This window comes from Malus domestica, chromosome 03, assembly GCF_042453785.1.
Source record: "Malus domestica chromosome 03, GDT2T_hap1".
Classification (NCBI taxonomy): Eukaryota; Viridiplantae; Streptophyta; class Magnoliopsida; order Rosales; family Rosaceae; genus Malus; species Malus domestica.
The window spans coordinates 30905513-30975888 of record NC_091663.1 but is presented as its reverse complement, the minus strand read 5'-3'; the positions used below and the strand labels follow the sequence as shown (position 1 = coordinate 30975888).

General features: G+C 37.5%; 7 protein-coding genes, 5 non-coding genes and 1 pseudogene across 13 annotated transcripts; 11 read left to right on the top strand and 2 right to left on the bottom strand.

The window, feature by feature from the left end:
• The first annotated feature begins 8811 nt into the window (after positions 1-8811).
• LOC139194520 (protein CUP-SHAPED COTYLEDON 2-like) lies at positions 8812-11529 on the top strand. The gene is made up of 3 exons (XM_070819296.1): positions 8812-9406; positions 9613-9896; positions 10583-11529. Exons 1-3 carry the CDS (start codon positions 9220-9222, stop codon positions 11141-11143), a joined length of 1032 nt encoding a protein of 343 aa, XP_070675397.1. The 5' UTR covers positions 8812-9219; the 3' UTR covers positions 11144-11529.
• Positions 11530-15670: 4141 nt separating this feature from the next.
• Positions 15671-23824, top strand: LOC103430735 (uncharacterized). Its single transcript, XM_070819295.1, has 17 exons — positions 15671-15863; positions 15952-16015; positions 16195-16303; positions 16624-16686; positions 16904-17007; positions 17183-17249; positions 17367-17438; positions 17853-18014; positions 18485-18558; positions 18667-18761; positions 19435-19542; positions 19665-19762; positions 21282-21419; positions 21631-21678; positions 22172-22286; positions 22911-23011; positions 23411-23824. The coding sequence occupies exons 1-17, from the start codon at positions 15794-15796 to the stop codon at positions 23495-23497; spliced, it is 1575 nt and encodes a 524-aa protein (XP_070675396.1). The 5' UTR covers positions 15671-15793; the 3' UTR covers positions 23498-23824.
• Positions 23825-23900: 76 nt separating this feature from the next.
• On the top strand, positions 23901-25957 carry LOC103430726 (small ribosomal subunit protein bS20c-like). Its single transcript, XM_008368877.4, has 3 exons — positions 23901-24470; positions 24762-24925; positions 25547-25957. Exons 2-3 carry the CDS (start codon positions 24917-24919, stop codon positions 25778-25780), a joined length of 243 nt encoding a protein of 80 aa, XP_008367099.3. The 5' UTR covers positions 23901-24470; positions 24762-24916; the 3' UTR covers positions 25781-25957.
• A 1544-nt stretch (positions 25958-27501) lies between these two features.
• LOC114824256 (U2 spliceosomal RNA) lies at positions 27502-27697 on the top strand. Its single transcript, XR_003772395.2, has one exon. It is a non-coding gene; the product is annotated as a U2 spliceosomal RNA (small nuclear RNA).
• Positions 27698-29964: 2267 nt separating this feature from the next.
• LOC114824258 (U2 spliceosomal RNA) lies at positions 29965-30159 on the top strand. The gene has a single exon (XR_003772397.2). It is a non-coding gene; the product is annotated as a U2 spliceosomal RNA (small nuclear RNA).
• Positions 30160-32751: 2592 nt separating this feature from the next.
• On the top strand, positions 32752-32946 carry LOC114824255 (U2 spliceosomal RNA). Its single transcript, XR_003772394.2, has one exon. It is a non-coding gene; the product is annotated as a U2 spliceosomal RNA (small nuclear RNA).
• Positions 32947-36359: 3413 nt separating this feature from the next.
• On the bottom strand, positions 36360-37304 carry LOC139194799 (uncharacterized). The gene has a single exon (XM_070819717.1). The coding sequence runs from the start codon at positions 37302-37304 to the stop codon at positions 36360-36362; it is 945 nt and encodes a 314-aa protein (XP_070675818.1).
• An 890-nt stretch (positions 37305-38194) lies between these two features.
• Positions 38195-38388, top strand: LOC114824257 (U2 spliceosomal RNA). Its single transcript, XR_003772396.2, has one exon. It is a non-coding gene; the product is annotated as a U2 spliceosomal RNA (small nuclear RNA).
• A 2020-nt stretch (positions 38389-40408) lies between these two features.
• On the top strand, positions 40409-40603 carry LOC114824254 (U2 spliceosomal RNA). The gene has a single exon (XR_003772393.2). It is a non-coding gene; the product is annotated as a U2 spliceosomal RNA (small nuclear RNA).
• Positions 40604-46191: 5588 nt separating this feature from the next.
• On the bottom strand, positions 46192-47573 carry LOC103419047 (putative pentatricopeptide repeat-containing protein At3g15200; annotated as a pseudogene).
• A 7523-nt stretch (positions 47574-55096) lies between these two features.
• LOC103427330 (ethylene-responsive transcription factor 4-like) lies at positions 55097-56088 on the top strand. The gene is given in 1 exon segment (NM_001328880.1): positions 55097-56088. A coding segment is annotated over 1 exon segment (693 nt). The 5' UTR covers positions 55097-55147; the 3' UTR covers positions 55841-56088.
• A 5341-nt stretch (positions 56089-61429) lies between these two features.
• On the top strand, positions 61430-64812 carry LOC103427329 (protein yippee-like At5g53940). The gene is made up of 5 exons (XM_008365392.4): positions 61430-61719; positions 62236-62279; positions 64064-64172; positions 64271-64326; positions 64404-64812. The coding sequence occupies exons 1-5, from the start codon at positions 61624-61626 to the stop codon at positions 64492-64494; spliced, it is 396 nt and encodes a 131-aa protein (XP_008363614.1). The 5' UTR covers positions 61430-61623; the 3' UTR covers positions 64495-64812.
• Positions 64813-66365: 1553 nt separating this feature from the next.
• Positions 66366-69287, top strand: LOC103427328 (uncharacterized). 2 transcript variants are annotated; one of them, XM_070819294.1, is made up of 4 exons: positions 66420-66719; positions 67056-68747; positions 68929-69026; positions 69077-69287. In XM_070819294.1, exons 1-3 carry the CDS (start codon positions 66678-66680, stop codon positions 68992-68994), a joined length of 1800 nt encoding a protein of 599 aa, XP_070675395.1. In that variant the 5' UTR covers positions 66420-66677; the 3' UTR covers positions 68995-69026; positions 69077-69287. The 2 variants fall into 2 exon arrangements, with proteins under 2 accessions (XP_008363613.3, XP_070675395.1); XM_008365391.4 differs by having other exon boundaries at positions 66366-66719; positions 68929-69287.
• Positions 69288-70376: the final 1089 nt, after the last annotated feature.

Sequence of the window (70376 nt, the reverse complement as noted above, 5' to 3'; positions counted from 1 at the left end):
AAAAAAAAGGCTTATTTTGGAAGCTGCTGTGAGAATAAGTTGAAATCAAAGAAAAAAGCTGAAGCTGCTATTTGCAGCTTTGGAAAACTGGTTTTTTTTTCAAAGCACACGGAGCTACAATGCTCCTTTAATGAAAAGACCCACTATCAGACTGTTTTTTTTCAAAAGCACTTTTACAAAAAAGTTTACCAAACACTCTGTTGATTTATTTCACAGCCGCTTATTCTCACAGCACAGCCGCTTATTCTCACAGCAGCTTTTTTCAAAGTACAGCAATACCAAACCAGTCCGTAATAGTGGCCGAAGTAAAACGTCTGAGTAGCCACAGCCAGCCAACTCATTGACATATCGAATGGAGATGCAGGGCAACAGATGATAGCTAGAGCGAAGCCGTGAAACCCTAGCCATAAAGCAAAAGTCACAGAGGCGGCCAAAATAGGAGAAGATCGTAGGGGATTCCTTGCCTTTTCTGTTAAACTACTGTTATGAACTGCCTTGACAACTATAAATATTGAATGATAATATTTTGGTACTCATTTGAGTAATATATATATATATATTTTATTTGACAATTTTATTTGGGGTATTTGTCGTTTTTTCCCCTGAACTTGTAAGGAACTGTCAATTTTCCTCAGGTACTATAATTTTAGCCAATTACCCCCTCTGAACTTGTATAATTGGCCAATTTACCCCCTGATGTTAGATTTGAGAATTTTCCGTCCAACTCAGTCACATGCACGGCACATGCCAATTTTTTTAGGGTAAAAAGGTAATTTTATCCATAATGTGGACATTCTATTTTTCTTCTTCTTCTCTTCCGCTAGTTCACTTCATACAATTTTATCTAAATTAACCATAGAAGTCTAATTAGCAACTGCAAAATATTGGCTCTGCGCCCAATTTACCAAAATGAAATTAACAATTCTTACTACAATAAAGTTAACATCATCCACAAAAAATTTGCAACAGATTTGCGCCTACTGCCAAAATCAATAAAACCTATCAAATTTATAGTTCTGCAACATAATCTCATTAAAAGAACAACTTAACCTCAACACCAAAGGTTTTCATTAACAGTACGAAAGGCCCTCTAACACATCATAGTTACACTCTCCATGGTCTTGCTTTTTTGGCAACATGTTGGGGTTGTGATGCCATTTCATTAGCCTTCCTTGTGACTTGATTCACACGACCTCCTTGGTTCACCTATTTCAATTCAACACGAAAGCAACAAAAATGTTAGCAAACCCAAAATAACAAAAATTAATCTATAACAAATGTTTTTTTTTAATTAAAAAAGACAAATTCTTGTTATTACATGTAGTTTAGAAGTTCCTTGTGGCCTAGTTTGAGATGGGGCCTAGTTTGAGATGGAGCAGCCCCCGAGTGGTGATGTGCACCAGTCTCCTACATCAAAACCATTTATACCCAATATTAATTTAATACAATTGCATATATAGTAGAGTCAAACACAATATAAGTATTTGATACAAGTCCAATTTACAATTACATTTGCATTGTGCTCAATCCTTTTGCTTTTGAGTTAAGACCTCTTATTGTGTTATTTCCTTTTGTTGCTTTAGGTCCTTTTGCATTTGAGCTAGACCCTTTAGATATGCTTGTACCGACTGTTCGCCCATGACTCTACATTATTTATGTTCACTTAGCAACTAGATAAGTGATAACAAGACTCAAAATAAATACAATCCTTGTTGATCAAATTACCTCTTTTGTGAGTCCAAAACCTTGTTGTGATTGTAGTAGCCCTTGTGGACAACTTGTTTTGTTGTGTCCTTCCTCTCCACAGGTTTGGCAAAGCATTACAACATCATATTTCCTTAGCTTTGTTACCCATTTCTTTATCTCATATGGTACTTTTGTTCTTTTACCTTTAGGGCTTCCAGGTTGCTTGTGGTAAAAAGGGGTTTTAATAGGCCTAAGGTAGGTTCTCTTCCGATGTTCTTTTCCAGGCATAGGAGCAATATACCTTCATACACCTATCATAAGCTGGCCTTTTGTAAAGTGAGCGAACAAACACTTGTCGACTAGCCTCATTCCTAGCAATTGCGGATATAGCATGGGGACAAGGGATGCCACATAGCTACCACTTTCTACAAGAGCAAGCATGCCTTTCCAAATATACTGCAAACATACTACCAACCAAAGTATGCACTTGATATTGACCATTCCCTGAATAATTGGCAAAACAATTGAAACTATCCATTTGATTTTTTTTCAACAATCTTTAAAATTCTCGGTCCAACTTGTTGCGTCCACTTAGCTTCTCTTAGCCTAGCCATTCTCAACATCAAATATTTTTGAATCCTTTGTAACATCGTAATAATCGGTTTATCTCTTGCAGCTAAAATTGTAGAATTAAATGAATCACACATGTTATTCAATAACAAATCATACTTTACTAATGTTAAGGTATGCTTCAATGGCAAGGTATGCTTCAATGGCAAGGTGGCTTATCATCTAGCCATTCCAATGCCTTATCAGATTGATTATTCATCACCTCAATTTCAGCTTCAAAAGTAGGTACAATAGTTGCCCTTGCTGCTGCCCACAATCTCCGTTTTAAGGCAAGTCCAATATGACATGCACTTCTAAATTTTTTATGCACATGTCTAACACAATGTATGTGTTCGGCAGTTGGCATCAGACTCCGAATAGCATTGCCTAGCCCCTTTTGTTTGTCAATGATGAATGTCCAAGCATTTCCATTCACAATTCCCACATCATTGAAAAAGATCTCTAAAAACTAAGTCCAAGTCTCCCTATTTTCGATCTTTACAACAACAAATGTTATTGGAAACATGCCGTTATTGGCATCAACACCAACAACACTTAGGATTTGACCAGGATAGGGTCCCTTAATATGACACCCATCAAAACCCACTATAGACCTACACCCTTGTTGAAAGCCTTTATTCAATGCAGCAAAGCATATGTACAACCTTATAAAAATAGGGTTTTCACCTTGGAAATATGTTTTTACTTTGATAGTACTCACAGGATTTCTCACTTTCAACTCTTCCAGGTAATCCCAAAGCTTGGCATATTGCTCATCTATACTCCCTTCTGTCACTTTTTTGGCAATTCTCTTTGCTTTGTAAACTTGGTTTTTTGTTATGTTAATACCATAATGCTTTCTCACAAGTTCCATGAAACCAGTCACACTCATATCGCGTTTCAATCTAAGCTCCACATCGAACCAATCAGCCAACCATGAAGAGATGGAAAATTTAGAAGGCTCATCCCTTACACAAATGTGTTCAGGATTATAGGTTTTAATTCTAACTGTTGGTCTCTTCCTTACAAAAGAGGCATACAATTTCCATTGGCAAGGTACTGCAGCTTTTCCTAGACACTTGATCCGTAATCTGTTGGAATCATTCATTGCCCAATCTAGCGGTCGACAAACAGACACGCCATATGCCCTTATTGCATCCCTACATTGTTTCATGTTTGGAAATTCCAACCCTAGATGAAGAGTGGCATTAATTTTATCTGACTCTCTCCTATATTGAGGTAGCTTAGGTGTTTTGAGTCTTCTTCTAACCCTCATATTAGCTTCATGCTTTTCAAACTCAAACTTAACACTATCTAAATATTATGAATTGTATTCTTTAATGGAGATATCACCAAGTTCCTTATGTGTTTCTTTAATAGTATCACCCGCTACAATTTGATCAAACAAGGTGTCATTTGCCTCTACATTTTTTGCACCTTTATCATCATCTTCCTCAGATTGTTTATAGTCATAATCCTTGAACTTAAGAGTAACCCCATTGTCATCTTCCTCTTTTTCTGAATCTGTAACCTCTTCATCTATTCCTTCTATAGTGTCTCCAACAACCTCCACACTCTTATTTTCTTTGTATTCATCATTTGCATTAAACCCCTCAAACTGAACATCCACATCAACAAAGGAAGTTGCACACAGGTCACTCCCACAATTGTTTGTGATTTTCCTTAAGTCAACCAAGTATAACAAATGTAGCCTAACTTGAGGAGATATGAGTGAAACCCACTGAAACACATATGCATCGCATTCAATTTGCAAAAAACCCTTTATTTAGTGCCAATAGTAAAAACCTGTAGTCTATTTATTATACCATATAGATGCACAAAACCGGAGGTCTTGGAACAACGTAAATCCGACCGTGAATCTGCAAGAAAGTAAATAACACAAGATGTATCGTGGTTCACCCCAAGGTTTGGGCTACGTCCACACTGATTATGTATTTATCTGTAATAGCTTGAGTGTGAGGGTGAGAGCATGAGAGCTTAGAGCTTAGGGGATGTGAGAGGGCTTAGGAATTGGCCCCCTCTATTGTGAGGGTAAGAAGTCCTTTTATAGAATAAGGACTCCTCACTTATTACATATTTGCCCCTTCCTTTATCATATAATTACATTTAAGTCCCCCGAGTATTTGTACGAGATCTAAATATAAGGCCCTAAATATGGTATAAACATACCCAATCACTGTAGCAGCCTCATACAGATCAAGCATGGACATATAATCTTTAGTATAATTGTCAACCCATTGTACAATACCACTGACCAGCTTTAAAGTGACCACCGTAGTGTATTTCAAGTTTGAATAGGTCATGATTACCTACAACAAATGCATCAAAATATAATCAGGAAGAAGATGGTTTACCCAATTGAATGTGTCTTTTATGTCGACAAAAGTGTGAAGCAACCCTAAACCCAACTATGTTAATTCCAGTCGCCCATTAATTTGTAGGACAGGTTCATGGACTCTAAGCAAAACTAAAGATCATTAAGTCCCTCAATTTATTCACATATACGTGTATAAGGTTTGTTTTCATCTCTTCTGAAAGTTCAATGCGTTGATTGAAAAGGCAAAGATGAATCCAAAGATCACTAAAATCCCAACATGGACAATTGCAACAACACCTAGAAAGCCTACATGAGGGATAGACAGAGAGAATAATTTGCTTGGTTTGTATCTTGGAGGAAACTGAAAAGGAAAAATTGAAGACTTACTGTATCTTGGAGGATGCCCACCATCACTGACCACGATACTCAACGTTCCCCTGCTTCCTGATTATCTTTTCTCAGATTGTAACCCTAGGATGCGGCTCGCCTTCCCCTGTTTCCCCATATACCATACAACAATTAGGTATGGTTGTGGTATAATATTACCTTTTTGCCCTCACACCATTAGCATGTGCCGAGCATGTGACCAAATTGGATGGAAAATTCTAAGATATAACGGTAGGGGGTAAATTGATGAATTACACAAGTTCAGGAGGTAATTGGCTAAAATTAAGGTTCATGGGGGAAATTGGCAGCTCCTTACAAGTTTAGGGGGAATTCGGTGAATACCTCATTTTATTTTTAAGTTCAAGAAATAAATAACATTTATTTTTAAAACAATAAAATGTGCTTAAAATTATTAGATAAAATCAAAAAATAATTAATCACTATTGAGTGTCCAAGTATTATTCAATATAATATTCCAATAGCTACATACAATGCACATATATAAATATTATATTATTCTATATAGTTCATTCTCCAATGCCAAATAAATTAAAAATGCAAATTTTTATTTTAATACATGCATTGTGGAGAGCAGCTTATGAGAATTGGTTTTAAACTGTAACATTTTGGAAAGAAAAACTTACATATGGCAATATGTCATTAAAAAAACATTGGCAATATGTTATTAAATAAGACATTATGTGATAATGAACTAGTTCAGTTCATTTATTTGTTGTGAGATGAGATCATGAGAGCTTGTGTGGACTTTTTTTGTGAACAATACTAGCCTACTCAAAAAATTATTTGTTAGCTAATAGAATTTCATGTTTATAATCAAAACTGTCTATATATTTGCTGAAATAGATTGATTAAATAACTTTAGTTTTAATTTATATTTTGCAAAAATGATATTTACTATGTGATTTATAATATGAATAATTCTAATAATAAAAACAAATTTTTATGTTCCGAATACAAAAAATTTTAAATAGAAATTTCTTTAAATCTTTAAGTAGTCAATTATTATTATTATTTATGTGTCGGTCTTTTATATCCGTCTTGACTTTGTTTTATGAATGCTTTTCTACCTTTCAAAAAGAAAAATATATGAGATCAAGAGAGTGGGAGAGTGAGAGACCCTGTATGGTGCTGGTAGGGTTTTTGTCTCAAAATCCGAGCATGATGTGTCTAAATCTGATTGCATCAATGTCTTCCCACCCCCACCTTCACTTTATTTCTTTCTTTTGATTTTGACCTTGATTTTGATGGATGGATGGATGGGATGGCTGAGACGATCCATGCATGCTTAATTTAATCATTTAGTCGGTTGAATTTTGAAGCACCCCATTTTCAAAACTGGTGCTGTTTTTTGTATTACCTGTTCGTCCAAAAACTAATATTACTTGGTTTTTCAGAATCTCGTGGTTATCTGATTGCCATGATTTTAATCCTAAATTGTTACATCCTCGATGTTTCATTTTTTATCAATATAACGATTGATTTGAATTTCTGATTAGTTTAGCTTTATTTATTTATTTATTTTGGGAATTGTTGAATATTGTAAATGAATAAATCATCTTCACAAAATTAAAGACTAGTAGACTACAGAAGAACCCAAAAAAAATGTCACTAGTTTTGTTGGGAGTAAAATCACTAAATCAACTTTACCAACCATTCCTACCCGTTTTTCATTTTCTTTTTTACCTTTTCACCCATTTGTCTGATAGAATAATGTCTACTTCCACTTCCACTTCCAGTAAGATTTGTTTTACTACCATTATAAAAGCATTGAGCGTAAATATGGTATAAAAGAAGAGGTCAGGGCTCTCAGAGCTGTGCGTTTCTTTTGCTGAATTGGATCCGCTCCGGACACTAAGGTCCATAGTTTAGGGATCAATTCATTTAGATCGCACAAATTTAATCAACGGCTCTCATTAACTCATTTTCTTGGTCCACCACATAAAACCAATGATTCTGATTTCTTTTAAACATCAATCAACGGTCCAAATGAATTGATCCCTATGCTCCGAACACTAAGGTCCGGAACAGATCTAATTTCTTTCTTTGCACCTTTTGAGATTTCAAAATTTTCAACTTTAATTTTAAAAATAAAAAATAACGAGTATTCAGATTTTCACTTATATCGTTGCATTACAGGAATATTGAGATAATAATTACGATTGTGATAGAGAACATAGAATCCTGTTTCTACTGGAGACGGCCAAATATTTGTCATTTTGTTTAGCTTTCTATCTGGAAAAATGATTGCAAAATCTTTTCTGTGTAGTGCTAGAAATTGATTTTGTACAATTCATCAGTTAAATATAGCATCATCTAATTAACTATTACATTAATTATTAAACATTTTAATTTAGAGAAAATGAATATATTGATTCCTAAGAGCTTTGGGTGGAAGTTTGTCTATAAATTTAAAATTTGTAGAGTATTGTTATTTAAATTTGTCACAATATGGAATAATGATCATTTTGTATAACACTGCAAGAAATTTATTTCAAATTAAAGAGTTTTAAGGACCACCTAATAAGAAACAAAAGCTCTAACAGAGTTACTTAAAAAAATCATTACTCTACACCAAAGCTTACGAATTTTTAAGTCTATCACAAAGCTCCAATTCAATGAAAGTATAAGAACCAAAGCTCTAGTTTTCTTTTTAACTTATTATTGTAATACTATTATACTACTGTTATACAGTACCTTTTTGTTTCATCTTTTTTATCTGACTCTGCCCTGTATAAATTTTTGAGGATCGACTTTCCTTTTAGCTATTTCCTGACTGTAATATGTTACTCTCCAACAGTGTTAAAAAGTGAAGTAGTAGTACGAAAATCCAATCACTCTCTCTATCTCACTTCCAAAGCTCCAGTTCTTTTACCTAAATCTTTATACGGAAAAGTGAATGCAAAAAATAATGCAAAGGTTTTGCAGAATACCAGAAACCATGCATGCTTTTTTTTTTTTCTTGTGCATTAGTTTCGCATGTTACTTTCAGGACCCAGCCCATGATACAAAAATTAACAAAAACACATATTGTATTGCTTCTATAGCTCATATGTTTGATTTCATTCGTTTTCTCATGTTTTTAGAGAAGTTAATTTTGTGAAGAATAATTAACTGCTATAGGTCATAATATAGACTTGGATTGTACTTGATTTAAGTCAACTTCCAACGTTAAAAGGAATACCTTAATTATATTTTGATAACAAGTACACAAAATACCTTAAACGCTTATTTTTAAAAATTATATCTCTTAAAAGAACAAAAGCTCGCCAAAAAAGTATAGATATTATCAGACATCTCTGCATCCCATTTATAAATTTGTACTTAGCAGAGAAAATGTAAACTAAAATAAAATAAAATATTTGAAATAATAAAAATTATGAAGCTAGATCGATGGTGTGTATTAAATCATCAAGGTTCTCTGTGCTTGTATTGGATTTATTAGTATACGTACAGTGCTGACATGAGAGATTGGGAACAGCTTTATCGATACATGGTGAAAATCTCTACCTCTCCTTTTTTCTTATGAGTATTTTAGAAATGGAAAATACAAAAATTAAAGGGAAGTATTATGGACAAAAATCTTATTATACACTTTTCATAAGTATATATTTTTTTAAATATAAAATATAAAATGAAAATTTTAAAGTAATAATAACAATTCTCAAATTAAAAAATTGTTTTCCTCTCGCAAAAACTCGAAAGGGCTTTCTCATAAAACTACTTCCTGTTCCCTCCCTTTCGTTTTCTTCACTGACAGAGATTACCTGCACACTTTCTCACGCACGCACGCATACTCAAAACAGACTCCCCCAGCTCTGCACAGCCCACTCCCTCAGACACATACATCACTCTCTCTCTCTCTCTCTCGAGAGAGAGAGACAGACAGAGGAGAGAGAAAGAGGGGTAATGGATATGGCAGAGAGGAAAGAGGACAGAGCAGAAAAAACAGCCACAGAGATTTTTCCAGCTATATCATACCTTATTGTATCTCCCCCTTCACTTTTTCCCCTCTGCCACTCAGATTCATTAAACCCTTCTCACACTCTTCCTCTCTCTCCCTAAAACCAAATCTTGCAGCTACAAAACAAACGCTCACCTCCCCCCACACCCTCAAAACCCTTCACTACACTCCACTCTTTCCCAGACCCCTCCAAAATTCCCTTTTGGGTTTTCTTCCCATGGACATCATGAACTTCTCCACCCACTTTGATCACGACACCCATCTGCCTCCCGGCTTCCGCTTCCACCCCACCGACGAGGAGCTTATCACCTACTACCTCCTCAAGAAGGTCCTCGACGGCAGCTTCATCGGCCGCGCCATTGCTGAAGTCGACCTCAACAAGTGCGAGCCTTGGGAGCTCCCTGGTAATTAATCAACTAATCAACTCCACCTCATTTTAATTAATCCCCATATTTATTACACATAACTTGAAATAATTTACTTTTCAATGTTGGTTTCGATTAATCACAACATCTTTTTTCTTTCTAAATAACTTGAAATAATTAATTTCCAAATGTTAGATTTTGATTACAATTAGTTTATAAGTGTTGGATGTTGATTAATTTTTCAGACAAGGCAAAGATGGGCGAGAAAGAGTGGTACTTTTTCAGCCTGCGCGATCGGAAATACCCGACGGGGATCCGAACCAACAGGGCCACGGAAGCTGGCTACTGGAAAGCAACCGGGAAGGACAGGGAGATTTACAGCTCTAAGACCTGTGCGCTCGTCGGGATGAAGAAGACGTTGGTTTTTTACCGCGGCAGAGCCCCCAAGGGTGAAAAGTCCAATTGGATCATGCATGAGTACCGCCTCGAAGGCAAATTTGCCTACCACTATCTCTCCAGGAGCTCCAAGGTCCTCTCCCACTCTCTCTAGAAAGTTAATGGAAACTTCAACGATCATGAATTTCTAAGCAACATTTTAACATGTAATAAAGTTTTATTTTAAAAAGTCTCGTATCATTTATAGCGAGGGTTAGGTAAATTAGTTGGTACTGTGGGGGTTGCTAGCTAGGGTTAGGTAAGTATAACCTTCTATGTAGATTGTACTGATGAATCGGTTCTCAATTAATGGCATTTACTGGTAGAGGATCTCTCTGTTGGTGCTTCCTATATTCTCCTCCAAGCTATCTTGTATCATAACATCAAACACCTGAAACTTGAAAATTTTGAGCATAAATAACAATTCTGAAGCAAGATCTCAGTTAGTTGAAACATTCATATATGCATGTGAAAGCCAGAGTTCAACTTCCTCTCTCACATATTACTACGTTTCCATGAAAGGTTTTTTTCCACATGAATTGCCCTATATTTTTCTAATGTACATATAGTTTATTGAAATAGTTCACATTGTTATTCTGCTATTAATTTCTATAAGGTCTCCTCGTTTGCGGCAATTTTTTTTTTTTGTAAGGCATTAATTGCATTAGGGTTTAAATCATGCATATAGGAACGTCACCACCTACCCTTACTAATTTTTCACAAAAAGCTGACTCTTCTTTTCACCAATGTCGCCCATGGCATTGATTAACACACGTGCAGGACGAGTGGGTCATTTCCCGGGTTTTTCAGAAGAGCGGGTCGGCCTCCAACGGACCGGGATCCAAGAAGACCCGGATCGGCAACGGCTCCACCAGCAGCATCTCCCTCTACCCAGAACCCAGCTCCCCCTCCTCCGTCTCCCTCCCGCCCCTCCTCGATTCCTCCCCTTACCAACCCGTTTCCGCCGCTGGCGACGGCTGCTCTTACGACAGTCCAATCTCAAGGGAGCACGTGTCCTGTTTCTCCACCAACCCCAACAACAACGGCTTCAACCTCTCAGCCTCATGCTTCGACTTGGCGCACCCTCCACCGCCTCACCCGCAGAGCTTCGGCGGCGTCTCGGCCTTCCCGAGCCTCCGGTCTCTGCAGGAGAATCTCCAGCTGCCCTTCTTCTCCCCAGTGCCGTCTCATCCCCCTGTCCACGTCGGCGGCTCTTTTGCTGGCGGCGGATCCTCCGTCGATTTCACCGGGAACTGGCCTCCGGCACCTGAGGAAGCCAGGGCTGTGGGGCCCACGGAGCTGGATTGCATGTGGAATTACTACAAGACTGAGTGCCTTTGAAAACCCTAGAGGTTTCCACACGTGCGGGGGCGTTAAAGACTTTTCATCTAAAACGATCGATGTGCAGTGCAATTAGCAGTAGTAGGGGTAGTTTCGGTATTTCAGATGACTTTATCCGTAGTTTATGCTTGTTTTATGCTATGATGAAAACCCTATGGTGTTGTTTAATTAATTAACTAAGTAATTAATTTGATGGTAAATTTAGTAAGTGCTTATTTACTGTGATATGCAAGGCGGTATATGTGTCTGTAGTACTTGATCGGAACAGTGGCAGGTGAATCTGATTCACCTGCATCTTGCATTATTTAATTAGATACTCTGATGCGGTTTGCAGTATCTTTTTCTGAAGATAATCTGGGTTTGCTTTAAATGGTAATTGCACGTAATGCTTGCTTTCTTTGTGATGATGTTGGATTTGTCGTTGGGATGTTATTAAGTCGTTCTGGTGGGTTTGGGATTTGCCTCATTGATTTCTGCATTGGGTTTGCCAATTATAATCTTACAGATGTAGAGCTTCGAGTCCTGTTTCATAGCATTATTGCACTTGTAAGATAAGGCATAAAAGAACATGAAAGGGACTTGCTACCCTTAATTTCACTATCTATATATATATACTAGCCATCAGTGGTTACCTTGTTTATCTAGACACTAATTTCATTGGTTACTTTGTTTATCTTGGCACTAATCTCATTTCTTTCATGATCTAGTGTTGAGTCTGAGCATCGCTCTCTTACCCAGGCTATTTTCTTCTTGGTGAGCTTGGTGTACTCCTCTATTTTCTTGTGCTTCTGCATTTTGACAACCTTAGTATCACCTATCTTGCTGCTAATCAGATTCATTAATCTCATACTCGGTATATTGAACTCAATTATCACTTCGTTCATGATGATCAGGTGGCCCTTGGCAGTCGTAAGTTGTGCTACATCTCTTATGTTGATCAGCCTTGATGATTTCCTTACCAAAGCTTTCCATCAGCCTCGTCATACTTCCCTTTGCTCCAAACTCCTCCGATTAAGCTTGTTTAGTTTCTGGAGGGTATTAGATTTAAAGAAATTAATTTGGAATTATCTCCGTAATTATGGGTTGCAAAATTGAAATGCAATTTCCACTTGTATAACTACTAAAGATTCTTACCACAAATGGACTCAAGGAACCCATATATAGTGTTATATTATACTTTACACAACGTGACAAGGATTGATATTTCTACAGTACATTTGAGATTGTGGTCCAATTTAATGATTTCAAGCACTCCCTTACAAAGATCAACAAATATAGGAAGTGACACTTGTCCCTTCTAATTATAATAGGATTATGTCATGTTTAGGCTAACAATTCAGTTAAATGTAAGGAAAGGCAGTTAGCTTCCTTGTTGTCTAATGGCGCGTTCTATGAAAGTTGAAACTGGGCAAACTACATTGTGCAAATGAATAATGACATGATTTTCCTTTCGGTTTTTTTTGTTTAAAATATGATTAGGCTAATTGCCAGTTTTAACATACCAAATCTGTGTTTGTGATCTTTAATAATCGGTTTATTTTTTTGGTGGATTATTGTTGTTGTTGAGACCTGCCACGGAGGTGTATCATCCAAATCAATTAATGGTGAGTAGACATAGATGGTTACCTTTCACATGTCGCACAGAGACTCTAGGGTAGCATAGAGACCCTTGAGGCTTGAGGACACTGCTCTCCCAGTGGGGTACCCCCGGCCTCTAGATATTTAGTCCTGTGGAAGGGACGCATTTAGTACTACTCTATCTCTCTGTTACATTACATTGTATTCTTTCCTTGTCAGCTTAACTTATTAGCTTAGGGGAGGGACCATGCATATATCTCACCCCATAGCTTGCTAGCAAACACATTATGCAACCTTGCATTTACTTTTCCTCACTGTTTGGACGGCTGCATTACTCTACTCATAATTTTCATTTCTTTGGATGAAACCAATAGTGGGAAAGGAGGAAATTAAACAGAGTCTCGGATATGTAAAAACTGATGTTCTTATAGCTTCTTCAGTGCTTAGGTAGGAGTTACCACCACCTGTTCCACTCTTTGTCACTGTTCATGCTCGAATGAGAGAAAAAAGGGGCGTAAGTAAAACACCAGGCCAAGCTTACTATAAAAAGTGGCATAATTAGGGTTTAGATTATATCTTGAAGTGGGGGAGCTCTAGTTTTGCTTATCCTATTGGAGTCGTGCTCCAATAAGAGAAGAGGGGGTGTAAGTAAAAACACTTAAGCAGACTTGCTAAAAGAATGAATAGTCTTAGGAGTTAAGTCCCATTTAAGGTTTAGGTTATATCTTGAAGTGGGATAACTCTCATTTAGCTCATCCATTGGAGCGTAGAACCCTTGACATCCCCATTTCCCTATCCAAATGTACAAGGGGAAACCCTAAAACCAGCTTTAACGCGGGGAATTCAGCTTTGCGGAGACGTTTTTACCCACTTGAGCTAAAAATTCCATCTCATTTTTATCCTTTGTAATATGAAGAAAATAAACAAACGAACAAAAGTTATTAAATGGGTATTTTGCTTATGCAAAAATATGGAGAATCTGTCGCCAGTTGCTGTTTAATTTTGGAACAATTACTGCCCGCAGGCCCTTTTCATTTTCCTGCAGAAACCCTAAAAGCTTGAAAAAATCCAAACAAAGATGCATGACAAAATACTGTGCAATCATGCAAGCTGCTCTACGTTATTCCCAACAATCGGATTTTCGTCGAGACATAATCAAAGGCTCCATGCGCGCTCTACGTTGATCTCCCGCCACGTGGAAGGAACCCATTGGTGGAAGTCCATAATGATGATGGATGATGACATGTGGTCAGCAGTTTAAGGTACATTAAGGTTGATATTGGACGGGTATGATGTGTGTATATATGGGAAAGCAATGAGTAATGTGACATTTTAGGGTATGTGTGTTCTGGAGGGCACGTACACGGGACCATTTGGAGGACGACCATTGAAGGATTTGTTCATGGAAATAGCATGGCACGCGTTGTACCCTGTTTGGTTTTGGTTTTTAGACTTTCCTTTGCAGAGGGTGAGGGTATGAAAGTATATATGGGTCTGAAGCCAAACAGAAAGAAGCCAAACAAGAAAGAGCCAAACACTAAAAGCTAGGGTTTGGAATTTATGAAAGGAGATGTGAATTATGAGTCTCTGTGTAATTTTGGTTGTTATATATATCAAGGCCTTTTTTCTTATGCGTATGATTGCATCTCTGGTATTTCTTGGATTATTATTCGTATCCTCTTACACATGTAACATATATATATATGTGTGTGTGTGTGTGTCGATATGTTTATAACAATGATTTGATTGAACAACTTGACATTGGGATTATCTTGATCTTTATAGAGTTGGGCGAAAATCATGTGAACGATCATGCCGGCCAAACCAAATCAATCTGAATCGCGCACAATCATGAAAAATCAGTTGTTTCTTATTAGATAGTGATATCAACCATTTTATCTCCAAGAATAAAGTTGTAATTTATTTTCCTCAAAATCTCCATATCAATTATCAAATAGTTTCATTTTATTTGATACATGTAAAAGAATACAAAATGTTTGTTTATTTACTTATGATGTCAAAAGGATTGAATCTACCAACAAACCAACTAAAATGGACTGGTTTGGTTTGTTTACGTAGATTGAGTTATATTTTAATTTTTGTGATACAACGATATAGTTTATACTAATGGGAAGAGTATTTGGATTATGCCACACAATTGGACACCATAATAATTTGTACTAAATTCACATTCTATAATAATTGAACTTGAAACATAAAAGATATATACTATAAGATTATAATCTCGGTATAGTGGCGGGCTAAAGGCCCAATGCAAACTAAAAGTACTGTAGAAGAACTGCCATTCCCCCCAACTCCATATGGGCCTAGACACCCAAATCGTCCTTCATTAGTCGCAAAAGCTAGCGCCACAAATCAATCAATATTTAAAAATGAAATGAAAAATGAACCAACCTTATCAAATTTATAGACCGCATATTAAGAGGATGTTAGTAGTTAATAAAAATCATCAATTTGTTTGATACTTATAAAAAATAAAAATTTCTAAATCAATTGTTTTTAGAAGCATAACCATTAAATAACAAATAAAAAGTGAGCGATTTTTTAGAATTCTCCACTTGAGTTCGAATTCTCACAAATATATTTTTTGGAATCATCAACTCTAATTTGGCATATCATTTGATCCGATGATCAAAAGTACACTGCCTTATATGGTATCAAAACTGGAAGAATATTAATTTGGCACTTCAACGTGTAATGAAATATCTTTATTGGTGTGTAAGTGGCTCTTTACCATAGTGATGAAAATGTGTTGAGTTCTTGCATAACAACATGGGTTCAAATCCCGCTGATGACTAATCTAACAGCTAATTTAACAAAATCTATCGTTTGACTAAAAAAAAATATCTCTATTGGTGGGCCATCAGGCTATGAATTTGGCCCAGTCCAGAGTCTAAAGACTAAACCGACGTGTGTTAATTTCGTAGTCCCCTCTACTCAACACGTGTTATAGTCCATTGCTGGTTTGCCAACGCTCTCTCTCTCTCTCTCTCTCTCTCTCTCTTTCAGAAACATAGAAGCGTTTCAGTGCGACTGCTGGTGCTGTAAGCTATGGAGGAGTACTCGGTAGACGACCCAACTCAGCTACTCGAAGCTGCTTCCGATTTCGCAAACTACCCCGGTAAGCACTAACCATTTTCCGCTCGCTTTCCTTCCAGTTTTTATGAACCAATTTTTTAACAGATATCAGTGTTTTTTTCCTTTTGCAGGTTTTCAAAACGACGATTCAGCTAAGGAATTCCTCGATCGCTTCCCACTTCCCGTTATTCTCAAGTAAACCCTTTTTCTGCTTCTACCCATACATTTTTCCAAGTTTTTGTGCTCGACTTCAATATCCTCTCAATTTTTGGTTGTGGGTTTGTGTGCATGTCAACTGTTTGATGAAAGTCGCCAAATTTTTCATGAAACTTAAACTTGGTCTGTATTGAATTTGTTTTGTTTCTCGCCTGCAGTGCTTTGCAAACGAAAGCCGATGTGCCGGGTCTGGAAAGCACACTGGTTGCTGTTTTGGAAAGGGTGTTCAAGACCAAATATGGCGCTTCTCTCATCCCCCATTTCATGGTATGCCTCATTTGTTGTGCTAACTGATTGCATGTCGTTGATGAATTTATTTGTGTTATTGTGGAAAAAGAAAGCGGGGTTGTCCCGAATTTGGTTAGGATACAGCTAATCCTTCTTTGATGACACTTGAAAGCTTTCGTGTTATGATGTATCGGAATGCCGTAAGGGATGCTCTGTCGATGAACATGCCGCTCTGGTTCAATCAAATAAAAGAAATTAAGCCATAGTATAAACCCAATTAATCTTCACAAATAAAGCCGCTTTTGTTTGTATTCTGTGTCTATCTAGATTCTTAAACTTCTCTCTTTGCTCTTTTTCAGCCATTTGTACAAGTTGGTCTGACGGCAGAGTCTCAGGAAGTCAAATCTTTAGCTTGTACAACGGTACGTATAAAAACTTCTTATTCTACTTTGCTTTATTTTGAGATTGCTGAATGTTATTGTTCCTACTTCCTAACTAGATACTTTTTATTTGTTTGTTATGGATTATTGTATATTTGATTTCGATTTGTTTTTTGGGGGAGTTGAAAGTTGAAACTTATGTAAGTAACGGGCAACGTTATTGGCTAGTGTAACCCGGTGTCATGAAAACAATCTTCAGGTTTCTTGTCTTCTCGAGAATTTGAATGAAGGTTCTGTTTCTGCAACACGCCTTATACTTTACCACAATATATATCCTCTTTTGCTGGATTGCCTCATTCATGGGTAAGGTTCAAATTTTAAGTTGAAGATCAATACTTGGATTTTTATTATTTTTTTAGTCTTGTTTTCTTAGGGTAAATTATTTCTCGTTTCTTGGATCTTTTATCATTTTTTAGTCTTGTTTTCATTTTTGCTTTATCTTTGATGTTCATGATAATGTTTTTCTTCTGGTGTCTAGCAATGAAAAAGTTGCAACTCTAGCAATGGATGCAATAGAGAAGATAGCTGGTTCTCCCGAGGGCATAGTATGGACATCGCATTTACTGCTATCTCTGACTTTAAATGTGGTCTCCTTAAAATGTTGTTGTAATGAATACCTGCACTGTGATAACTTATGAAAATCCCTTGCTGTCAATATGTAGGATATTGTCTTCCCGGCTAATACTAACGAAGCTACACATCTTGGGGCTCTATCAGCCCAATGCTCGTCAGTGGTAGGGTGGCCGTTAATTTTGTGATTTATAAATGTATAGTTAAACTATCCTGAAATTTGGTTGTTATTTTAGTGAAAGAACTGGAAAAGAACACTAGTTATCAGGGATGCTGGTCTTTCATGTTTTTCTGTTACACAACATTGTAGCGATACTTGACTAATTTGTGCTGTTGACATGTGCATCAGAGGCATGTATTAAAGTGGTTGTAAGAAGTTGAGGATAGTTTAATCCATTAATATAGATGTACCAATTTTAGACAGTCAAACGAAATGTTTTTGTATGCATTTACAATCTCTGTACGAACTTCCATGTATATTGATATTAGTCATATATGCTACTGTGCTTGATTTTAGATTATTTTCTGATTTTCTCTGCTTAAGTTTTTTAAAGAAAAATAATATGAATGTTGTGCAGGGACGGGTCCGGGTTCTGGCTTTGATAGTGAAGCTAGTCTCTGTGTCCGCTGATGTAGCATCAGTAGTTCAAAAGTCAAATCTACTTGGACTTTTTGAGGCAGAAATCAATAACAGAACTGATACCCTTTCAACCTTGAGCATTTTGGAACTTTTGTATGAGGTTGGCCATTGGTCATCTACACTGTTCTCTCTCTCTCTCTCTCTCTCCCCTCACGCACAATCTGCAAAACGATCTATTTTGGAATCTCCAACTCTCCATATTAGCACCTTTGGTGCTCCATTTTTGTGCCATATACTGATTATGATTTTCTGCATGCTCTGTGTTGAAACTTAGAAATCAGATATGCAGAACAACTAAGCATACATAAATTATATGATGAAAAAAGCAGGTACACTACTTTGTTCTAGGACCAATGTTTAGTACACAATGCTTAAGAGAACTGTGGCCCTTAATTTGTATGTTTTATCTCCAAGTGAATGGCATGTATCTTAAGTTCTCTCATTTTTTCTTTTACAATCTAATCGATGGAGAATTCCAAATTTCTGGTAGTGTTTTCTTTTGACAGTCTCTTTCCTTGCTTAAAAACTGTATATTGAGATGTTCTTGTTGTATGTGCTCAAATGATAAAGTTGTCAGAGATCGAGCATGATAGAGAGTTTTTGTCTGCAAGCACCCTTCTGCAACTACTTAGTTCTATAATCAGGTGCTTAAACAACATTTTTGTTATCTGTTTCGTTTTGAGTACTCTGTATCGCTTAAAGTCTTAGAGACAGAAGTGACACAACATAATATCATTGTATAACTTTTGTAGCAACAAATCAATGGAGTCGATTTTAAGAACAAGGGCAATGATGATTAGTGGAAGAATTCTGTCCAAGGAGAATTACATACATGCTGATGAATTAAGTAAGTCTCACAGATTTGGAAATTTGTAATATGATGAATAATATCTACTCACATCATTCCAGAGTATCATAAAACCATTGTTTTTTCCTTTCATCCTGCATATAAGATGCCCTGTAGTCTAGTGCCTGCATATTTCTGGCTCATTTGGTAGCTTTTTTACCTGTATTACAAGGACAGATATCATTAATTTTATTGCTGCCCTGCTGTTAAGGTGCTTGCCATCCCATTCTCTGACCCAAAGAAGAAGAAGAAAAGAGTCTGCTTTAGTGGACACCCATTATTCGTTTCTTAGTTTTAGTTTTTTGGCTTGCTTGCTTGCATTTATCCAATGGAATCAAGGCTACCCCCAAATCTCCAGTTGCAATTGGCCCCCAATTTCCTATTAGGTTTGAAAGAGAGCGCTAAAATATTATCTTGGACCATGGTATGTCACTCAAATCACTTAGTGATCCAGCATACAACATTAGGTGAATTTGCTATATGCATACAGTTATACAAATATATTTCTTCTGTCGCATGTTATTTATTCTCTTTTGAAATGGGAACGATCTTCAATGATTTCAAAGGGTAGACTTTGAGATTTGTTACTTAAGAAAAAAAAATGCTTTACCAAAGATCGTAAAACCGAAAAAGCTGTCACGAATTGCTTTTGATACTAATTTTAATTTTCCAGGTGTAAAAACTGTATTATCGGCCATAGACGGGATACTTAGTTCATCCGAAACTCAAGAAATAGATGAATGTGAATCTGCTATTGAAGCACTGGGTCAAATAGGGTCATGTAAGTATGCCAGTACCTTCTCTAAGCTTGGGAAATGATTTTCATAACGTGAAACATATCCACCTATCATCATCATCAAGAAGTTAACATTTATACCTGGTTTTATGGGAATATGATCTTAGCAATTCAAGGAGCGCAGTTTCTATTGTCAAGTTCACCACCAGCTGCAAGACATGTTATCTATGCTGCCTTTGATAGGCACGGACGTGGTAAACAACTGGTTAGTAAATCTAGTCTTTTCGCTTTATGGGTTTAAGTTCTCCAGCCCTCTTTTATTGTACAAATTTTTTATGTTCCTTATCATGTTTTAATTTGCCAATTTGATTGAATCTGAAAAGCTTCTCCTGTATTGAATAGTGTGTTTGTGTGTATCTTTAGTAAGTAGCTAAGCTAACCCTGAACTATAAGATCCAAGATTAAAATGCTGTCACAGTGAGGATTAGAACACTCATTAATCTTGGTTGTAGAAAGAGATATAGTGGTATAAGATAATCTACTTATTTTAGCTACTAACTAGTCTCTGTCTGTCTATTTGTAATAAAAGTACATGCAAAGAATACAGAAATAGGAGTAGAAAAACTAGGCATTGCAAGAACATCATGTTTTGCATGGTCATGGTATACACCTTTCAAAAGGTAAAGGAAGCTGATGACAATGACGAGTATGCTATACTACAATTTCCTGCATCTTTTTGGACTATTGAGTATGCTGTATGACACTCTCCTGCTTCTAAATCCGGTACCTGTTGCTGCCTACTAGATACACCTTGCGTGCCAAATAACATGGATGGGGTTATGTGATAAATATGGTCTGACAATTTAACTTCCACAATGAACTTGTAAATGAAATTTTTTTAATAGCTCCTGAGCCGTGAGTATTCTTCTCCCAGCAGTTGAAGATTGTTATCTGTAATTAAATGGGGATAGTTGAGCTTAGAGGTGTCATGGGCACAAACCCATTTTTGACCTATTGGTCCTAGTATCATAGGCATTGCGTGGTTGTTTTGCAAGATCTCACTTTATATATATATATATATATATATATATATATAAAGGGGAGTATTTTATATATATAAATTAAAAATAAAAAAAACTTGTTAGGGATTAATAATGCCATAGTCAAAAGTTAAACGATTTAAATAATCAATCAGCTTTGGATAATCTGAATGCTAGCCAGTGTCTTATGATGTGTTTTCTAGAATCTATGACAATTATTTGACCGGAGGAGGCTTCGAAGTCGGAAACTAATTGCCACATAACTTGTTGACTCTGTTCACTTGATGATATAGTATCCCCTAACGGGCCTTGTTCCCTTGTCCCTAGGAGCCATCATATTTCACACCCTTATTTAAACATGACTTTTGTGCTCCAGCCCATCTCAGTTGCCATATCATGTAACAGGGATAACAGATTATTACACGCACCTTCCTTTGGGAGAGAGATTAGAATGCCTGCTATAACGTACTAGAACACGGATGATCTTATGTGTTGACCACATCTAACAACTACCTTCATGGACCCTAAAACAAATTTATTCCTTGATTGCATCCGTTGGAATATTGGTTTTGCCCAATGATGAATGGTTTGGATTGTAAACATGGGATATAATAAGATGTTTCTAGTAATTGACTGAACTGTTTTTGTGATCTGTCCAAATACTTGGTGATGATAAAAAAGATAGTGTGTGTTGTAGTTTACGATCAAATTCTTACTTCAATGGTTCTTTGATGAAAAATACAGGCTGCCTTACATGCCCTTGGAAACATCTCTGGAGAAACTCGGCCTGCGAACAGCATGATACTGACTAGTGATGCAGAAGAAAGCCTTCGACGCTTGATTTATGAAACAGCATCTAAGAGTTCAAAGCTGACACCATCTGTGAGCAGCTTTTTCCTTCTTAATTTTGTCCCTAAATATTATTTCATAAACCTCCAAATTGTTTTTTGCACGTGGGTGCAGGTTGCCTGCCTGGATTTTCATCCTTTCGCATGAATCCAACAATTTCTTTTAACATATCAATTGTTTGTCAGCGTCATTTAACTCTTTAAAATGTGTGGAAGTTTTACTTAGTTGTTGATGCAATTGGCAGGGCCTTTTCCTATCAGTTCTCAAACAGGATTCAGAAATTCGTTTGGCGGTGAGATTTCTAATGACATCATGAATTGTGGATTTTTAGTGGTGCAACTGTTGAATACTTTTTTGAACATGTATATAATTGAAAGTTTGGAGTTTAAAGTAACATGCTCCATTTAGTTTGGTTGTACCCCTTAGATGTGTTAATATTTTTCCATCTGTAAGTATGATACTTAAATTGGCTGAATATTTTGTGTTTATTGTTTCATTCGTTGCTGTAATTACTAAGTACTTTTTGGAAACATGCTGCTTTTGATATTGTGGATCACCTTTGGAAGTGTTAATTGGTAACCAAAGTGCTACGCTTTGATTATGTCATAAAGAACAATGTGTAAAGTAAATTTAAAAATTGGAAGTTTGATGATACTTCTGTAGGCATATAGTAGAAATTAAGATGATATAAAAATAAAATAAAATTGTTAGTACATCTGATGCTTATATTTGTAATTTTCTATATTTTTGGTATTTATTGTGGTTATTAAATGTGGATAATTCAGGGATATCGAATGCTGTCTGGGTTGGTTGCTCGCCCATGGTGCCTGATGGAGATTTGCTCAAAGCAAGAGATAATAAATATAGTGACTGATCCAATTACTGAAACCACTAAACTAGGTCTGGTTCACTTTTTCTCTATACTCGCTCAATTTATTACGTTGCAAGTTTATAAATACACAAGATTAACTACATGGAATTGGTTTGTACTTTTCTAACAATTTATAACAGATATTCTTTCCAGTGGTACCGTAACTACATAAAACTTTCTGACTTTTCAGTGCTCAATTGTGTGCATTTTGAATGATAAAACCAATACTTATTATCTTGCATGGGCTAAATTATTATTTTGGATTGGCTCTCAAATGAATATCTAAAAGTCCATTGACTAGAGAGTGAATTGACAAAAGGCATTATATAGAATCATCGCATGGTCTTTGTTACAACGATCTCTCAGATTTTCTCCTGCTTTATGCTAAATTATTTACTTCTCCGTCTGAATTGAAGTTTGGTTACATATTTCAGAATTTGGCAAACCCTTAATATGCTTTCCTCTTGTTACTTGAAGTTTGGTTACATATTTCAGAATTTGGCAAACCCTTAATATGCTTTCCTCTTGTTACTGAATTTCTTTTCGACTCAGGCAAAATGAATACTCTCATTTCTTATTTTGGGTTCTGAAATTCAACTGGCTTTAATTACTTGAATCTTATCTATTTCACGTGAATGAAAATTACTGTTCAGGTATGGAAGCCAGATATAATTGCTGCAAGGCAATCCACACCGCTTTTAACATGTCAAGTAAACTTGCCAGCGACCAATCTCTTTCTGGGATTGCGGCAAAGGTTAGTTATAACCTTCATTCATTTTTATATTTCTTAGAGGGGGAGTTTTTGGGGATCCTTGATTACATCACGGAATAATTTAAACGGTCGGACCTAAGTGTACGCTGGTGTGCATATCATTTCTTGAATTTTTTTTTATCATATACCCTAGTGCGGTTGCCATCGTATGCATGTGTGTGAATTGTCTGGTGTATGTGAGGGAGAGTTGAAAACCATTGAGGGGGAGAGTTGAAAACCATTGCAAGGGAAAAGTTGTGGAACAAAAAACTGAAAATGGTAACCTATTGGTTTAAATAAGAAAATAAAATGTTTTATCTTTATAATTCACAACGAATCATTCGTAAACGCTCATGTTACCATCTCATGTATCTTCTCTTGATCCTTCCCTTCTGTACGCAGTTGCACGAAGCTGTTAAAATGGGTCCGTACCTTGCTAGTAAGCACCTTGAGGCTCAACCCGTGGTGGTGACGGAGGACAGATTCTAGACTAACATCAGCCACCGTGTGCAGCTTATGAGTTTACTGTTACCGTATGTTGCCTACAAAAGTTTGTTCATATTAACAGTGGAAGTGTGTTTAGCTGTGAATTCTCCTGAATTTTAAGCTGTGAATTTAAAGGAGAATTACTGCCCTTTCAGAACTTAAATACGTAAAGCTAGAGCGGAATTTGGAATTCCATTTAGCATCAAAGACAATTCTCTCAAGTTTCTCAGGATACAAAATTCTCCTTTAATTCCAGTTTAAAGGCAGATGTATTGGTTTCAGTGAAACTAGCGTACAACCAAGGATTTAAATTTTGGTTTTTATGGATAATCGGTAGTTCAAATTTAGTTGATAATTATATCGGTGTCAGTAAAAATATCGGTTAAAACTGCAAAATCATGGAAGCATTTTAATCAACATGAAAATAACGTTCAACATTTTCACAACTCCAAATTCAACATATTTGCCTGGAACAACATGTAGACTTTGTAAAATAATGTGGTAAAAATTTTCCTTTTGTATGTTCCATTACTTGTTTCTTGAGTCCTCGACAACTCATAACAGCGAGGCCTACCCAACTCAGTCGTCGTGATCAGGATGGCTGCCCTCTTTCCGGCAACATTTACAAACTAATGTACCGTCAGCCGGCAGGGCCACGATTCCTCGACAACTCATACCGCAGAAGAGTAATTCCACACATCGAATTCCGCCCAGGGGTAAAATAGGAATTTCACATCCGCAGTGGATAAAATTCAGAGTAAGAGCATTCCCTCTGCAGTCTGCAGACAGAGGACTTCAAACAATTTGAGAGAAAGAGAGAGAGAGAGAGAGATGGCAGCTGCAGTTCATTGCCTATCCTTCCCTTCAAGATTCAGCAAGCTTTCACTCAATGGCCCTTCTACTTCCTCTGCCACTACTCATTCCACAACTTCCCTCAGTTTCTCAGCCACCCTTTCTCCCAATTTCTTCTCCAAAGGTAATCAAAGCTCTCTCTTTCTCTCTCTCTTGAAATTGCTGCATTTTTCTTCTTGGAATTTTGTTTTTAACTTGAAAATTTTGAAACTTTTCCTATTTCAAATATGGGGTTTTCGAGATACGAAGAAACCCAGTTGTACAAGTCCCAGTCGTGTCATTGGGGTGGAAGATTTTGCATTTTGGTGTAAAAATTTGGTTTCTGTATCATATTATCACCAATTTTTCAGCACCTTACAGTGCAGAATGTTAAATCAAAAGAGAAAAATTACATCTTTTTCTTGTCTATTTTCAGGGTAGTTGGCTGTGAGCCAACTTCAGAGGCCGGTTCGACATTCCATTGTTTGTGAGGTCGCTACGAAGAAGCCCGACTCTGCTGTGAAGAGAGCTCGGCAGGCCGAAAAGAGGAGGATTTACAACAAATCCCGCAAATCCGAAATTAAAACCCGAATGAAGAAGGTACTTCTCTTTTCAGCAAGTTAATTAGATTTAACTGATGGATTTCGCTTCTTTGGGCTTGCATTGTATGTAAAAAAAAGTATATTCTGATTGTTTTCTTACATTGTTAACTGATGGGTTTTGCTTCTTTTGGCTTGCATTGTATGTTATATAAGTTTATCCTGTTGGTTTTGGGTTGAAGGAAGTACTTGTCTTACATTGTTAACTGATGGGTTTTGCTTCTTGTGACCATGTTTGATACTTGGATTCTCATCTAATTGAGCAACCATATCACTGTCTAAATTGATCTAATAATTGAGGTTAACGACCAAGTTCTGCGTTGGGTCTCATTATTTGGTTGTTTAAATTATACTTGTTCTAAGTTAAGGACATCTTTCCAGAAGTGGATAGGCAATTGTAGCTTTACTTCTTAATCTATATGTTTGTCTTTAAGAGCATCTTTCTGTAAGTTATCGAAAGGCCATTGTACCAAAGATAATGTATTGAATGTATGTTGTTTCCTTCTGTTCTCTGTTACTAAATGGGAAGAAAGACCCAGTTAGCGTTGTTACCTGATGAGAAAGGAATGGTTAGCATTTCAAATTGGAATGCCATTGATTAATTTTTGGCTACCTTTTCCAGGTTTTGGAAGCTCTGGATGGGCTGAAGAAGAAGCCAGATGCTGCACCCGAAGAGGTCCTTTCCATTGAGAAGCTCATTGGAGAGGCGTACTCCATTATTGACAAAGCAATTAAGGTGGGAACTCTGCACAGGAATACAGGAGCACGGAGAAAGTCTCGACTGGCCAGAAGAAAGAAGGCTGTTGAGGTCCACCATGGCTGGTACACCCCATCTCCAGAAGCAGCTAGTGTCTAACACAACCCCTTTGTTGGGTCCGCCCTTTGTTTCCCATAACATTTTGCCTTTGTAATGTGTAGCATTTGTCCTTTGAATGTATACACTTCTCTTTTATTTGGTACATGATTAGCTGTATTCAAATCTGGAAGTATTCAAAGTTAAATCATCAAATAAGATTTTTAAAGTCATTTTTCATTGATGCTATAACTTCAGCACAAAGTTTTTCTTCCATGATCCAACAAGAGCCGACGACTTCGAGTGGAAATCATTACACAGAAATGCGAATGTGAGAAGAACTATGCATCGACGATGGGAGAGATCTCGATCAATCTATTTCTTTTTCGTAGGTTTGCCAGTAGCTACCTGAAACTATTTCATAAGGATTCGACGTAATCATGGAGTGCCGGCTGTCGACTACCTGACGCCCTCCCCCTCCTCCTTTATCCTAGCTTGGGACCGACAATGTAAGATAAACTTACACGGCGGTTCCGGTATGTCAGCTAGTTGGTCAGCAAGTTCAGAATCTCCCCCCAAAACTCCCCCATTTCTTCAACCACTTCCATTACACACTCGACCATGCTCTCGTTTCCTACACATTCAAACAAAATTCAACTCGATTAATAGTCTCTCTTCTCAAGTAAAATTTCCCCGACATATATAAAGTTGTAAATGACAACAGCTACAGGCTAAAGCTAGCTAAGTTTGATTAGTCGTACCGGGAGAGTCCTGATTAGTGGAAGAAGTAGGAGAGCGTGACGATCCTTCTCCTCCTCCTTGTCGGATTTCAGTGAGCGGTGATATGAACTAATTTCGGCTTCCTTGGAGTTCAAGGAAGGGACTCCATGTCCAGATCCAAAAGCTTTTAAGCCACAATATCCATTTCTGCAAGTACATATTAGTCAAAAGCACAGTTAACTATGTGTCTGCGTTAACAGCTTGGTATTACATTTGGATCTGAGGTAATTACCAAGTGATTCCTTCCAGCTAATATCCCTATGTTTGTGAGGTAATTAAAATGACCAGGTCTCTTATATGAAAGCTATATAAAGTCACCAACATGTGCTTTTTTCGCCTATCAGTACCCGGAGTTTAGCGTGTTCACCAGGCGAAGCATTCTTTAGGAGCAGGTAATCAATCCCATTCAACCTTCTTGTATACTTTGACAGTAAAAATGTTTAAGATGCCGTGTTGATTTCAAGACTGCTTACTTAGCAGCGTTTGGGTTCAGACACAACCCAACTGCAGGCAATGAAGACATGAACTTTTTGTGCACAGTATGTGCAAATTCCTCCCTATGAGAATGCACAAGAGGTTTGAGATTTCACATTAACTTTTTTTTTTTTTTTTTTAATTCTTCAACGTCTCTGTGCACGAATAATTCTAAGAATGAAAAATAGATTAGCATCGATCATCCACTGAACTCAAATGTATCGAAAAAGCCTTCGCCGTCTTGTTGCAGATCATTATATCACACAGAGAAGTAAACTTAAAACTTGAAAAAAAAGCTTTATCTTGCGGCCTTTGATGTCGCGGGCGAAAACAACACAACAATCGATCATTTATCGGTTCATAGAAACCATTAATCCGTAATCGTGAAGACAAAATATGAAAGATACCTCTGAAGGTTTTACCTCCTATCTTGGACTCACATCACCAGCATCTTAGTCCCACACCGGCCACAGCAACAATAGGTAAACAAAGAGACAGAATAAATATGGTTGTACGAAACATTACTAAGCATACCTTTCTCGGCCTTTTGGCTAAGATCAAGTGTAGTATCTGTTCTTATCAGTTTAATATCTGATACGTGGACCAATGGTTCACATGATATTAAATTAATTTTTTAAGGAGGAGAGTCCACTGCAGTAGCTTGCTACTGGGTCTCTTGCGCGTCGCCCAAGTGTTGCACTACAGCTGGGGCCTGGCGCACTCCACCAAATCTAGTTTTAATTTTTATAGTTTTATGCTCTGTAAGGGTTTACAGCTCTATAAGAGTCGGTATTTCGACAATTTACAGCCTCGATCGAAGCTGACTAAACTCTTTTAACACAACCATGTTGCGTCAACATTTGCTAATCCAATTTCACTGTTCTACTCCTGTTCGATCATAGTGTTGCATGCACGTATGAATTTGGCAACTCTGTCGTTCATGGTCCCAACAATCTATATAATGTTGTTTATGAATCCCTGGTTCATCGATTACATTGTTTTCCAAGGAATGGAAAATGCTACTGAAGAGATGAGAGAGAATGGATGGGTCTGGAGAATGTGACCCGCACGGTAATTTCTCTATCGTACACCTGGTTTAACCATGCCCGTTCATTACTAGAGGTTAACCTTGTTCAACTCCCTGTGTAGGGTTTGAGACTTTGAGTGAGAAAAATGAGAGATTTGATGTTGGGATGGAGGCAAAGCCTAGATTTGAACCGTGGGATATATTCTCATTTCATCCAATATTCCATAACACACCCCACTTTTTCAACTGCTTCCATAAGACACTTACCTGGAGGGAGAGTCAAGAGTGGAAGGAGGACTGTTGGAAAGCATGGAGTATCCTTGTCCTTGTCATTGTTGGATATCAGTGGGGGGTGATCGGAATTGATTTCAGTTTTCTTGGAGTTGAAGGAAGTGATTCCATGTTCCTTTCTGTATATTTTGACAATAGAAATGTTTAAGATGTCGTCCATCGATCGTGTTGGTTCAAGACTACTTATGGGTGTAGGGTATCAAGATTTATATGGACTTTTGTTGAGTTTTTAAAGTAATATACTTTCAATGATTTAGTAGGCTTTTACTGATTATTATAAGCTCCATAAAAATTTCAGACTTTTAATGATATATTTTTTTGTGGAAAATAAAGAAGTTAAATGATAGACTTTGTAAAATTCTAGAGAGTTCAATGCTAGAATTTTGTGGATTGTCATGGACTTTTTAATAACCAATTTATTAATAAGCATTATCATTTTTAAGTTTTCATTATTGAAATGGTGATCATGACCATGACAAATTGGTCTTATGCTGTGCTGGCAATAGTAGTGGTGAAGGTGTGTCCTGTGGTTATTGTCGGCAAATGGTGATGGTAAAGCGGGTGTCTATGGTGGCGAAGGTAATAGTAGGGGTGCTGATTGTGGTGGTGTAGTGGAGGAGTAGGGATGAGGCGATGGTGATAGTGATGGGCTGGTGATGTTGGTGGTAGAGGTGGCAGTTATGGTGATATGTTGTTCCATTCTCATACCATTTAGTGAGGGGTGTTACCTCACTTTTTTTTTTTTGGGTATGCGGTATGCCGCTCCACAAGCAAGGAGCATCCAATGTGTGGTGGTGGAAGTGGTGACAATGATCTTCATTGCATTATGGTGGGTTGTGGGTGGTGGAGTACATCATCAGAGAACTGAGAAAAATAAGATCCATCAAAATTTTAGGGGGAGATAATTAGTTTGCAATGACAAAAAAAAAAAAAACTTATTATAAAAGCACTCAAAGTCTATAAAAATCCATGAATTCTAAAATCTTTTAAAATAAATGAAATTTTGAGTACACCTGAATTTTTGTAGACTCACAAAAAGTCGTAATTGAATTTTCATAGAGTTTTAAAAGCCATAAAAGTCTTTACTTTATACAAAGTCACACAATACACCCCTCTTGAATGTAGTAAGGTTGGGTTTTAGAGACAATCCTTTTTAACCGCATGCAATGAAGACATGAACTTTCTACGCATGTGTAAACTTCTACCTCTGTGAATGCACATGAGGGTTGAGATATGACTAAAACGAATTGGTTTTATTAAAGTTATGACTGAGTATGTAAATCTTGATGAATTATTTCGTTATATCTCAATCCTCATGTGCATTCAGAATAAAGGTAAACCAAAACTTGAAAAAAAGCTTTACTTTGCACCTTTCGATGCTGTTTGGCGAAAACAACACAAGAATCGAGCCTTTATCGATTTATCCTTCCCTCATGATCCTAGAGCCATTAGTTTTTAAAGAGAATCGAGAAGACAAAGTTTCAGATATCCCTGTGAAGGTTTTTACCTCCTAGCTAGGAAAGGGATGCATGCATGCATGCATTGTAGTAAAAATGTGGGCGATGCATACTTATTTAGGACCCATGTCATAAACATCTTAGTCCCACACTGGCCACAGCAAGAATGGTTAAGCAAAGAGACCCAATAAATAAGGTTTTACAACTCATTATTAAGCATACCTTTCTCGGCCTTTTGGCTAAGATCAAGTGTAGTATCTGTTCTTATCAGTTTAATATCTGATATGTGAACCAATGGTTCACACGATATTAAATTAATTTCTTTAGGGGGAGAATCAATTACAATAGCTTGCTATTGGGATTCTTGTGTGTCGCCCAAGTGTTGCATTATTGTTTGGGCTGGCGCACCCCACCAAAACTAGTCAAAGTTCTTTATGGTTTTATGCAATGTTTTAAAAGTTGTTAGATGCTAGTTGGGTGGTGATTAGGGGACTAGCAGCTAAGTGAATTTATGTAAATTTATTATATATCTTGTAAATGAGTGTTTATTTACACTTAAAAAATATACTTGTATGGATAATAAAAGAATGGTAAAATGCAAAAATAGAAGTAGAAAAATACACAAATTATATACATCCAAAAAGTTCAATATTTAAAAAACAGTAAGCATATAATCATAATGATGAGGATTTGGATGATAGACTAAATTCTTTTTGTTCATGAATCATGATCCTTGCATTAGATTGGACATAGACTAAATGATTTAACCTTGTTGTATCTAGTTTATTTCTTTTCTTTGTATGTATCCCCTCAAAAGTGCTCCAATTCGTTTCATTGTTGGATGAACTTGTAGTAAATCCATCATTTGCAAATTAGGTACACCATTTCCATAAGTATACCACCATGAAACCAAAAAAGAAAAAAGCACACAATTAATAAATAAATAAAAAATAATATATATATATATATAAACCGCCTTGGTGCCGTCTAGCTCTCCGCCTAGCCCACCTAGGTGGCCGCCTAGCTCCAGACCGATTTTTCGAAACAATTTGCCCAAAATCGAGGCGGGCCTTCACCGCCTAGGTTGATTTTTAGAACACTGATTTTATGCTCAGTTCTTTCTACTACAATTTTATATTAATCTTTTATTTACAGATTATTTTACAAAGAAGAAACATTTTATGACATTCGCACGCATCGCCTAAGCGTTGCACCACTGCTCAGGCCTGGCGCACTCCACATCTAGTTTTAATGTTTTCCAGTTTTTATGTTGTTCAACTTCTAATTCAATTACGGTGATTCTAGTCCAAGATAGTCCAGAGGTAAGAACAGTCGGTGGGGATCATCTTTCATTGTTGAGACAACGTTCTATCTGCTGAATGTTTTTGGGCTAGCTTATAAGCCCAATGTCTTAGGGATGGTTTGGGAGTGAGGTGCTTAAAAAAAAAGCACCCATGAAAAAAAGTTGTGAGGGTTTTAGGTGTTTGGTAAATTGAAAAAAAAAAAGGCTTATTTTGGAAGCTACTGTGAGAATAAGCTGAAATCAAAGGAAAAAGTTGAAGTTGCTATTTGCAGCTTTGGAAAACTGGTTTTTTTTCAAAGCACACGGAGCTACAGTGCTCCTTTAATGAAAAGACCCACTATGAGACTGCTTTTTTTTTTTTTTCCAAAAGCACTTTTACAAAAAAGTTTACCAAACACTCTGCTGATTTATTTCACAGCCGCTTACTCTCACAGCACAGCCACTTATTCTCACAACAGTTTTTTTTCAAAACACAGTAATATCAAACCAACCCTTAATCATGTCATCTTTTTGTGGCTCTTTCAAGAAGTATCTATTAGGATCAAACAACTATACATTATTGTAATGAGTATCCACACCAAAATAATCAAGCTTGCAAAAGAGAATTTCAGATCGTAAATTCATTCAACCCTCTTGCATCTTTTGACCATTGAAATTCAGGTTAAAATATGTTTGAGATGTTGTCGATCATGTCGTTTCCAGATTGCTTAATGTAGCAGGTTCAGATTCAGACACAACCATTTAAACTGCAAGAACTGAATTCATGAACTTCCTATCAGTGTGTAAGTTTCTCCAGAATGCACAGGAAGTTTGACATCATGGCCGGTACACCCCAACCCCGGAACAAGCGAGTGTTTGATCAAATCTCTTTGGTTGGTCATATTTTTTGTTTCCGATGACATTGTTCCTTTCGTAATGTGCAGTATTCATCCTCTCAATGCATACACCTCTCGTTTTATATGGAACAATAATTTTATTCCATCTTTTTGCGCAATGTAGTCTCTTAATCGACTTTTGTCTTGACATGGAACAAAAGGAGCAGAATGTTGGGAAAAAAAAATGAGCAACTTTGAGTAGAAATCAATACATTGGAAGGTGAAGGCATGCAGGAGCAAGAACTCGATGGATTTATTTCTTTTTTGTAGATTTTCTGGGAGCTACCTGAGACTTTACACTCATAAATTCCCTCTTTCCACAAAGCGTTCAAGTTCACCCGCTAACTTCTCACAACCATTTTGCAACAAGCAACAACACCGCCACCCTCCCACAAGCCATATAACCACTTGTATTCTCTTTCGCGACACTTTCCGACAATGTTACACCCGCCCTCCCCCTGGCTGGCGCTCCTGCGTCCTACACATTTAAATAAAGTTCAGCTTGATTAATAGTCCGCATCAAATTAATATGATATGTCATACTGTCTTGCAAGAGAAAATTTCCCCGTCATATATAAAGTTATAATTAATCAATGACAAGAGCCATAGCTTATAGGAATACGATCCTTCTCCTCTTCTTGTTGGATTTCAATGAGGGTCGATGGGAAAGGGAACGCAGGCATTAGCATTGCATTGTTGTAAAACTGTGGCTAATGTATACTTACTTAGGACTCACGTCTCCAACATCTTAGTCCCACACCGGCCTTAACAAGAATGGGTTAAGCAAAGATACAGAATAAATAAGGTTGTACGAAACGATATTAAGCATACCTTTCTCGGCCTTTTGGCTAAGATCAAGTGTAGTATCTGTTCTTATCAGTTTAATATCTGATACGTGGGCCAATGGTTCACACGATATTAAATTAATTTTTTTGGGGGGAGAGTTTACAACAATAGCTTGCTATTGAGACTCTCGTGTGTCGCCCAAGCGTTGCACTACTGTTTGGGCTGGCGCACCCCACCAAAATTAGTTCAAATCTTAACGGTTTTATGCCCAATTCTTTGTACTACAATTTTATTCTAACTTTTATTTCCATAGATGATTTTACAAAGAAGAAACATGTCATAATTCCTTCTTTTTTAGTAGTTGTAGGTTTGCCCAATAGCAACGCAGTGATGTATTTCAAGTTTAATGAATCTAGATTTTCTATTTCACATCCACTCCAAATTAATAAAGTTCTATGGGTTCTTGTAAAACAACAAAAAAAGAATTTCAGATGGTAAACTAACTATCCAATGATGATGTCAGATTAAGCACCCCTTAAGCCCTGATGTTTGTAGGGCACATCTGACCACAATAGGTGAGTAGAAATCACTAGTTCATAATCTTGAGTGGAACTCCAAAGATGGTGATACCTCACCTTAGCGTACTCCTCAATGACCTTTTTTTTTTTTTTTCCAAAGGCAAGTCATATATATTAAATTCGAAGAGATAGGTTAACATCACGGGCCAGGGTGTTAAACAAAAATTTTGGCCCAATACAATCCCAAACAAAATCCCTACCCTCCTTGAAAACAAACTTGGCCACCGAATGAGCAGCAATATTGCTCTCTCTAGGCGCAAAGACGAAAGACACGACCTGCATCCTACGTGCTAGAGTCTCGATGTCACCAAGCAAACAACCAATCCTAAAGTCCTGGGTTAGCTCCTTTCTAATCATGAGGATAATATCCCTAGCGTCAGACTCAATAAAAACATTAACAAAGCCCTGAAGCAGACAAAAGTCCAAGGCCCCCCGAATAACAGCTGCCTCCGCAGCCGCAGCAGAGTGGAACCTCGAAGCGCCGGTTCCACCAGCCCTCTGCAGAACGCCAACAAAATCCCGGGCCACCCAACCCAGCCCCGCTTTCTGCGATTCCTTACACCACGCAGCATCAGTGTTCACTTTAATCATCCCAAAACACGGTTTCATCCAACCAACCTGTCTCCTAACCACCCCCAGGTCCCCATTGCTCGCCGGAACCTTGGAGCCCGAGTCCACCCTCTCGTTCGCAGCTCGGTATTCGGTAACATTCCGTTTCCAAACCTCAAGAATCTCAGTCGGCGGAAGGAAGCTCCCACTGAAGATAGCATCATTCCGGTTCTTCCATAATCTCCACAAGCCAAAAACGAACTCTTGCAGAAGCTCGTTCGTGTTAGCTAGATCAGCAACCCGATTGCAAAAATTAACCCAGCTTTGTAGGAAGTCAGCTCCCTCCAGATCAAAGGAGTTTATCTGAAGCGGGGAGCAAAACCAGAAAAGATGGCTCGTTTCGCATCTGAAAAATATGTGATTCTCGGTTTCATCCACCAGTCCGCATACCCCACAGATGTTATCAACCCGCATATGCCGTCGTTTGAGATTCCTCCGAACAGCCAGCGCGTGATTGTAGCATTTCCAAATAAAAAATCTCATCTTCCTGGGAACATCCAGTCTCCAAATCGCATTCCAAATCTTGTTGTATTTGGTTTTGTCGCTAGGGGCCCCCCGTCCCTTCTTCCCGAGCCCTCCACTCTCCATGAGCTCCAAAGCAATTCCATACCCCGATTTCACCGAGTAAACCCCATTTGCAGTGTGGAACCAACCCATCCTATCACAGGATCCAAACCTACTAATCGGGATGCTGAGAATAGTATTCGCCTCCTCTGAGCTAAAACAAGCACTAATCAAATCTGCTTTCCAGGTCTTGGATTCCTGGTTAATTAAATCACTAACATACAGGGCACCCAGGTTCACCGCAGGCCTGATGCGAAAGGTAGACGGCATGGGGAACCAGGGATCCTCCCTAATTTTGATGGTTTCACCGTCCCCCACCCTCCAAATCAGCCCCTTCTCGAGCACCTTTCGAGCTTCGAGAATTCCTTTCCAGCCCCAAGAAGATCCCCGCCCAATGGTAGCCTCCCTAAAGGATTTCTCAGGATAGTACTTATCTCTCATCACCGATGCAAGCAGGGAATCCGGGAAGATGATTAAACGCCACCCAATCTTGCCGAGGAAGGCCAAATTAAAACATTGGAAATCCTTGAAACCCAGCCCTCCCAGGCATTTCTTCTGTATAAGCCGGTCCCAGGAAGTTCAATGGACCCCCCTGCGGTGCTCGCTTCCCCTCCACCAATAGTTACGAATAGCTTTCTCAATGTCCCTACATACTCCAATTGGCAGCTTGAAGCAACTCATAGCATGATTTGGCATAGCCGTAGCCACGGCTTTAATGAGAATTTCTTTACCTGCTGGGCTTAGGAATTGTTCAGCCCATCCCGTCATCCTTGATTCAATCCTCTCCCGGACGTCATTGAAAACCACCTTTTTCGAGTGCCCAAAATCGGTTTGAAGCCCCAGGTATTTCCCAAACCCCGCTTTGCTTTGAATGTTCAGAGTACGTTCGATGTCCTTCTTATCCCGTTTTTTAACTTTCGAACCATAAAAAATGGAGCTTTTGAGCATGTTGATTTCCTGACCCGAGCCCACAGCATAGGAGTTCAAAATTTCCCTCACTCCTCGCGCTTCCTCCACGGTAGCTTCACAAAATAAAACAGAATCGTCCGCAAATAATAAGTGCGTAATAGGCATTCCTTTCGGGGTCACCTTTACGCCGTGAAGGGTGCCCATTTCCAATCCCTTCCTGATAAGGGCAGATAGCCCTTCAGTACACAGAAGAAAGAGGTAAGGGGACAAAAGGTCTCCTTGTCTCAAACCCCTTTGCGGCAGGATGTAGCCTTTAGGCGTCCCGTTCATCAATATGCTATAAGAGGTAGAAGAGACACATTCCTTAATCCATCTACAAAAAACAGGATCAAAACCCAACTTGGCCATCATGATTAATAAAAAGCCCCACTCAACCCGGTCGTAGGCTTTAGCCATATCCAGCTTTAAAGCCATGCCCGCCCTGTCCTCCTTAGTCTGATGCATAAGAGAGTGAAGGATCTCGTGAACAACCAGAATATTATCTTGAATATACTTCCCTGCTACGAAGGCCGACTGGTTGTCACTAATCACTTTAGGCATGACTCTTTTCAGTCTGTTGGTGAGCACTTTAGCAAGAATCTTATAAATGACATTACATAAAGCAATGGGACGGTATTGCGTCATGTTTTTTGGGCAGGCAACTTTAGGAATAAGAACTAGGTTGGTGTGGTTTAGTTTCTTTAGGAGCTTGCCCGACTTCCAGAATGCTTTAACAGTGCTAATAACATCCCCTCCCACCACCTCCTAATGATCCTGGTAGAAACTCCCAGAGAACCCATCCGGCCCCGGGGCCCTTGTGGGAGGGATTTGGAAAGCCGCCTCCTGATTTCTCCCTCTGTGACCGGAGCCGTCAGCATAGAGTTATCTTCGTGGGAGACCCTTGTCTGCACACTACAGGTAATTTCTCCAATCTGAGTCGGGTTGCTAGACTAAAAGAGATCACTGAAATAGTTCACCGCAGTCGAACAAATCCCATCAGCATCCGAGCGCCAGACCCCCTGCAGATCTTCCAGGCCCTTTATCTTATTAGATCTTCGGCGCTTCATCGTTTGTGTGTGGAAAAATTTCGTATTCTTATCGCCGTCATTTAGCCATTGAACCCTAGACTTGGCCCGCCAGTAGGCCTCCTCCCCCTTATGCGCTTCCCGCAGAAGTCTCTCTTTAATGTGGACTTCCTCCGAGGCAAAGTGTTTAGATTGATAGGCTCCCCTCAGCTCACCTTTCAACATGTCAATTGTTTTTTTGGTGTTTCTTCCGTTTTCCCTGTACCATCTTTTGAGACTCCGGCTAACAATCTTTAACTTTTCACTAAGCCGGAAGGCGTGAGAGCCCCAAACGTTGGCCGCCCAGTCCCTAGCCACCAGGTTGTGGCAGTCGTCAGATTTACTCCATCTGGCATCATATGTGAATCTTCTTCCCCTCCACTCCTCAGACTTCTTGGTGGTAAGCAGCAAGAGATAGTGGTCAGAGCCTTCCAGCGCGACATGGAGGATTTTAGTGTCCGGGTACAGGTCGTGCCATCCCAGGCTCGCAAAACCCCGGTCGAGTCTCTGTTGGATAGGTAGTGAATCCCTGTTGTTTCTCCAGGTAAACGGATACCCTTCATAACCCAAGTCCAGCAGTTCATTATTGGCAACAAAATCTCTGAAGTCCCTCATGCTAGCCGCAGATCTGTGGTTGCCACCATCTTTTTCGCCATTGCACAAAATGTCATTAAAATCCCCAATAAAGAGGCAGGGGTCCCTTTCCCTCCCAATCCGATTGCCTAGGGTTCTCCATTGGTCACGCCTCTTCTTTTCGTCCGTTCTAGCATAGATGCCAAATAATCTCCAGTAACACTCATTATCGTCGTCCCACACCTTGACCTCAATCATATGGTCCGTAGATTTCACCAGGAGGATCTTCGAGCCATCCCTTCAGAATACACAAAGCCCCCCTCCAATTCCTTTAGGCTCTACAGCGTGCAGAAATTCCATACCAAGTCTCTTCTTTAGATACCCATAGCGACTGCTTTTGTTTTTTGTTTCAAGCAGGATCACTATGTCGGGGGTGTGAAGCCTATTTTGCTCCAACAAATTGTCAACTGTCAGGTCACCCCCGATACCCTGACAGTTCCACGTAATTATCTTCATTGGGAATTGGGAGACCCCTTGTGGCTGGTCTCCTCCGCCTCGATAGAAAAACTCTTCCTTGATTTGGTTGCTATCACCTCCACATCTTGAGTGCAATCTGTTTGTACCGCCTCCCGGTACGATCGCTTTTTCCTTTTGAGGTCAACCGAAACAGCTGCAATGATAGGTTCCAGATCAAAAGGATCGTCCTCCACTTCCTTACTACCTGTGGGTTCGCCTCAATGACCTTTTTTCATCAGAAAATATAATATTACATTAGTGAACAAACAAAATGAACAATCCAAGAATTAGAATTCTTGCTGAAAAAAAAAAGAATTAGAAAATTCAAATTCAAGCATGTAAGACACAATAATTTGATAATCTCATCACTGCGAGCACAATAATTTGATAATCTTATAACTGAAACAAAAGAATTTGAATGGCATAATTCTAATGAATTGTGAGCAATTTTTGTTTTTATTTTTTATGATTGTGGAAGTAACGTTGGTATTAACAATGTAAGCATCTTTTTCTAATAGCGTGGAAGTTAGCCCCATTTTCTCAACTTGTAACATGTTAATCCCACACCGGCCACTGCAAGAAAGGGCAAAGCGAAGACAGAATAAATACGGTTTTACGGCTCAATGCTAAGCATACCTTTCTCGGCCTTTTGGCTAAGATCAAGTGTAGTATCTGTTCTTATCAGTTTAATATCTGATACGTGGATCAATGGTTCACATGATATTAAATTAATTTTTTAGGGAGGAGAGTCCACTGCGGTAGCTTGCTGCCCAAGTGTGGCACAACTCCGGCCTGGCGCACTCCACCAAATCTAGTTTCAATTTTTACAGTTTTATGCCCTGTTAAACTTCTGATTCAATTACAGTGATTCTAGTTCAAGTGGTGGAGGAAAAGCATAAGAACCCTAAGGGTTTACATCTCTGTAACGGTCGGAATTTCGGCAATTTACAGCCTCGATCGAAGCTGACTAAACTCTTTGTAACACAACCATGTTGCGTCAACATTTGCTAATCCAATTTCACTATTCTACTCCTGTTCGTTCATAGTGCTGCATGCACGTATGAATTTGGCAACTCTATCGTTCATGGTCCCAACATTCTATATAATGTTGTTTATGAATTTGGCGATTTCGTAGAGCGTGTGAACAAATTGGAGAGATCTTTTTTCGCTAAGAAAAATGAGAGATTTGATGTTGGGATGGAGGCAAAGCCTAGATTTGAACCGTGGGATATATTCTCATTTCATCCAATATTCCATAACACACCCCACTTTTTCAACTGCTTCCATAAGACACTTGACCATGCTCTGGTAAATTTGAGTAGACGTACCTGGAGGGAGAGTCCAGAGTGGAAGGAGTAGGACTGTTGGAAAGCATGGAGTATCCTTGTCCTTGTCATTGTTGGATTTCAGTGGGGGGTGATCGGAATTGATTTCAGTTTTATTGGAGTTGAAGGAAGTGATTCCATGTTCCTTTCTGTATATTTTGACAATAGAAATGTTTAAGATGTCGTCCATCGATCGTGTTGGTTCAAGACTACTTACGGGTGTAGGCCCGTAGGGTATCAAGATTTATATGGACTTTTGTTGAGTTTTTGAAGTACTATACTTTCACGGATTTAGTAGGCTTTTACTGATTATTATAAGCTTCTTAAAAATTTCAGACTTTTAATGATATATTTTTTGTGGAAAATAAAGTAAAACGATAGACTTTTGTAAAATTCTAGAGAGTTCAATGCTAGAATTTTGTGGATTGTCATGGACTTTTTAATAACCAATTTATTAATAAGCATTGTTATTTTTAAGTTTTCATTATTGAAATGGTGATCATGACCATGACAAAGTGGTCTTATGAGGTGCTGGCAATAGTAGTGGTGAAAGTGTGTCTCGTGGTCATTGTCAGCAAAATGGTGATAGTAAAGCCGGTGTCTATGGTGGTGGAGGTAATAGTAGGAGTGCTAATTGTGGTGATGTGGTGGTGAAGGAGTAGGGATGAGGCGATGGTGTTGCTGATGGGCTGGTGAAGGAGTAGGGATGAGGCGATGGTGTTGCTGATGGGCTGGTGATGTTGGTGGTAGAGGTGGTAGTTATGGTGATATGTTGTTCCATTCTCAAACCATTTAGGGAGGGGCATTATCTCACCTTTTTTCTTTTTTTTTTTGGTATGTGGTATGCCACTCCACAAGCAAGGAGCATCCAATGTGTGGTGGTGGCGACATGGTGGTGGAAGTGCTGATAATGATCTTCATTGCATTATGATGGGTGGTGGAGTATATCATCAGAGAATTGAGAAAAATAAAATCCATCAAAATTTTAGGGGGAGAGAATTAGTTAGCTATGACAAAAAAAAAAACTTACTATAAAAGCACAAGTCTATAAAAATCCATGAATTCTAAAATCTTTTAAAATAAATGAAATTTTGAATACACCTGAATTTTTGTAAACCCACAAAAAGTCATAATTGAATTTTCATAGAGTTTTAAAAGCCATAAAAGTCTTTACTTAATACATAGTCATCACAATACACCCCTCTTGAATGTAGTAAGGTTGGGTTTTAGACACAATCCTTTTTAACCGCATGCAATGAAGACATGAACTTTCTACACATGTGTAAACTTCTACCTCTGTGAATGTACATGAGGGTTGAGAAGACAAAGTTTCAAACGTCCGTGTGAAGGTTTTTACCTCCTAGCTAGGAAAGGGATGCATGCATGCATTGTAGTAAAAATGTGGGCGATGCATACCTATTTAGGACCCATGGCATAAACATCTTAGTCCCACACCGGCCACAGCAAGAATGGTTAAGCAAAGAGACAGAATAAATGAGGTTGTACGAAACATTACTAAGCATACCTTTCTCGGCCTTTTGGCTAAGATCAAGTGTAGTATCTGTTCTTATCAGTTTAATATCTGATACGTGGATCAATGGTTCACACGATATTAAATTAATTTCTTTAGCGGGAGAGTCCATTACAATAGCTTGCTATTGGGACTCTTGCGTGTCGCCCAAGCGTTGCACTATTGCTCGGGCTGGCGCACCCCACCAAAACTAGTTCAATTCCTTATGGCTTTATCCCCAGTTCTTTCTACTGCAATTTTATATTAAACTTTTATTTACATAGATTATTTTAGAAATAACATTTTATGAGATTCTCGTGCCTAAGCATTGCACTACTGCTCAGGTGCACTCCAACCCAACCCTATTACAGGACCACTAAACTCCTGTTCTAGCTCTTTTTAGGCCCTTCAGGCGACAATGGAATTCCACCCTCCTTCTCCATCTTCATTTCTCGTTTCTACGGCTTTGCATCTAGTTTTAACCTTTTATAGTTTTTATGTCTTGTTCAACTTCTAATTCAATTACGGCTTTGCATCTAGTTTTAACCTTTTATAGTTTCACGAGTCTATTTCATATCGAATCCGAGTCCATATTAAGCACTTGAAAGTTGAAACCAACAACTATTAGGGATGGAGGAAATGCGTATGTGCCTCAAGGATTTCATCTCTGATTTTCGACAATTTACAGCCTCACTAACGTATAATTCTAATACCGTACGTATAGATTTAGATTTTTGATCACTTCAGACTTCGCAAATCAGTTTTGATGATAGCAGAAGGGGAGAGAACTGTATCTAATTCTTTTTTATTCAGAATATTTTTATTTGAGTTTATTTGGTTTTCTTTCTTTGTTTTATGGGTTACTACACTCATGCCTCACTCATTTTTCAATTATTTAAAGACGACTTTGTTTTATGGTTTTCTATTGGAACGATCTTGTCACTATGTTCATCACTGCATGTTCAAGGCGCTCCTCAACGTCGCCAAATTAAATATTTTAGCCCTTCGGCGGTCCTCTTTCTTCCTGCTCAAAATGGTTGCTATCAAGGTTCTAAATTTCTTTCTCAAATCTAAAAATTTAATCAAATTATGCACTTTTCTGATGAGCAACGAAAAACCATCAAATCCATGAATGAATAACGAGAAATACATACAGAATGAAAGTTGTGTGAGCACTAAAAAGTGTTGTAGCCCGTGACACTCCCAACAGACTTTGGCAGCTAAGGCGACTGGTGGCGTGGCCATTTTGTTGTAAGTCAAAATTCTATATACATTATTCCTACCATATCAATCCATGTTGCCACCTCCGTTTTGGTTGGCCAATATTTAACAGTATGATGGTCCCATTACTTGAATGGAATGATTGAGTTGATGAGTTTCTGCAGCACCTTTGGCAGTGGTTAGGCAGTACCCATTACTTGAAACCAGCTCTATGGCAGCAATGGATGAATTTCCAAGCAGACCTCATACAACAAGTGTCCTAGCTTTACCGTATCTTTTGTTTCATTTCTTTTGGAACAATCACAACACTTTTTTTATTATGGATCTACCATCAGAAATTCAATGCGTAATCTTAGCATTCATTGTTTATTCCTAAATAATCTCAATTTTCAATTATTCAACCAAGCGAAAAAACACAGTGCATATGATCAACCAAAAGCAAAACTATCCTTGCACGCCGCCAATAGGATTGAAATGAAATTTCGGTGTTAGACCTTGGCTTTTTAAACAGATCAAAACTGCAATGTAGAAGACGATATATGTCTCGTTCAAAAGTGGTTAGTTCAAAATGAGCTTTTTGACAGGCTCACTTTGATGAGAGTATGAAACTAAAATCAGTGAAAAACATCAGAAATGCAACAGAATTTTCTTGAAAACTATTCAATCTTCAAAATACTATTGACTTCCATGATCGAATGTACCTCAGGGTAGCCCTAGTTTTCAAGGCCAAGCAGTTTCCGGTTACAAACAAAATTACAATCCATGAAAAATTTCAGTCTGTTTTCTTGGTGGAGGACTCAGGGAGGATTGAGGAGCATGAGTACGATGATTTTAGAGCGCGTCTAACTGCTGCCACCAGCCACCAACTGCGCACAGGCGGGCGTCGCATATAGGCAAGGCAACGTAGATAGGCTGAGCTTAAGAGATCTGATCATATTGTATATTTTTACAGTATTCATTTCCAGTTCGAAAATGTTAATTTGAGATGCCAATCTCTTACTGTAATTCAAGAAGAAAGGGAATTTGAGAAAAGAAAAATCAAATTGTAAATTTGTAATATTGATTACTTTTCTGGCTTTACGATACACATTACAATGCTTTATAGACTCGGTAATGCTTGCCGGCCGGGGGTGCCCCTTCATCCCCACCTCCGATAACCATGTCTTTTAATCAGGGATTCCCTACCCCCGCCTCCGCAGGGAATAGTACCTTCAAACTCATACCCGCCAACCTGCATATCTTAAATTTTTTAGTAATGTTAGGGAGATTAAATTTATAGACTAAATTTGCAAACTAAATGATGTGTCACCAATATGAAATGAGCACGATTATCAGCGTTTAAGTAATAATTCAATCAACAACTTCCATGTCATTTAGTTTACAAAATTTAGTCCACAAATTTAGTCTCCCTAGCATTACTCTAATTTTTTTATTTAATTAATGTTTTGTTTACTCCATATGTATTGGGTAGCGCTGGGCGCAAATTACTTTGATTCAGTTTGGCACAAAACATATAACCGAACCAACTAGTATTCAACGGTTCGGTTTAGTTTAGTTTTGACCAATAACACCATTGAAACCGACCCAAACAAATCAAAACACTGTTAATCGGTTGGGTTTGGTCGGTTTTAGCCAATTCAATACATAAATAAATAAACGTTCAACATTTTAAGAGTTTAAATCTTCTAAACATTCCCCACATCTCATCCATTCTAATTGGATTGAAAGATTGAGTTTTTCGGAATATAAAAAGTTCACCAAGTCAAATAGAACTAAGTTTTGATTAAATAAAATCTCATGCTAGCGAATGATTTATTAATTACAACATTATATACGCATAAAGTACATATATATATCTCCTAATTGTTAGAAGTCATCACAACTTATAATATGTTGAGACTTGTGATATGTGTATGGTACGACCTATACTAAGTTGACGCGTGTAAAATAAATAAATTAATAATTAAAAGATACACGGTCGGTTTAATTTGGTTTTTGGTCAGTTTCAAAAGTATCAAAACTGAACCAAACTAAAAGTAAATCGTTTCGGTTTTTAATTTGTTTGACATTTTTCTTGGTCAAAATCAAACCAAACCCACCATTATGATTCACATCAGTTGGTTTGATGTAGACCTGGCAGTTTTTGACACGACACGGTGACACGACACGAAAACGACACGAAAATAACGGGTTTCGGGTCAACACGATAACTTATCGGGTCACTATCGGGTGACCCGTTAAGAACCCGTTAATAACGGGTTCTTAACAGGTATACACGCGGGTAACACGTGGGTAACCCGTTTCGACCCGTTAAGAAAAAAATTATTTTAATAATTTTAAAGTTTAATTACTAAAAGATTTATTATAAAATACAATAGTCATATTAATATATACAATATATTCTATATTAAATATATAGTTTTGTATTATTGTTCTATATAAATTATAAAAAAAATAAAAAAAAGTTTTAGTCATTATTTATTTTTATTATGAGAGTTCCTTATTATCATTACTAGGATAAATTTTACATAACATATTCTTGTCCAAAATTAAAATATACTAGTATAGTATTTGTATATGCAAGAACTAAGAAGACATGCATACAAGTATGAAAAATGTGAAAGAATATATAAACACTCGTGATTTATCATTATTCCTTCACGAATAGATAATTGTTACACTTATATTATCGTTTAGATTTTTAAAATCCTTCAAACCCTCATGAATAATGTCTTTTATTTGAGGGAAAAATTAATAAAATTAATAATAATTATTGTAGAAGTGTAAAAAATGTAAAAAAATATATATACAATCACTCATATATAAAAAATGTAAATACTTTAAATTAAAGATCAAATTTATTCATTACATTCTTATAGGGTCGAGGAGTGTATATGTACAAAATCATCAAAATCGGAGCTAAAATAACCGTTAAATTGTTATTTTTCGTTTATAACCGTCGAAAACTTTTGTTCCGTTATGTAATCTCTGAATGTTTGTTTTTTACAATTTTTTACGTTTGCAATCTTGGAATGTGTATAAATAAGTTTGACGGTTGGATCGTTGAAAAAAGTTTCGTAGAATGCATATTGCATCAAAACGGTAGATTAATATTATACTTCTATTAAGTATAAAATAAGTTTTTGTGGTATCCACTAGTGTAAATACTTTAAATTAAAGATCAAGTTCATTCATTACATTCATATAGGGTCGAGGAGTGTATCTGTAAAAAATCATTAAAATCGGAGCTAAAATAACCGTTAAATTGTGATTTTTTGTTTATAACCGTTGATACCTTTTGTTCCGTTACGTAATCTCTGAATGTTTGTTTTTACGATTTTTTATGTATGAAATCTTGGAATGTGTACAAATAAATTTGACGGTTTGACCGTTAAAAAAAGTTTTGTAGAATGCATATTGCGTCAAAATAGTAGATTAAACAAACACTTAAAGTTAATATTATACTTCTATTAAGTATAAAAATGGATTTTGTGGTATCCATTAGTGTAAATACTTTAAATTAAAGATCAAATTTATTCATTACATTCTTATAGGGTCGAGGAGTGTATCTGTAAAAAATCATCAAAATCGGAGCTAAAATAACCGTTAAATTGTGATTTTTCGTTTATAACCGTCGAAAACTTTTGTTCCGTTACGTAATCTCTGAATGTTTTTTTTTTTACGATTTTTTATGTATGCGATCTCATAATGTGTACAAATAAGTTTGACGGTTGGATCGTTGAAAAAAGTTTCGTAGAATGCATATTGCGTCAAAACAGTAGATTAAACAAACACTTAGAGTTAATATTATATTTCTATTAAGTATAAAATAAGTTTTTGTGGTATCTACTAGTGTAAATACTTTAAATTAAAGATCAAATTTATTCATTACATTCTTGTAGGGTCGAGGAGTGTATCTGTAAAAAAATCATCAAAATCGGAGCTAAAATAACCGTTAAATTGTGATTTTTCGTTTATAATCGTCGATAACTTTTGTTTCGTTACGTAATATTTGAATGTTTGTTTTTTTACAATTTTTTACGTATGCAATCTTGGAATGTGTACAAATAAGTTTGACGGTTGGATCGTTGAAAAAAGCTTGTCATTACGAGTGTTTATATATTTTTTCTATATTTTTTTACACTTCTACATTAATTAAAAAACTATTAAAGACTTTAGGTAAGCGAAAATATACTTAAAAAAATTGCGTTTTTATGTTTTGGATGTGATAATATGGAATGTATATACTTATTTAGTATTATGTTTTTCATTTGATTATTTATTGGTTTAAAATATATTTTCCTTAACGGGTAACGGGTCGGGTCATATTACCTGTTAATATTATCGGGTCGATTTCGGGTCGGGTCATTTTACCCGTTTATTTTAACGGGTGTTACACGACACGACCCGTTAAGATATCGGGTATGACACGAAAACGACACGAACACGGAAAACACGACACGAATGCCAGGTCTAGTTTGATGCCCATCCCTATATCTCTATGCGACATAAATTAATCGATTACTATAAGTATGTAAACAAGAAAAGCTAATAAAATAGTAAACAGCACTACAAAATTTCACACAATTGTAATAGCATAGCAACCTGCAATCCGTTAAACGTTTATCATTCCATGTAATAGCGTAGAAACCTCCGTACAGGTCAGGTTAATTTGCTAGCAGGTTATGAATTGTTCCACAAAGGCCCTAATGTCAAGCTGTCATTTTCCTCTGCTTGCTTTACTGCTTGTCCACCTTCCTTTTTCGACTGGACATTCATAGAATCCATCAATAGTTCGGTCCTTGGCTCTGGTATCATCCCCTTTGATGTCATCTCACGGAAATAGCGCAAAGTTTCCTTGACCCTTCTCTTATCATGGAACCCATGAATCATAATGGTATAAGATCGCCGGTCAGGTCGCAACCCATTTTTCGCCATCTCGTCCCACGTATATCGCACTCTTTCCTGACAATCCCATTCCATATACAACTTCAACAGCAAGTTGTATGTGTCACCAGTCAGGTTGCATCCATTTTTCTGCATTCTCTCCAACAGGCCAGGAACTTCCTCTGGTTTCTTCGACGACTTGAGGAAGTAATTGGTAGTTACTTCATTGGGCAGACAACTACCCTTCCTCTGTTCCATTTCTTCCAAAAGCTCGTAAACCTTCTCCATACACCGTACTTTGCATAGGTGTTTAATTAGTGAGTTGTATGTTGCTGCATTTGGGCGACATCGTCGGGCATTCATTTCCTGAAATACTTCCAATGCACGAGGAATCCTCTTCTTGAAACAAAGAGCATCGATTATGCAATTGCATGTCACCACGTCTGGGTTGCAACCCTGATCCCACATTGCTCCAAAAAACTTGAGTGCCGTACCCAACTTTCCTTTCTTGGTCAGTGCATTTATAAAAGTTCCAGACGCAAACTGATCTGGCTTGCATTCAGACGCGATTATATCTTTCCAAAACCTTTTCGCCTGACCTCGCTCGCACACACCATCCATTAAGAATAATATTCCACGTCTGTATATCTTGCCCGAACTCTTTCCCCTTCACGTTAAACAAAGTTTCCGCAGCTTCTACATGCTTATACCGGCATAACCACAGCATAAGCTTCTGAAACGCACCCAAATCAAGCTCGAGACCAAACTCTTTTCTCTTGTAAAACACATCAATTGCTTCCTCCACCTTATAAGTCCCTCTCTCTTGTGCATTTCCTCGAGCACTTGGTAGACTTCATTGAAAGCCCGCATTTTCTTCAGAATCTGCAACTGAGTGGACGAAACAAATCGTGTTATTCCTACCCAGAAAGTAAAATAGGGAATTTTTAGTGAAAGTTTCGAGCTTTGGGTCCGTTGGGATCTGAAAGTTGTGAAATTTGGAAAGGTAGGAGACGGGTTTGTGTGAAATCGGATAGTGAGCGTGATGGTTTCTGGTTTGGGTTTGGAATTTTAAACTGAAATCACGTTGGATGTTATTTCCCCGGGAAAAGGTTACCAACGGTCGGAACTTGAAACGCATGTTGGTTTTTCTAATGAACAATACTTAGATTTATAAAGAACAATACTTAACTACTTAAATATGAGTATGAACTCCTATTCAAAATTTTTAATGTTTAAATTACGGAGCTTTATATTTATGATCAGAACCGTTCATATGAATCACATTGTAAATATCATCTCTGCAAAAATTAAATTAAAACTAAGATCGTTTAGTTAATATATTGTAGCAAATACATAGACAGTGGCAGATGCATTGAGGGGCAGGGGGTCATTTGACCCCCGAACTTTGGTGAATGTCCATAAATACCTTAGTTACTAACCCTCCGAACTTCGGTGATATAAATACCTTGGGTGCTGCTCTTTTGAAGATTAGAGTTAGCTTCATACATGTCCTCCAACATCATCATTTTTGGACAAACATATTAATGGGATGCAATGATATCAAACATTATTAGTGTGTTCAAGATAAGTGTGTTTCTTTGTTAAGCATTCATATGGGAGCAGCCTTGGAACATGTTAGTTACCCTTGCAAATGAAGCATTAACAGGTGTGCATTTAATTATAAACACGAAGTTCTATAGATTGACAACGAACAATTTTGAGAAATTTTGAATAGAAGTTCCTACTCATTTTTTAATAGTCAAGTATTGTTCATTTATAAAAAAAAAAAAAAAAGAGACTCGCTCTCAAGGATTGAGGAGGAATTCCTCCTTAAAATACTTGATGGCCTATTTAAACAGGATTCCGTTTAAATTTTATTAGTTAATTTTTTATAGTTTTGGAATAATGATTTCCAGGGCGTGACACTGGGTTTGTTGGATAGGGAGTGTACAGTGAACTCGAGAGGACGATTGTCATTTGCAAAAATTGTTGGGGTACTATTGGATTTTAGAAAGATTCATTAAAGTGGTATTGTCGCTCCGCATGCTTTGAGAAAAGTTAGAATTTTCTAAGTACCTCCTACCTAGCTTTCTTTTTCCGCTGCCTCAAAGAAAGTAGCTTATTTTTCATATACCGAATACATACAATAGCCAAAAAAAATTTAAAACCTGCTTTTTGAAAAACTTAAGTAATCCAAACTAGTACTTAACAATTCATCGGTTTGCCTAAGATTGGGAATGAAACCAATGCAAACTGGATCGTAATTACACCAAGAAATTTTCTAATATACTATAAAGTATTTTTTGTTTTTATTCAACCAAGAAATACTCTATATTCTATATGTTTTATTCGTAACTCGATAAAAAAAATACAAAAAATAAGGTCTAACAGTTAAAAACTATAAAGTATAAGATATACCGAAGCACCGTAACATTTTTACGCACCAAAATTGTCGAATATTTAAAGGAAAAGATTTCAAAAAGTTAAACAAAAATAATCATTATTCTTGTTTTCCTAGAATGACACACAAGTACTTTTGTTTCTTTCGATTCAAAATCAGTCCAATATACGGAGAACTTTCCCTTGCGGTGGCCTGCACAACACAATAAAAGATTTTTCAATGTGATCGTCACATGGGATGGTACATTACGTGTCATTATATAAATGAAATAATATGTGTTAAAAATTTAATAATTTAAAAAATAAAACTTTTCATCACTTACATAAAAATACGTGATGTACCAACCGTGTTCCCGTCGCAACCACAAGAGCTGTTAAAACCACCTCTACACATGGCAGCATCGCAACAAAGCCAAAGACTGTAACAACCGTCGGATCCGATGGGACCAGTTCAAAAAGTAACGATCCATCTCACGCTGCAAAGAGAAGGGCCCATGCCGACAATTTTCATTCCAAAGCCCAAAAAGTCCAACAAAACCCAAAACCCAAACGCCGCCACAAACTTTCCGTCTATCGCCCCAACACAAAAGAAGCGGCAGCACGATACGCGACGACAGCGCCGTCATAACCGCCGTTAGGGAAAGCCGCCCTTCCATCGTCCTCGCGCCGCGTGGCCCTCACCAGAAACGCGCCAGCGCGCATCGCCGCGCTTTGTTATCCACATGGGCCCCACCGAGTGAGAATTTTGAGAGTGCGCGCGTTACCGTAGGTGGGTCAAAGGCCTCGTTGACCGAGCAAATATTTTTCTTTTAGCTCTCGGTGTTGGCATGTTGGGCGCACGGGCACGTGTGGCGCATGACATCAACGCTCCATGCGGGCTCTCCTACTCATTTCAAATTCAAAGCATTTTTAGAGTTTTTTTTTTTTTTTTTCATTCATTTTAATTCAAAGCAAGTCAAAATCCTTTTTCTTTCTTTTGATACTTTACTAATCATGTTTTAAATTTGTATGTATAAAATTGTTTTCAGAACTGGTAAGTTAGGAATCAAACACTGCACGAAAGTAATAAGAAATATAAATCTAGGCTAACAATATGCTATAGCATTTTTCTTTAGGAACCTCATATATTTAGCAAATAGTAATTGCATAGTTTCAGTCTTATCACTAATGTAATCATGTTGGTTTCTAATCGAAAATCTTATACCGATCCATCTTTGGAAAAATAATTTGATCTATAACTAAAGCATTGTTTAATCAAATTGAATAATAACATTGTTAATAGAAGGAGACGGTATACAAAAATGGATCAGATACGTTTAGTTCGTTGTTTCTGTATAGTACAGAGGTCCTATGGAAGCTACATTGTGGTCTGCAGTTTTTTCATCCCCAATGGAGGTTACCACGAAGGAACAGCACAGAGCAGGTCCTATGGAAGCTCCTAGACAATTTGACCAATGGGAGGTCAACAGTTCATCAAATACGAAAATCAAATACCGATATTGTAGTGTAATGGAAAACCTGAAAAACACAAATAGACGCTAGAACAAACATTGTGACAGAGTGAATGCAGATATGGATATATTATTTGACATGTTTTATTTTAAATAAATGAAAAACCAATTAAAACTGAATTAACATGTGGTTTTCATACGGAATAAATGATGGCCTTTGTGTGATGCTTGCAAATAATCTCTTTTTCATCCTGCATATACAAAAACAAGACAGTGATTATGTTTAGCACTAATCAGAAAATTATAGATAAATAGCATTGTACATGTTTTTCAATCATAGCTTGAGATCAATCTCATTCGATTATTCTATTGCTAACCAAACAAATTAGAGACTGGAAACTAAATCCCAAAGAAAAGCAAACGCTGGATCTCTTTTGAGACAATTTTGTGAAAGAAAAAGAAAGGATTTGAGAGCAAACGACAGGCTGACGAAGTGGGAGAAAATCAGAGACTCATGAAGTGAAAAACGAAGAGGAAGGGTAAAGCAAAAAAGACGCGGCCGAAGCAGAGAAACAAACGATGAAAGACGCGTGGTTGGGAAGGGCATAACCGACTTTGCACTGTAGAAAATAGGAAACAGTACGCGGAGCAAAGAAGAAACCGAGGGCAATATCGCCCTTTCACTGCTGGTGAACATTGCCGGGGGAAACTGAGTTTTCGTATATATGATGATATATCTAATTCTTCTCTAGGATGTTCGAAACTCAAATCTCATGAACAGTAACGACGAATAACATAAGTAGCTATTAGAACGTTGGTTGGGCAGCCAAAAAACCCCCAAAACAAAAAGAAAAAAAAAATTAAATAACGTAAAAGGATGATTTACAAGGTAAAATAAAATTTTGAGAACTTATAATTTTCTACTTTAATAGTCGATTTTCATCTTCTGATAAAGAAATAAACAAAAACTAAAGAGCTGTTTTCTAGAGAGTTCTTGAGTTAAGTACTATTTGTCTTTTTTCAAAATTATGATTTGACAAGTGTATGTTACTTTTATTTTTTGACAAGTGCATCCTACTGACCTCATATTTGTTATTTAATTGAGAATGGTGAGAGAGTACAACTTTTTTTAGAGTATGATTTTTAGGGCTGGAAAAAAATACCAATAATTTCAAACCAAACCGAAAAATTCCCAAAATCGAACTATTTGTAAAAGATGGGTAAAATCAAATTTTAGTAACCAATTATTTTTTTAATCTTTTTAAAATAAAATAAAATTTTGATTACCTTTAAACTATTTGTAAAAGATGGGTAAAATCAAATTTTAGTAACCAATTATTTTTTTAATCTTTTTAAAATAAAATAAAAACTATTAGTTCCAAAGATAATGGTAAACAAACTATATGAAAATACACACACACTCTAGGTGAATCTTTATTAAGTACCACTCGTCGTCTTCTTTTTTACTTTTTCAACATTGTCATCTTGAAAACATAAGGGCAGATTATGGACGTATAGTTGTAAAAGCCACATTTATATCTCATTTTACGTTTTTTGGGAGATGTAATTATGAGTTATGCTTGAATATGAGATATGTAGATTCGGGGTCTCAGTTACTTTTCTCTCTTGAACTAGAGGAGTCCACCTCTTGAAGATGTAAATATATATTGTTATTAACATCTTCCGATGAAGATGAGTATTTTACATACCAGCACTAGAAAGCTTTCCAGTCAACAAGAAATGCAAAATGCTAATTTCAAGATATTTCGCATCTTTTATTGGAAATGCTCTAAGGAATAAGAATGAGGGTAAGTTTGAACCCAAAGCACAGTAAAATAAAATAAAAGACCTTAACTACCAAGTCAATCCACCACTTAAACCTTCGATGTTATTATTGCTCTAAAACAGAAGACCATGACCATTGACTCATTGAGCAAGTTAAAATTCTAAATAGATATAAAATATTAGTCTCCTTTTTCTATATCTCATCTAAACTCTTTGCAATTTCTTGTCCTAAAATTTGATGATATGTAAATCATTCACGGATCACTGATCAAATCATATATGTTGCAGTTATGAACAAAATATATCTCGAAGATAATCTAATAAATAGACAATAAAGCTTTTTTGTACAAGAACACTATGAAAATTAAGTGTAAATAATCTTCATATATACTAAAATGCTATTTTTCTATATGAGATACTAAGGTGGCAAATCAGCCTATTAGGTTGTTAACAAATATCTGTTAACATCTGTTTAATTTGATATCATCGTAATATATAAATGTGATTGGTAGTGGTCCTGATGATGTAACGTGAAATTAAACTAAACAGGTGTTAATAGTTACTTATTAACAACTCAAAATGTTGATTTGCCACCTCTACTAAATACTATTTAGATGGGGAAAGCCAAAAAAAATTATCGTATTTTTTTTATTTCCCTCATTGAAAAAGGCGAAAGTATTACGTTTGGGGTCAAATTTTCTTGAAACTTTTGGATCCCTTTTTGTGTGACAATAATTTACATTCTTCTTGTTGTATACTTACCGACTGGGACTTGTGGACAAGTATGCTTGAATATCATTTATCAAATACTGTTCGTTTTCCTTTTCGAAAGGAAAGGCAGAGCATGCAATCATATATATGAGAGTAGTTTACATGACGCAGTTACAAAGTTATTGTGGTTTTATTTGTACATGATACGACGTTGTAAAGAGAAACTCAGACATATTGTTATATTATTGTCATAGAATGTCATGATAATAGTGTATTCGTGCCATATAAATCCTTTTTTCATATGCAACCCAAAAAATATGTATGTTTGAGTTAGAAACACACCTTCTTTTCATCACTTCACACTTCAAATTTCAATGTCTACATAATTTTCATGCACTTATTGTGTGAAAAGGAGTAAAAAGCATCAATGTCGTTGTTTCAAAGCCAGAATCTGCTCGTCTAATGCTAGTAAGCAAACAAGGAAACAAACCCATTTGAAGAATAATGCTATAAACTAAATACAATGAAAATTAATATATTTCCAATAAGTTAGATGACAAATCAAATTCAACCCTACAAAAACAGTAAACAAAATTGACACAACGATACATATTTAATATGGACCTAACCAAGGACGAAGCCAGAAATCTGCATGGATGGGGCATCTTTAAACAACAAAATCACAAATTAAAAAGTTCAAGGATATACTAAACAAAACACTTATATATTAGTCCATAAAAATTTTCATACAACATATCACAATATCCATCGATGTGTTTTTATGTTTTGAAAGCGTTACATAACAACCTTATTACCAATACCATCAAACATCTCTTTCTACAAAAATAACCATGTTATCATTTTTCCATTAGTCTCTCATACAATTTCATTATCGATTTTCATAAATTTTATGACCGAAAATGCTCTTTCAACAATAAAAATAGCACATGAAAAAGTTAATATTAATGCCACGAACAATTGAAAGACTACTTTTTTTTTCCCACACACAAAAATGAGAGGGGGCATCCGCCCCCTCTGAGCCTAAGGTGGCTCCGTCCGTGGACCTAACCACTATACAAAATCAAGTGCAGGAGGAGGAAATGATCTATAGGCAACTTAAAAACTTGTACATTGCCATTCTACTTACTAGAAAAAAATCATAAATGTTCCCAAACCACCGTTCGTCGAGATGAATTTTGATGGCTCTGTTAAAAATTCGACCTTGTATGCTTAATATTTATGTAATTAATGATGAATGTTCTAAACCTTTTATGTAATTAATGTTAAAATTCGACCTTGTATGCTTAATATTTGTGTAAGTCGTAAAATAAAATAAAGCTAGGATTTAGTAATGTTTTATGTGATGAGCCTCTTCTTTCTGAAATGGTTTATTATGCACGGCTAAGGCTATCTCAAAGGCAAAATTTTAAACTCAAATTTGACTTATAACATTAAGTATGTGCATTTGAGGAGAAAATGTTGGATTTAGAACTCAAATTTGAGAATGTGGATTGGGAGATGGTTGGTTCCAAACGCAAATGTTGTTCTTCTTGTTGAAATAACATTTTTCCTTGTAGGTATGAGCTCCACCTTAGATGAAACTCAAATATTAGTTTTAAATTGACTAAAAATTTTATATAGGTTTTAACTTTCCACTGCATTGTAGTGAAAAAGATTGTTATTTGGACTCAAATATAACATTTTAAGTTCAAACCTGCTGATGCATTGGACATGGCCTGATAAATAAATTCGTAATCTTATGATGAAAAAGAGGTTCAAAAAATGATTGCATAACGAGATTTTATTGATACAAAAAGGAAAAAACTTCCATTGCAAAAGGATATATATATAAAAACATCTAAAATGGAAAAAAAAAAATCTTTTAATTAAATCTTAGTTACCAAACAAGGCAAGAACGTTGCTGTATATACTGCATAGTATTATATACCAAGGTAAACACAATGTATGTATAGTGTACGACAAGGAGCATTCAATTTGTAGAGGGGAAGGGGTTGGTTAAAAATCTATAAAACAGGAAAGAAAAAGGGAGAAAATACGTGGCGCGAGGTGAGAGGTGGTCAGAAGTAACCGAGGTGGTTCGTGCAAGAGAAGCCACATTAGGCTTAGATTGTGCACTCTCCACTCTCCACAACACACAAGCGCCCAAAAAGGAGCGTCGCTTTAACACTCTCTCCTCGCTATAAAAACCCACCTTCCCTCCCCTCTCTCTCCTCAGCCAACCCTCTTTCTCTCAACATTTTTTACCACAAGGCTCGCATCTTTCTCCAAGCAGCCATGGCTCCGACGACGGCGAAGTCCCTACCCAAATCCGGCTCTGAGGACCAGAATCCGACATCCAACGAGATCCGGTACCGGGGTGTCCGGAAGAGGCCTTGGGGACGCTACGCCGCCGAGATCAGAGATCCCGGGAAGAAGACCCGCGTCTGGCTTGGGACCTTCGACACCGCCGAGGAGGCAGCGCGTGCGTACGACAAGGCCGCGCGTGAGTTTCGCGGAGGCAAGGCGAAGACTAACTTCCCCACCCCCTCTGAGCTCCAGCTCGACGCCGTCAACATCGTCAACATGAACAACGCCGCCAAATCAGCGGCGGCGACGAACGTCAGCAACAGTCCCAGCAGCCAGAGCAGCACCGTGGAGTCCTCCTCGCCGCCGCCTCCGCCGCCACTCGACCTCACTCTCAAAAACCCCCGTTTCTCCACCGGCGGCGGCTACTTCACCGCTGCGAGCGGCTTCCGCCCGCTCCCCGTGCCCCGTCCCGTGTTCTTCTTCGACGCCTTCCCACGGGCCGACGGCGCCGCCGCCCTCCAGCTCGCCCGCGAAACTTGCAGGTTCGACCGCCCCGCTCCCATATCCGGCTCGGCCCACAGCGACTCCTCCACGTCCTCGGTCGTCGACTTCGAGCGTAGCTCCCGCAACGTACGGCTCGATCTCGACCTGAACCTCCCTCCCCCCTCGGAAGTCGCCTAAACTCCGGCCGCCCGCCGCGAAAGATCACCGCTTTTCTTTCTTTCCGGTCCAAATTTGTTCCTTTTTTATGGTAGGAAAAAAAACAAAAAAAACCCCTGTTAGAAAACGAGAAAGCTAGCAACGCTCGAGCTGTCATGTATTTTGAAATTAGCCCCTACATGCAGTTGTATAATGTTAAACTGCTCCACAGCTCCTTGTGTATATACCCAAAGCGAAAAGAAAAAAAAACCCACCCGACCTTTTTCTAATTTTCCTTTTTGTTTTCAAGTCCCATCTGAGAAATCTTACTTTTCTCTCTGTTGTTCCGTTCGTAGTTATATGTTCAGAAATCTGCTATGAAATGAAACATTTCATCCTGTATCGTCACTCGATTGTTATTTCGTATTTGCTGTTCGGATCCGAACAACCGTCCAACAAAACCCCTTTTTTATTTCGTGAAATTTTACGTTAGATTTATCTTGTTTGGATAATCTGTGCCGTCGATCCAACAGACATGTCGCCGGCATTGTTTCCCGATTGACAATCCTTGTCGCGCGGCGCGGTTGCGACACCAATAACGTGCGCAGCAGCCGCCTGTTTTCACTATCAGGTGCGCACGTTACAGAAAAATCTCCCCTGCTTCCGTCACTTTCTGGACCCGCTGCCCATTATAATTTTTTATATTTCGAAAACACGGTATACAAAATATCATAATATAGATTGTTAAACTTTTTTTTTTTTTTAAATTATCGAGACTCGATGTATCAGATTTGATGTATCGTCATGCTCTCCCGCAATCTCCACCCATCAATGGAACAAACTTAGTAAATTGGAGAAGAAAATAAATATTTAAAAAATCGAAAATAAATAACTTAAAAAAAGCTGTGACACACGGTGCGGCGTCATGATTAGAAAGCATGGGGCTCTGGCTCCTTCTCCAGTTCTCCCTCTTTTGTCTCACACGGGTGCGCCTCGTGATCTGCGTACCATCGCACGGATACCTGATCAGACGGTGAGATGCGGTGGGTCAGGGTGACTCCGTGAGGGCTCCTTCAGCATAGCGATTCTCGGTTGTTTCAAGCTTTTCTTTGGATTTTATTTAGGAGGCGGCACCGACGGGGAAACCGCTGCGTATTTTATGAGGACCGAATCAGAAGCGAGTGGGTCCACGGATGGGGCCCAAGCGGACCGTGTTGACGAGGTACATGTCGGGATTCGTGTTATCGTCGCGTGCATCCTATTCTCACTCACCGTCGAAAGATTTTTTAACGTGACTATCACACAATATGGTACATCTACGTACGTCACGTGTCGTTATATAAATGATAAGCGTTATGTAAATAATGGGATATGTGTGTTAAAAAGTTAATAACTTAAAAAATAAAATTTTTCAAAATTTACATAAAAAAAACATAATGTATTACTCGTGTTCCGGTCACAACTAAACATTTCTCCTCACCGTCCAGTAATTACTAATTCTGTTTCGGACTTTTCATTTATTTTCTTTTTCGCCCCGTCAGTTTTCTTCCGATTAAGATTTTGCCCTTTGGTTGTGAAATATTTACATTGGAAGAGCAAAACTAAATATCATTACTTTCCCTTTTGGTGTTTTAGTTAGTTAAGTGCTTAAGCCCAAATAGAAAGAAAAAAGATTGCAACAAAACACTATCCTGTGGATGGAAAACATGATTGGCTGTCAGTACAATCATTATTGAATAATTATGAAAATAACAATAAGAATCTAAAACATGATCAATTATTGTTCTTTCGTTATGAATAATTCTGGTTCATTCACAAATGTCAAATTGAGTTAGTTTCCTTGTTTATTTCAAAATCGATAGACTAACTTGTAAGTGACTCTATTTTCTATCCAACTCGAATCTGTCATGCTAATTGTTACTTTTCTTTTCACACTTTTCTACCTTTTGTTTTTAGAGGTTCAGAATCGACAAACAACAATAAGTTATTTACCAAAAAATGATACTTAAGTAATTATTGCTTTTTCGCCAGTTTAACAAAAGCTAGCCAAAGTGCATTTTCTTATATTTCTATTTCGTCATAATTAACTAAATACTTTCATTTGTAATTGACAATATCTACGTCATACTCTAGCTCATTATGATGATATATAAGTTTTATGTAAGAATTATCAGCTTTGAGCTCTAAATGTTGATGAGTCAATAGTACGGATTATAAATTCTCTACCAACATGAAAAATCGTCTTAACACCATCAGTTCTTCTTGTCGCTTTAACAAAATTTCGGTTGAGTGAAATTCTATCTTTGTCTACTTCATCATAACTGAATAGCCTGATCTTGGAAATGAATGTTTGTGTTGTCATATTGGTAATCACTTAAAATCCTTGAACAAATAAATTCTTCGATCGTTAGAGTATTGACAGCGAAAAAAAACTTCTTTAACATAAAACGACATTCTCATGTTATTAGTTACTTTGTCCGTTTAACAACAGTTGTCCTAGCATTTTCTATTTTGTCTAGTTCATCATATTGAATACCTTTAATCGGAACTAACCAAATCTGCGATACTTAACAAGAGTATTTTGACATCATCATTGCTTATTGTCAGTTAACAAAAGTTAGATTGAGCAAATTCCTATCCTTGTGCGCTTCATCATAACAAAAAACCTTGATATCGGACATAAACTCTTGCCTCAAATTGGCTTGCACTTAGAATTCTAAACCAAATAATTTCTTTGTGACAACTGACAACGAAACACAAAATTATTTATTAAACAGGGTTCAGGTCGCTTTAAAGGATGATGAATTCACAATAAAGAACCACAAATTCTTCGGTAATAACTAGATTGACATGATATACGATTTTTCTCATCGCGTGATCAAATATTGGTTTGTGTTCGTTTCTATCGTTATGTAGTTCATCATAACTAAACACTCTTGTAGATAAACATTTATGCCATCAAATTGTACACCTAATTTTAGAGAAATACAATTACAGCCTAATTTAAGTGTCTCAAACTAATTTTCGAATGCATTTTAACTTACCATGGTTATGTATCATCATTACCGATTTCAAAGTTTTTGCATCCACTGTAAGATGTATGAGATGATTAGTATATCTCAGACATATTTTCATATCTTCCTCACTACACCTACGGTGAGTTTAATCACTTGCCTATAAGCTTATAAGATCAATTTTTTTGTTTTACTTTTAGCTATTATTAAAATATATAATTTAATATCACTACGTAACACTCTTACAGTCAACAACAAAATAATCGATTAACTTGCCGGCTTAAAGCGCCGTCTAAAGTACTTAATTAAAAAATCTGCATTCGTATCTTAGGTGTGTTGATAATATTCGTATCTTAGGTGATGCTAAAAGATAATCACAATATTTTTCATAATTCCACAATATATCCGTCTTAGATAAAATTAACTTTTGGGGAACAATTAAAAGGTCCACGTAAGAAAATAGTGCTCTTAGGTGGAGGCGCGGCGGCCGCTTTGGTACGGGCCCACACATCGATCGTGTCGTCTGGAATCCATGAAGTCCACAAGTTTGTCGCTCCCCATGCAGTTGTGCATGACGCTGACACGTAGCGTATCGCGCCCCGCCACGCAAGCCGCCTTCACGTGGGCGGGAAGTACGGACGCTCGCTGCTCTGCGACTGGTGTGGCGGTGACGTGCCCGAAAGTGACACCGACAGCCTACGCGAAGGGAGCGTCGTCGGCGGGAGTTGCGTGGAGGAAACGGTGGGTGGGACCCGCGGGTGATGTTAAGGCTCCGGGGTTATGTCACGCAAAGTGGGGGCGAGACAGGGTGCCACGTAAACCACCGAAACGTAATAAATGTTAAATTTAAAAAATTAAATTAAAATATGTGGGTTTAGGGTGGCTATTGTTCCTTGTGGGCTGTCAGCTGAGCCAGTTCTCTTTTGTCTATCTTTTTATCAATTTCTATTTTTTCTTCTCGCATACTTTATTTTATATTTTTTTTATAAAAAATTAATATAAGATGTTGACGTAGTTTAACCATAACCGTTCAACTAGGAGGAAGAGAAGGGAAGGGAAAGGAAAAAAAGAGATGAGAGAATCCCACTCCACGGATATGGGCTCCTTTTTCGACCGGTGGGAGATTTATTTATATTTTTTTTGTGTCAAACAAAGATTCTATTAGATTAAATGTTAGATTTGTCATCGATAGAGTTTAGACTTGTCGTCAATGGGGAATAAAAAATACTTTATTGAAAAAACTAAGAGTTGGTTTGGCATTGCTAAAATTATTTTAATTTTTTTTATAGCTAGGGCTAAAATTGTGTTTGGTAATGAAAAAAAAAAGTGTTTTTTTTGTCAAAATCATGGGTTCAAAATAGTAGAAAGCAGAAGCAACTCTACCTTTACTTCTAAAAACATTGTTTTTTTTCTTTTCACTACAGCAACCCCAAACTAGCTCTAAACTATATAATAATTAAATGATGCATGCAGTTTGGAGGTTTGGGCAGTCAAGGTGATTACCTTTTCTTAGTTTGGTGTTTATCTAAGTGGCCATATCCACTTTTAGGATTTTATAAGCCAAAATATCAAAATTTGAAATAACATACAAACATAGATATTTAGACCGACTCATCTGTTATCTCATCATGTCAGCTCAACTATTTGCTTCTCTCTCTCCTCTCTCTCTCTCTCTCTCTCTCTCTATTGGAGTGGGAAAATGGAACAAAAGAATCTCGAATGGCTAACTGAATACTTTAACTACATTTAATTTTTTTTTGTGTTGATTAGCATAAGTGTTATATGTACTTAGCATCAGAGATTTGAACAATACAGACCAAAAGCACTAGGCCCAATTAGCGATGCAGTCCATGGGCCAAGTTCACTACTCTCTATTGGCTGCTTACCCACAATGCTGAACCAGAACCCCAACCCAAATATATAAAAATAAAAAAGCAACTAAATTATAGGAAAATGGTAACGTACTTTTTTTTTTCTTTACCTTTCACACGTTCTTATTAATTTTGATCTTTATTATTCAATTTATTCAATTTGACAGTTATATATTAGTAATTAATTAGGATATCGAGTGACGCATAACAAAGTAACAATATTTTATAATTTTCTTTGGGAATATTATATTAACAAAGAAAATATTTGACTTATCACTAGCGGAAGCGATAATTTGGTAGTTTCAAACTTCAATGAGGTTCTCACATATATGTTGAAATGACCTTTGACAATCTACCTGCAACGCGACATAAGCATAAGCATTGCGTGGTTGGTTTATTTTTTATTATTTAAACACACTGCAAGTGCCAATTGGATAAATGACGTCATTTGAATAGCAGATTACGTTATAAACAAATTTCGCTTTAACTCACAAAAATAATTTAGATGAAACAAATTCAGTAGGACGAGACGTCCCCATCTACTGCAACTCCTTTCCTAATCTACACTTGTCACAAATAAAAGAATTGGGGTGTTGGAAACGAGAAATTTTTAGTTGTGACGGGAACACAAGTGGTACATTACGTATTTTAATGGGAATGGTGAAAATTTTTATTCTTTAAGTTATTAACTTTTTAACACACATATATTATCATTTATATAATGACATATAATGTACTACCTGTATACCGATCACATTGGAAAATCTATCTTCAAGAACAAGCAGAGTGGCACTGAGTGCCCATCCTCTTTTCTCTCTCATATATAAAAAAACGCTAACAGATACATATATTGGTCCCGAATCCTTGAGATATACATATATGTATTGGGAGTAGTGAATCACTAGCAGCTAGCAAGAGAGAGAAGCTGAGGAAAAGGAAGATGGGAAGGATATTTGTGGTAGAGCTGGAGGGAAGGTGCTACAAATGCAAGTTCTGCAAAACTCACTTGGCCCTCTTCTCCGACTGTGTCTCTCGGGTAACGTTTTTCTCACTCTTCCTCTCAATTTCTTCTCAAAAGATTGCATCTTTCACTCACAACAACAAGTACCCATCATCAACCACTGTAAAAGTTTCTCTCTCTGTTCTTCAGTAATTGTAGTTTGTCGCACAAATTTGAGTTATCTGATTTGGGCCTTAAGTAAATGCATAGAAAGTGGGATTGAATCGTCTAATTTCAGTTTCAGTGCTTTTTCGTAAATTTTTTAGTAAATGCTTATTGGTTAGTTTTCTAATGCTTATGTTGTGAATTTATCGTCCTTGATTTACAAATATGGGCAAAGTAAGAAAGAATTAGAAGAATTTTCGGGTTTTCGATGTTTTTTGTTGTAGGAGTACAAAGATTTACCACTCTAAGGACTGTGCAATCTGGTATGTTGGTCACGATTTTCGAGTTGCTAGGTCTTATTTGTTTGTGATCACCAGCATATATTTAAACTTCTCTATTGGGTTTTCACATTCTTTCAGGTCTCATTTTTCCCTTGTGATTGTTTAGGCTTTTCATTGCCGCCGAGGAAAAGCATACCTCTTCAATAATGCGTGAGTTCTTCATCTTTCATGGATATCTGATCTGATTCAGATATATGTTTTATATTTTTCAAGCTTTCAGTTTGTTCAGTTTATGGATTCTGTATTTATCAACTAGTGCATCTTGTCACTGCATTGCATGTAAATAGCCGTTCTGACATTGTTATATGGAAAGAAGTATTCAGTTCCTCTTGGGTTCTTCATAGTCCTATCGGACACCATTAAAATTCCCGAATTAGGTTATTCAAAATGATTCGAAGCATGGCCCCGCAGAAATGTACAAAGATCTCGTAACTATAAGAGTGTGGCTTTCACCTTGGCAAGATGCAGTGAAGCTACCTATTACGTGATCTTTGGTTTAGGCGAACAAGAACGTGCTATTGAGTAACGTTTGTTTACATGGAGAAGTTTCTTCAATTTGATGTAGATCTCCCAGGAAAGGAAAGAGTTAACTTTTCCTGTGGATTTAGCTAAGATCATGCATTTCCTGTAATGCTAATCTGCCCTGCTAAAAGACTTTCTTTTGCTGAGAAAGATTTACTCGAGTTTAACTAGATGTTGAACATTCGTAGTCGTGCTTCTTTGGGGGTTCCAGTTTGATGTATATTAACCGAGAATGCTAATGATAGTAGGATAGCTGCTCAGGGATGACTGGAATATGGGTTGTGTTGAGTTGATGGCTCTGGTGGATGGGCAGTGCTGCAGTGGGCTTTACTTGTAACATGTATGCAGAATCATTGCTGGTAAAGTTGGGGCCGTCAATCCAGGACCAGTAGGTGGAAACATGGATAAAGAAGATTAGTTTTTAGATATTGGAGTGGCTTTTAGTTGGACAAATTTTCTGTGGACCTACCTCTTCAATAGAAATCTCTATGACTAGGATCTAGGAGTCAATTTTATTAGTGGAGGGAATTGCTGGTGCTGAGTTGCTGATTGTTTAGTGAAGTCTGGTTTTTCCAATCTTAGTTTTCTTTACATTGAAGAAGATTGATGTCTACTAATAATAAAAGAATTGGTGTATGTAGTGCCTTTTATTCAAGATTGTTTTGTTTCCTTGGTTCTTTTTGGGTTTAGGCACTTGCTGTCCAGGAAAGTGCTCGAATACGCTAGACAAATAGTGCTATATTTCAAGTTTCGGCAAACCATGATAGTCATATGTTGTCTTCATCAAGTTTTTTTCACTCCTTGGATTGATGAGAAAGGTTCTGACTTATCTTTAAAGGGTGGCTTCACAATTCGTGGTCTAGGACAGTGATCTCCTTGTGGGTAGGAATTTAAAGATGTCCGACTTCTACTCTTAACATCGAACCAACCTGCCATCCCAACCCGTAGTACTCTTGGCACCCTGTAGAATGTATTTCCTGTTATGAATAGAAGGAACAAGCCAAGATCAATTGAAAAATAATTAAGGGAATGAACACCCTAAAGAAAACCAGTTGGGAAATAGGAGAAACTGAAACTTTTTGTAACCGTTAGAAACTGACTTCCAGTTGCTGCTCAGTTTTACCACTTCAGAAATTGATGCTTTTTATCTTATTCAGTCGACTTTTGATATAGTGCAAGTAATTTCTCCTTTGACCATATGGGTAACTGTATGCTTTCAACTTGAGGACTTAATTAGTAGAGTTTAATAAGTTTTGGCTGCTTAAATTTTAGGAGAGAGCTGTGGAGTGAGATCAAAACGATATCTCATATTCCAGCCATGACTTAATGACATTTCAATTGTTCTTATAAGTAACTTATGTCAGACAGCAATCCAGTAGATACTGATTTATGCATTGGATTTTGTGAACCAGGGTGAATACCACTACTGGAACATTAGAGGAGAGGATGATGCTCTCGGGTTTGCATACTGTTGCAGATATATTTTGCTGCTCTTGTGGACAAATCGTTGGCTGGAAATATGTAATCTCTCTCTCTGGTGCACACACTCTACCAGTGTCGTATACTGCATAGTTTTTCAACTTCATGCCCCTCAAAACATTCTTTTATCCCACGTCCAGGAATCTGCACACGAGAACAGCCAGAAATATAAAGAGGGAAAGTTCGTCCTTGAAAGGTATAACCTTCCCTTAATTTTTCGGTCAATGCATAATGTGCTCAGCTGTCATTCTTACTTTTACCTTCATAGTACAGAGGAAGGATCGTAGACGAAGTAGATTTTTCCGCAGAGTACTTTGTTGATACTCGTCCTAGCATGAGTGGTAGTGACGCAGACGATGCATAGGAACTAAATTTCGTTGCCGGAATAGTTGTACCGGACGCGAGGCAAGACAGAGCAGCTGCTGCACCGTTTGTAATACATTGTAAACATTACTTGAATAAATGACTTGGTAAACAAGACAAACGCAGATGTGAAGTGTTTGGGTGCATGTTGTTCAAGCATATTGATTCATGTGTTTGACGGAATTGATTTGTTACTTGGGCTTGTCAGCCTTTTGTAGATATTTGGGCCGCTTTATGGGCCCTCCTTGTTGGGCTTGTTGAGTATGTCCTTCCCTTTTTCGGGTTTGAGGAATTGTTGAAACTATGAGTTTTTCTCTAATGTACATTAAAAGTGTACGGTTAAGTTATACAGAAGAACATCTAATGTGCAACTTAAGAATTATTTAATAACAATTTCGTTTTCAGTTTTTTTTGTTTTGGTTTTCAAAAAACTAAATGTAGTTACCAAACTATGTATTTTAGTTTTGAGTAATGCTAGGTAGACTAAATTTGTAGACTAAATTTTGTAAACTAAATGATATGAAAGTTGATGATTGAGTTATTATTTAAGCGTTGATAAACATGCTCATTTCCTATTAGTGAAACATAATATGGACGTGGATACGAAATTAGAGGATGTACTAAAAAAGAGTCAGGTAAAAAACAACAAAGCCAAAAAAGAGTCAGGTAAATAACCACAAATAAAATAAAAGACCCAAGCAAAATGATAGTCACAACCCAAGATACAACGAGAGGCCCACATAAGCTTAGGGCCGAAGGTTGAAAAAACAAACAACAAAAAACCCTAATTCAAGTGGCATAAACCAGATTCGGCGCCACATCCTCGGAGAAAGCCAAAGTCGAACTGAGAAAATAGACACTAGAACCAAGTCCCCATCACGAATCCCTGCAAATATATACAAACAAAGTATCTTAGAGGTAGAAAGTGAGGTTAAGGGGTATGTAAAATACACTTACTATGGCGAAGGCTACAGAACACCTAGCATCGATAGGGATTTAGCATGCCGGTTGAGGGAGGGGAAGTGAGGGAGAGAAATGGATCTTATATCCAATTTCTGAACGGAGCTCGTTGATCCGAGCACCTGGTGGGGTGGGGATGGAATATCACGACTGAGGAATAGGGAGGAAGGAAAATTAAAAGACGTAGGCATGAAGAGCAAGATAATTGAGAATTGGCTCAAGGAAAATTGAGATTAAACTCAGGGGAGAATCGAGAATTAAAAGGGAAGGGTGAAAACTGAAAAATGGGAAGGAAGATGAGGGGATGCAGGGAGGGGTAAGAGCATAGGAGATGAGTGGGGAGGGCAAAGGAGAGAGAAACTGAGGAAAAACTCACGGGAAACAAAGAAGAGAGAGGAAAAGAAGAAAGGAAGAAATGAAGCAACCAAGGAAGGAAGGAGGGGTGGATGCCTTCGGCACCCAAGCCAAAGGCTAGGGCCAATGGCGAAAGTTTCCTAGGTTTGTTTTTCACATAAAAAGAATTTTAGAGAACCAAAAAGGGAGACCTTTTAGAGAAAGATAACCTTTTTTTTTTTAGAGATTTCTGTGTTACTGAAAGTAATCTTAATGATTTGTTAAACAACACATATTAAAACTTCAACATACATCTATGTGTATACATGTACGTACTTTTCACATTTAAGAATGTTATTTTACACATTTAATATAAATATAAAATTCACGTTTTTAACATGATTGAAGAAATAAAAATAAAAATTTTAAATAATAATTTAAAATAGGGCCACATTGGGCAAAATATTATTTGAGGAAAGTTATCAGATAATACACATATAACTTGTAACGTGTAAAGTTTTATGTATTAGTATACTCGTGCTACACCATATAACTCGTGTTTCGATACCTATAAAAATTGAAAGCCACGACTCAACCATGAAGTGTTAAAAAAAAAAAAAAAAAAAAAAAAAAAAAAAAAAAAAAAAAAAAAAAAAAAAGCAAACCCTTATTTATAAAGAGCAGCGTTGGCCAAACGGGAGAGGTAGAAAGAAGGCCAGAAGAACCAAAGCGTAACACACAATCCTCAAGAGAAAGAGAGACGCATATATTTATCTCCTCAAATCTCGAATCCTCCGATCCAACTTTTGAAGATTCAACCCTTTCCTTTTGCTTTCTTTGCAATCTTAATTTTGCTTTTAACAGTGTCGATTGTTGCAGGTATAAACCCAGATGGGCAAGTCCTCTTCTTCTCAAACCAAGAAACGCTCCAAGGTTGTTGTCTTTCTCTCTCTCCCTCTCTTCTCAGTTGTTGTCGTGTTTTAGGTTCCTCGTTTTTTTTGTTTAACTACATGGGGTTTCCTTCCGTGCTGAAAAGATCACTTTTTTTTTTGGTTTTGTTTTTCTGATTTAGGTTTTGGAATCCAAAAAAAATCGATAACTTTAGACAGCATTATAAGTAGTTTGCTAAGAAATATGATGTTTTGATTATAACGTTGTACAAATATGATCATGTCTGAGATTAAGGTTTTGTAATTTGATTCATGATTGCCAATGTTTTATGCTAAATGCTAAAGTTAATGTTTGTGTTCACGTGTGTGGCGGTTTTAGGCTCGAACAAGGAAGAAGAGTAAGAGTAAGAGTAAAAGTAGGAAATATAGATACAAGAAGCTTCGCCGTCGTGACGATTCTGCTTCGTATTCTGGTGAGGATGATTCAAGAAGTTTGGAATCGTTTTCGTCTTTTGGTTCAGAGGATGATTCGAGAAGTAGAAGGGCTCGATCGCGCACTCGGAAGGTTGCAAAAGGGAGCAAGAAGAGGGCTCGGAGACGCTCTTATAGCCGTGACAGCAGCAAGGACTCTGACCGTGGAAAGAAGAGGAAATCGGCAAAGAAGAAGAATGATAAGAAAACTCATTTGAGGAAGAAGCCTAGGAGGAATGCTAGCGTTAGTTCCAGGAGTAGTGCGTCGTTTAGCTGCTCAACTTGTCCTAGTGGGGGAATTAGTGGCGATGACATTGAATCTAAGAGGCATAGGGGCAGACCAGAAAAACGAAACAGAGATGAAAGTGATATTAAAATGGTTGATAGCGAGTCTAAGAGGACTAGATATAGGTCATGGAGCTGTTCTTCGCGCAGTCAGCGTAGCAAGAGTGGTGATCGTCGGAGTGAGGAAAAAGTGACATATGAGAACAATACGAGGAGTTTGAGATCTGTAGTTACAGTAACGGAAGAAGACAAGCATGGCAGATGGATGGATACAGATGGGCACAAAGAAGAGATTGCATACGATGATGATTACTCTTCTTGTAGAAGTAATGATAGTAATGACGGAGGGTGCAAGAGGGAGTTGAATAATCGTTTAGATGTTGCATTTGAGAAGAGAACGGAAGTAGAGAGTGGGAAAGAGGAAGAAGCTTATGTTTCTAATGTTCCAATCATGGATCTCAAAGATATTCGTAACATTTTGGAAAAAGATTGCGCGGGCCAAGATGATGGAATTGGGATTACTGGTCCTGTTAATGAAAATAAGAATGGGGTTTCTGGGACAATCAGTCGTCTGCCAGGTGAGGATCTGGAATCAATTTTAAGACAAAAGGCTTTGGAAAATCTAAAAAGATTCAAAGGAAAGCATCAAAGAATTTCAGCGGTAACTACCAATCAGGAAGACGAGACCGCTATTGATTTGAAACAGCCGTCCATCACAAAGGTTGAATTGGTTCAAACAGAATCCCCCGCGGAGAGTGGTGCTAGAGTGGTTGTAGCAAAGTCATCCGAGGAGGATGTTGCTGAAAGGGTTGATGCAATCCAATCAGTAGAAGAGGCCAATGGGCCTCAAGAGAGAGTTTCCATGCTTTCTTCCCAAAACCTTGAAAAGGAACCAGATGGCAATGAATTTATCCCTGCCAAGCAAGATGTTGCTTGTCCAATAGAGCAAGTGGTTGTTGGTATAAAGGTTAAGACCACTGCTGCCCTTAATAAACCAAATGCGACTTCACCAACATTGAGGGGTCATTCGCTAAAAGCTCACCCCACGCTGAAACAAGAACCTGCTTTACAGGAACCTCTTGAGGAAAGATTGTTGGTGAGTGAGAGTTGTGTAGATAAGGGTGCTCCTGGGACTGCCCAAACTGATCCTCAAAGAAGCAATAGCAACGGTGAAGATATTGATGATGGTCATGATTCTACTGCTCCTGAACCTTCAGGAGAAAATAGTTCTGATAAACAGCAAGATGAAGCTACAGTTGGCTCACAGTTTGAGCAGAAAACAATGTCGGTGATGCGAGGTAGTGAAATGGTACAGGTGGGTGTTTTGATCCGTCACAAATGTGTTTACTGTTCTTTCTTTATAATCGGATGTCCCTGTGAAGAGCACACGTTTTTTGCATTAGTTTCAGTTTAGAAACTCTTTTTAGACCATACAAGAAAGTTTGATAGTCTATTTTCTACTACTAGCTTTAATGATGTTTAAATACTTTTGGCAGGTGAGTTATAAGGTTTACATCCCTAAGAAACCTCCTGCTCTGGCGAGGAGGCAACTCAAGCGGTGATATCTCATCCATCGTTCTGGTGCGCACAATTTGCTGTTGATTAAAGCTTTTGCATAAAGGGGCGGTATTTTCTTGGCCTTTCAAAGCAGCCATTTTCCTCCCAGAACAATTTTGAAATTCGCGGTTTAGCAGTCGTTTTAGGTGATTCTTATCATCTGACATATACTTGTTAGCTGAATGACATTGATATACTTGTATTTTCAAGTTTCAACGTTATCTTTTTTTTTCTTTTTCTTGTTTTTGTAAGCTACTCACAAATATGAAATGAATAAAAATGAAAGATGTGTTAAGAATCTGGCTAGGGTACTGTCCCTCAAGTTGTAAATCTTTATCTAAATTATTTACGTAATCGGATATTTGAACCAACTGAACTTGGTTACGAACATTGTTGTTACCGTGTTTGGAAAGGAGGTATCTCTCTATGCTGTCCATTGTTGCTCGGCCAAGAGGCCCGATTAAATCACAAGAACATCTGCCCTACTTTCTCAGGTGATCATAAAAGTCTCTACAAGGAAAGAAGCTGCCCAAAAACCCCGAAGAAGCTGCATACAAGTTGTCATGGATGATTGCTACTTTTTTCCCAAGGGCTTTCGCAATTGTTTGAGTCAGTCGTACCGGACTACAGGAGGACAGAGAAATCATAAGCAGGTGGCCTGCATCACTGAATGTTCGTGTGCTGGCTTGGAATTTTTAATGCCGGTTCGCATGATGTAAAAATGTCCACACATCATTAACTTCTCAGAGAATAGCCCCGCCAATTCACAATACTCTCCCACTGGTTTGTCAAATGGTACTCCCGTCAACGGATTGAAATGGTAGAAAGTTATCTCAGTTTCCAGAAATTAAGTGTTTCTTTGTTCCATGAACACAGGCCCAATCATCCATCTCAGCAATCAATGTCTTCTAAGAACTGTGAATATCGGTGTACGATGTTTTCAAAGCGGCAATGGTGGGGTATCGTGGTGGGGCCAGTAGTGGGTTGTGGTGTTGGTAGTAGGGCAGCAGCAACAACAGTGGTGGTGGTTGTAGTTATGGTGATGGTGGCGCCAATAATAGTGGTGGCAGTTGTGGTTGTCGTGGTGGTGGTGCTGGAGGTGGAGGTAACAATGGTAGTGGTAGCGTAAAGTTGGTGTCTGTAGTGGGAGATGGTGGTAGTCATGTTGGAATGGAATGAGGGTTCCATGCTATGTTTGGCATGCACATGACGGAATGGGACAATTATTTTGGTCTGCATTTGGTACGTAGAGGGCATAATGGAATGAAGGATTAAATGACAAACATACCTATACTTCTCCGTCAACTCCATCGACTATGCCCCTTGGATTTTCTACATCCACAATGGCTGTCTGAAGGAAGGTTAGGCACCATTGTCGGGACCATCG

Coding starts and splice junctions, on each gene's coding strand:
- LOC139194799 (XM_070819717.1), bottom strand. CDS start 37,304: ATGATTGAGGTCAAGGTGTGGGACGACGATAATGAGTGTTACTGGAGA.
- LOC103430735 (XM_070819295.1), top strand. CDS start 15,794: ATGGAGGAGTACTCGGTAGACGACCCAACTCAGCTACTCGAAGCTGCT. Junction 16,304..16,623: donor CTCTCATCCCCCATTTCATG/GTATGCCTCATT, acceptor GCTCTTTTTCAG/CCATTTGTACAAGTTGGTCT. Junction 17,008..17,182: donor CTGGATTGCCTCATTCATGG/GTAAGGTTCAAA, acceptor TCTGGTGTCTAG/CAATGAAAAAGTTGCAACTC.
- LOC103427328 (XM_008365391.4), top strand. CDS start 66,678: ATGGGCAAGTCCTCTTCTTCTCAAACCAAGAAACGCTCCAAG. Junction 66,720..67,055: donor AAACCAAGAAACGCTCCAAG/GTTGTTGTCTTT, acceptor TGGCGGTTTTAG/GCTCGAACAAGGAAGAAGAG. Junction 68,748..68,928: donor GAGGTAGTGAAATGGTACAG/GTGGGTGTTTTG, acceptor TACTTTTGGCAG/GTGAGTTATAAGGTTTACAT.
- LOC139194520 (XM_070819296.1), top strand. CDS start 9,220: ATGGACATCATGAACTTCTCCACCCACTTTGATCACGACACCCATCTG. Junction 9,407..9,612: donor CGAGCCTTGGGAGCTCCCTG/GTAATTAATCAA, acceptor TTAATTTTTCAG/ACAAGGCAAAGATGGGCGAG. Junction 9,897..10,582: donor ATCTCTCCAGGAGCTCCAAG/GTCCTCTCCCAC, acceptor ACACACGTGCAG/GACGAGTGGGTCATTTCCCG.
- LOC103427329 (XM_008365392.4), top strand. CDS start 61,624: ATGGGAAGGATATTTGTGGTAGAGCTGGAGGGAAGGTGCTACAAATGC. Junction 62,280..64,063: donor GCATACCTCTTCAATAATGC/GTGAGTTCTTCA, acceptor TTTGTGAACCAG/GGTGAATACCACTACTGGAA. Junction 64,173..64,270: donor AAATCGTTGGCTGGAAATAT/GTAATCTCTCTC, acceptor TCCCACGTCCAG/GAATCTGCACACGAGAACAG.